This window comes from Rhinatrema bivittatum, chromosome 19, assembly GCF_901001135.1.
Source record: "Rhinatrema bivittatum chromosome 19, aRhiBiv1.1, whole genome shotgun sequence".
NCBI classification, from domain to species: Eukaryota; Metazoa; Chordata; class Amphibia; order Gymnophiona; family Rhinatrematidae; genus Rhinatrema; species Rhinatrema bivittatum.
Window position 1 is genome coordinate 10105312 of NC_042633.1, and position 72089 is coordinate 10177400.

Consider the following 72089-nt stretch of genomic DNA (forward strand, 5'->3'; position numbering starts at 1 on the left):
AAGGAACACTGCATGCCCAACAAGTAAAATCATCACTGAGCAAAAGAGCGCTATCCTTAGCAGGCCCCCACCAGTGGAACATGCTCCCCCCAAATCTAAGACTTGAACCCAATCATCAAGAGTTCAAAAAAAGACTAAAGACTGTTCTTTTCCAACAAGCCTTCCCAGACTCACAATACTACCAAGACGGAAAGACTTCCCAAATAAGAAGTATCCCCTAATTATGGTCACCATACCAAGTCCTACCTTCAGGTCTCTGCAACTGGACAACAATCTTTGAGTTCTAAAAATTAATCTTATTATTTATATTTTCCTCTGCAACTGGACTACAATTTCTAAGTTCAAAAATTCATTTTATATTATTATTTATATTTGGCATGGTTAATATGTCACTATATCCAAGTTAAATAGTTAAATTATACAGATTATATTATATAATTTTATTAATTACAATGTTAAACTATACCATATTATTTATTATCATTATGTTAAATTGTCATCCAGTTATATTGTTCCATATGTGCCACTGTTCTATGTAAAGCCCCTTATCTCTGTTGGGCAGTTTATCGTTATATGTAAACCGGAGTGATTTGTAGTCTCTATAAGAACCTCGGTATATAAAAATTAAAAATAAATAAAATAAATAAATAATAAAAATGGCCTGCACAAAACTGGAAAAATGTCCATCTGCCCAGAGTTAACTATCAAGTCAATCAAGACACCAAGAGAGGAGAATATGTTTTTGAAAATGATGTCAATACTCAACATAATGGGCTGAGGAAGCAAAGGAGAACATTCATGTTGAAAAATCAAAATTGCTTCTGATTTAGAAGGATTGACCTTTAATTTATGGATGAGGAGCCAGTTTACAACCAGATGGCAACAATTATTAAAAGATAAGAACATAAGAACATAAGAAAATGCCATACTGGGTCAGACCAAGGGTCCATCAAGCCCAGCATCCTGTTTCCAACAGTGGCCAATCCAGGCCATAAGAACCTGGCATGTGAAGGGGGAGACAGCCCCTGCATTCAGCAGCTCTGATTTTCTGAAGAGATATGTCCTTCAGAGACCAGGGAGTGGGACTGCTTGGCCCTTCACCTCCCCCTTTCCCTTTCCCTTCCCCTTCTCTCTCCCATATACCAGCAGTGGTATTTCACGTGCCAGTGCCTGGTAACAAAAATAATAAACAAACAAGTTCTAGTCACATTACTGATGATCATCACATTACCTTTTTTGACAAGCTACCAATTGTTTCCATTTCCCATCCACCATATATTAAACCATCAACTCAGTGGGAACCTTGGTAACATCAATAAATAAGAGGGCAGCCAATAGGAATACATATTTATTCCTAACTGACCTGAAAAGTGTCAAATTGTTTCATTTTCTGTTAGTGCGCACTAACAATGGGTAGTGCGCACTAACTCCCGTTAGTGCGCACTAAGACGATTAACGATTTTTTTTATGATAAATCGGGGGAATTTCTATCGTTTCGCACTCTTTAACGATTAATGACGATTTTAAAAATATCAGACGATAATTTAAATCGTTAAAAAACGATTCACATCCCTACTTAATATTAGAGTGGGTGTTGGCTCACCGATGAGGAAGTCTCAGATGACGAGCTCCTAATCTATTTAAACCCCTGCCACCATCTTAGTTTGGATACTTGTCAGTTACTTATGTCTTGGATTGGCCACTGTTGGAAACAGGATGCTGGGCTTGTTGGACCCTTGGTCTGACCCAGTATGGCGTATCTTGTGTTCTTATGTTCTTAATCTTTAGTTGACCCTCCCAGCAGCTGCAAGTTCCTCTTGCTGTTCCCTTTTTGTTTTATTTTCTAGGGAAGGACCCTGGGGTCTCTGGAATTGAGACCAGGGTAAAGAAAGAAAACAGCATACCTTCTCCTGTTTTTACCATTGTTGTGGAAACATTTTGCTCTGAGGAGAAACATTTCCCCTTTTGTCTTGAAGAATGCTCTTTTGTGTTCTTTGCCTGAGTACCCTAGGGCCTACGACTCAATTCTTTGACATAGAAGGACGAGGTATCTCTCAGAGAGAGAGAATCATAGAACCATCAGTGTTTTTATGAAGGAATTAATCAACATTCATTCCAAGGAAGAAGGAGTAAGGAACAAGAGGAGAAGATCAGTGGCATCATTTAGGTGAGATTAATAGGAAGAAAGGAGCAGAAATGCATCAACCAGGTATGAAGTGAAGGACAAAGAAGAACGTAGAGTAACTCAGTAAAGGTATGCAAAATGGGAAGGAAGCTTAAAAACTGCTTAAATGCTTGGTGTGGAGATGAAAGAAAATGATTGATTGGAATTGTCTTCAATAATTGGCTTTAACATTAGGATACATTTATTGGAAGTGGAAGGTCTCAAATTTCTTAAAGATCAAAGTCTGCAAATGGAGTTGCAAATACCAAGATTCTAAAGAGTAAATTAAAATTAAGAGAGGTCTATAACTTCTAAAATTAAACGAGGACACAAAAGCCCATACATGTCCATATAGGTGCGCAAGTGGAGATGCGCCACAATTTTAAGTCATGCATGCACTTACGTGTGTATGCTTTAAAATACATCTCTCGTGTGTAAGTATGCACCTAATTTTAAGAGATAGCGCAAGCAAACGTACTTCGCGAATCTTCCATGTGACTTTGTTGGTTTTTATGCGCATGTAAACAGATTTTAAAAATTGCTCACATGAAGATCAGCCCAGTTTTTCCAGTTACTCCAACAGTTTGCCCAGTTAATATCTCAGTCTTCAAGACCTCTCTGGTTCTTCATCCTGCACACTACCCAGTTGACCTAGACCCTCACCCTGTCCTGTTTATCCTTAAAATCAAGATTTACAGACTTGCTCTTCATCATCATCAGCAATAAATTTATATGGCTAATAAGCCAACATGTGCACGGTCTCCTCTTTTAAAATATGGAGTTATGTGTATAAGTGTTGGCCCCTCACCATTTCACCCATGCGCTGCCCATTTTCTGCCATCTTATTTTTGGTTCTGTTATGCATAGCGGTCGACGAGCTAACACCATGGACCACCGCTCTTACATCTACTCCAGTCCACTGCAGCTATTCGGCACATGTGACAGGAAAGCCGCCACTCGACATGGCCGTATTCTGCCAGTATTCCCAGCAGAGATGCCACTGATGTTCTTGATGTGGCATATCCTCATTAGGTGCACACATGCCCCTTGCCTAAATTTAAAGGGACCATGGTGGTAAAAGCCTCGTGGCCCCCCAGCGATGAGATTTCAAGTCCTGGCCATGGGACAGGTGGCGATGTCCTTTCGTGGATTACAAACTGGCTAAAAGACAGGAAACAGAGAGTAGGATTAAATGGGCAATTTTCTCAGTGGAAGGGAGTGGGCAGTGGAGTGCCTCAGGGATCTCTATTGGGACCCTTACTTTTCAATGTATTTATAAATGATCTGGAAAGAAATACGACGAGTGAGATAATCAAATTTGCAGATGATACAAAATTGTTCAGAGTAGTTAAATCACAAGCAGATTGTGATAAATTGCAGGAAGACCTTGTGAGACTGGAAAATTGGGCATCCAAATGGCAGATTAAATTTAATGTGGATAAGTGCAAGGTGATGCATATAGGGAAAAATAACCCATGCTATAATTACACAATGTTGGGTTCCATATTAGGTGCTACAACCCAAGAAAGAGATCTAGGTGTCATAGTGGATAACACATTGAAATCAACGGTTCAGTGTGCTGCAGCAATCAAAAAAGCAAACAGAATGTTGGGAATTATTAGAAAGGGAATGGTGAATAAAACGGAAAATGTCATAATGCCTCTGTATCAGTCCATGGTGAGACCACACCTTGAATACTGTGTACAATTCTGGTCGCCGCATCTCAAAAAAGATATAATTGCGATGGAGAACGTACAGAGAAGGGCTACCAAAATGATAAGGGGAATGGAACACTCCCCTATCAGGAAAGACTAGAGGTTAGGACTTTTCAGCTTGGAGAAGAGACTGCTGAGGGGGGATATGATAGAGATGTTTAAAATTATGAGAGTTCTAGAACGGGTAGATGTGAATCAGTTATTTACTCTTTTGGATAGTAGAAAGACTAGGGGGCACTCCATGAAGTTAGCATGGGGCACATTTAAAACTAATCGGAGAAAGTTCTTTTTTACTCAACGCACAATTAAACTCTGGAATTTGTTGCCAGAGGATGTGGTTAGTGCAGTTAATATAGCTGTGTTTAAAAAAGGATTGGATAAGTTCTTGGAGGAGAAGTCCATTACCTGCTATTAAGTTCACTTAGAGAATAGCCACTGCCATTAGCAATGGTAACATGGAATAGACTTAGTTTTTGGGTACTTGCCAGGTTCTTATGGCCTGGATTGGCCACTGTTGGAAACAGAATGCTGGGCTTGATGGACCCTTGGTCTGACCCAGTATGGCATTTTCTTATATTCTTATGTTCTCCCACGGGGAGGGGCCCCATGGGGAAAATATAGCGATAGGGTGACTCTTCAGTAATGACCACAGAGAGAATAGAAGCTTTATTATACGTCAGTTGCAAAGTCCCGAGGAGCGGGGTGTGTACCTCAGCCAGTGGAGTAGGTCTCTGATGATGAAGTTTAGTCCAGGCACTGAGTTGTATCAAGTGCAGAGAAGGTCTCACCAGAAGCTGGAAGTTAAGGGTCTGGTAGTGGTCCGCGGAGTGGGGTAGGCCGAGAACCCAGTCACAGATGACGTAGTCAGCGATGGTAAATCCGGTAGTGGTCCGCAGAGCAGAGTACGCCGATAATCTATTCTGTGGTGAGACAAGGCAGAGAGACTGAAGAGAGAATGTACTCACAAAGGCTGGTAGCTGTAGGAGAGGTGGCCTCCGCAGACCGGAGGTAGAGATGATGCAAGGCCCGGAATGATGGAGCCCAGATATCCTCTGTAGATGCAGGTTAACCCAGGAGGATGGCAGGCGAGTGCAAAGCCCCGGGGAGCAGGTACCTAGGATCCTGATGAGCTGGGAAACTTGGAGAGTAAATAGGAGCGAAGCAAGACCCCCAAGGAGCGAGTGCCTTGAGCGTCCTTGCTGGTAAAGCGTAACCCCGGAGGGTAGGTAGGAACAAATATGGCCCCCGAGGAGTGGGTACCTTGAACGCCCAGGTGTAGCCAGCGTAACCCCGGAGGGTTTCTAGGAGCAAGAACTCAGAGCGGTTGTCTCTGAAGGAAGTCGAAATTAACTGGAGCTGAATCCTTGCTAACTCGTAGCTGGATTGGAGATCGGAGGCTAGTGACATCAGGCGGTGGGTACACCCCCGAGGTTCCTGCCATGCCGAATTCAAAAGAGATGGCGGCGTGCGCGTGCGTGCCCTAAGTGACCTTGGTGTAAGAATGGCGAACGCAATCGCTCATGTCGGTCCGGGGACGCCAGAGAGGTTGACGGAGAGAGGTGGAGGCAGCCATCTTGCCCAGAGTAGAGGAAAGAGAAAGAAAAGAGGTGAGACAGAGACGGCGCAGCCATCTGCGACCGATGGGTGCAACAGTTGGAAACAGGATGCTGGGCTTGATGGACCCTTGGTCTGACCCAGCATGGCAATTTCTTATGTTCTTATGTTCTTAAACTCCAGCAAAGCACGAAACTTCTCTCCTCTCACTCCAACACCTGACACACATTTCCTGTCCCTCAAAGAAGGAGGGACAGGAAATGACTATTTATAGTCTGTAGAAAATATCACATCGCACGATAACTTACTGCGTGTAGTGATGATGTACTGTGCGCCACGATGATATACCATGCCATGCGATAATAACTTCTGCAATGCCAAAATCTACCGATTAGCATGGCCACGCCCCTTTTCCTTTTCACACGCGTTAGCCATGCGATATTAAAGCTTTTTGAAGAATCTAAGGGCTAGTGAGTAGTCTTTATATTAGTCCTCAATCTAGAGACAGTCCTAGAAGAAATAAGCTTGGATCATGGTGGCTGTCACAAAGATGTGATGCATGGGAAAACCACGACTAGAATATAGTTATTCCAGGCTTCAATCTAATCAGGAAGAAAGGGAAGAGAAGTGGCACTAAATAGATCTGGTAATATTGAAGCAACTGAAGAACAGGGTTTATGATGTAACAAGAAGGCACTGTGGGTAATCTGGAAAAATGGAATGGATGATTGTAATGGAATTATTTTTGATTACTTTGGCTGAGGATGTGTATGGAGGTTGGGCTGTATGTGTTGCGCTGGAGATGGACCCTTGGCCTGTTGCAGGATTGGTACGGCCCTCTGGTCGGACCCAGAGAGTGCCTGCCACCAGGAGGTGGAGCACAGGAGGAGACAGAGGCTAGCTGGAGCTTCGCCAATAACAGTCCAGGGTTTCTGTAGGTTAAGCCCTTGGGTACCCGGACCGCCTGGACTTAGGTGGGCCTCAGAGGGTCTCCCGGAGAGGTAGTGGATTAGTGTGCCCACCACGAGTAAGTGTGCATGGCTGATGCAGAGAGGATGGACCAGACCTGAACTGGAGACTCTTGAGAACTCAGGTAGGTTGTAGTTCAGGAAGGCTCTCCAGGAGGAGCAGGCAATGCCTGTGGGTCTGGTCAGATGAAGGTCACGGTCAGAGTCCAAGCAGGTCGGTCTGGTGGTCACAGAAGGCAAGAAGAGGATGTCTGAGTGAAGTGCAAGGGTCAAAGCCAGAGTATCCATCCAGAAGTGGTCAGCCAAAGCAGGGGTCAAATCCAAGGTCAGTCCGAGCGTAGTCAAGGCAAGAGAGGGTCAATTCCAGGCAGTGGTCAACGTGGTCAGGCAGGCAGAGGTCAGTTCCAGGCAGCGGTCAAAGTGGTCAGAAGGCAGGCAAAAGTCAGGTCCAGGCAGCGGTCAGTCATAGTCAGGCAAGCAGAGGTCAGTACCAAGAATCAGTCCGAAGGGTACTACCAGAGAATGTGGAGCAGGAACAGGACAGACGCTGGAAGACACGGAGGACCACGAGAACACTGGGACACAGATATGCTGGAACAAGGAGACTCTGGAACAAGAAGACGCTGGAACAAGGAGACACTGGAACACAGGATCAGGCACAGGCAAACTTGAAACACCGAGGTGTCGACCCGATTGCTAAGGCAAGGTTCTGGGGACAGAGCCTCGCCTTATATACTGGTGCTGTGTGATGTCATCGGAACGCATCCGAGCTGGGTTTCCCACGCTTGGCCCCTTAAAAGCAGCGATGTCGGCTGCGTGCATGCCTAGGGGCGGGGCCGAGGAGATGGAAGACGCAGAGCCCTTCGGGAGCGTCGCTGAGAGGCCTGTAGCGTGGAGTAGGCCGAGGCCGCCTGGGGAGAGCGTCGGGGACTTCGAGAGCTGGTGGCTGCGGTGAAGCCGGAACTGGTGGAGGACAGTGCGAGGTGAGCAGGCCCGACCGCAGCACTAATGCCTCCCCATTACGGGTCGGGATTTTTCTTGGTGTTGACAGTGAAACTCTTGGAGAAGATTCTTGTCGAGAATGTGGTGAGAGGGCTCCCAAGAATTCTCTTCAGGGCCGAAGCCCTGCTAAGAAAGGAGGTACTCCCAGTGGCCCCTACGGCGACGGCCGTCCAGGACTTCTTTAACCTGAATGGTGTATTTGGGTTCTGCAGAGTGCTGCGTCGGAGGAGGAGGCCTTCGGGAAGGCCAAGACAAGATCAAGGGTTTGAGTACCGACACGTGGAATGTGTTATGAATCCCCATAGAAGCTGGTAGTTTCAGCTGGTAAGAGACCGCTCCTACTCGTCGTAGGATAGGGAATGGACCCACAAATTTGGGAGCTAGTCGTTGGGAAGGCAAGCATAACCAGATGTGCTTAGTACTAAGCCAGATTCTTTGTCCAGGTAGGAACGTGGGTGCAGCCCGACGATGGGCATCTGTGACGCGCTTGGCCCAGTCAGCTGCTTGGCAGAGTCGCTCCCTTACTTGATCCCAGAGTTGGCAAATGTTTTGTGCTGTGAATTGGGCTGCAGGTGATGGTACAGTGAGTGGAACCAGCAGTGGTAAGCAAGGTTGATGGCCAAAAACTACGGTGAAAGGAGAAATTTCTGTGGTGGAGGCAATATGTGTGTTATGGGATAGTTCTGCCCATGGCAGGAGGTCAGCCCAGTTATTGTTTACATATGATTGCAGGAAGGTTTTCAAAGACCTGGCTGTTTGCTTGTGGGTGATATGCTGACGTTAAGTTTAATGTGATATTGAAATTCTTACAGAGGTACCTCCAATATCTAGCGGCAAATTGAGAGCCACGATCGGAGACGATTTATTTTGGTAGTCCATGAAAATGAATAAGTGGGTTAAGAAGAGTTGAGCTAGTTCTGGAGCCATGGGAGTCCAGGCATGGGGACAAAATGGGCCATGTTTGAGAAACGGTCTATTATGACCCAGATTACGGTATTCCCTTTTGAAGGAGGCAGATCCACGATGAAGTCTATGGAAAGACTAGTCCAAGGCTCAGTGGGTGCAGGAAGTAGTTGAAGCAGCCCCCATGGATGGCCAGCTGGGGGCTTTTGCTGTACGCAAACCAGACAGGACTCTACATAGTCTCGGGAGTTATTAGTCATACCAGGCCACCAATAGTTCCTTTGAAGCATCTCAAGAGTTCGGGCTCGGCCGGGATGACCCAGCCAGCTTGGAGTCGTGAGCCCAACGAAGTACACGTTCACGGAGATGGCGGGGAACCACCGTCTTCCCGGCAGGTACTGTGGTGGTAACTGCAATTGATATGCAGGCTAGATCAATGATATGCGTGTGGGTCTCGGATGTGTCTTCTGGCTCGACGGAGCGAGAGAGCGCATCTGCATGAAGATTCTTCGCCGCTGGGTGGTAACGGAGCTCGAAGTTGAAGTGAGCAAGGAATAGGGCCCAGCGGGCTTGTCTTGGGTTGAGTAACTGGGCCTCTTTTAGGTGCTCCAGGTTTTTATGGTTGGTATATATCGTGAACTTGTGTTGCGCCCCTTCAAGCCAGGGGCACCATTCCTGCAGAGCAAATTTTACTTCTAGGAGTTTGCGGTCCCCTATGGTATAATTTTGTTCTGTGGGAAAGAATTTGTGTGAATAAAAGGAACATGGAACCAGGTTCCCTTGTTGGAATATTGACTCAAGACCGCTCCTGCTCCAATGGCGGATGCATTGACTTCGACTATGAAGGGGCGGTTTGGATCCGGGTGAAGTAAACACAGGCCAGTGCAGAAGGCCTGTTTCAAGGCATGGAATGCTGATTGGGCCTTGGGAGTCCACACTCGAGGCTCACATCCCTTCCTTGTCATGGCGGTGAGTGGAGCGGCCAGCGTAGAGTAATTGGCGATGAAGTTTCTATAGCAATTTGTAAAGCCAAGGAATCTTTGTAGAGCTTGGAGACCCACTGGTTGAGACCAATCTCGAATACCCTGGAGTTTATCAGGGTCCATGGTGAACCCACAGCTAGAGATGATTAGCTCAGGAATGGGAGGCTGGGTTGCTCAAAAAGGTACTTCTCCAAGTTAGCATAGAGATGGTGATCTCTGACATGCTGAGGACTGTTTGAACGTGGGAACGGTGACATTTCAGATCTTTGGAGAAGATGAGTATATCGTCCAGATATACTACGACAAACGAGTTCAACAGATCCCGGAAAATCTCGTTCATTAGCCGCTGGAAGTCTGCAGGGGCATTGCATAGCCAGAAGGGCATTACTACATACTTGTAGTGTCCGTCTCTTGTGTTGAAGACGGTCTTCCAAATGTCTTCCGGTTGAATCCATACTAGGTTATATGCCCCCCCCCCCCCCCCCCGTAGGTCTAGTTTAGTAAAGACTTGCACGCCCAACAGGCGGTCGAAGAGTTTACTGATAAGTGGCAGTGGGTACCGGTTCTTATGGGTTACTGTGTTCAAACCTCTATAGTCTATGCATGGACTTAGACTGCCATCCTTTTTCTTTACAAAGAAGAACCCATCTCCTGCCGGGGAGGTAGAAGGTCTTATGAACCCTTTGGCTAAATTTTCTTTGATGTAATACGACATCGCTTGAGTCTCTGGGAATGAAAGAGGGTAGGTTCTGCCCTTGGGAGGCGTGGCACCAGGTAGGAGTTCTATGGGGCAGTTGAACTTCCGAAGCGGAGGCAGGATATCGGCATTCTGCTTGGAGAAAATGTCTTTAAATTCCAAGTATGGAGCAGGTAGCCCAGGAAGGGTTATAGAACTTAAGACTGAGATGGATGGAGACACTTTCCGTAAACACTGGGTTTGGCATCGAGGGCCCCACTGGATGAGTTGCAGGGATTGCCAGTCGAAGTGGGGTGCATGTAACTGGAGCCAAGGAAGTCCAAGGACTATGGGGTGTGTGGATCGTTTCATGATCAGGAGGGAGATCTCCTCATCATGGAAGGTCCCAACAGTGAGGCGGATAGTCACGGTACGGTGAGTGATCCGTTCAGGGAGAGGTTCCCCATGAATTGAGGCAATACAAAGTGGTACTTCCAGTGGCTGGACTGGTATCTGAAGGAGTGTGACAATCTCCTCTAAAATGAAATTTCCACTCACCCCAGTGTCCACAAGGGCAGTGGTGGCAAACGAACGTGACTCCTTAAGGAGGGAGACCGGCAGCAACAGTTGGGGGTGAGAAACTGTAGCTCCCAAGCTCGGGACCCCCCCCCCCCCCCCCCCGGGTTCAGGCTTTGGAGTTTCCCGGACGCAGAGGACAAGTCTGGAGAAGATGGTCGGAGCCACCGTAGTACAGGCAGAGGACGGATTTTCTTCGTCGGAGACGTTCTTCTGGGGTCAGGCGGCCACGGTTGATCTGCATTGGTTCCTCGGGAGGTTGAGGGGGCCCTGGTAAGTCCTTCAACTGGGGGCACGCAGAACGGGGTGGACGTAGGGCAGGAGATCGTAGAGCCCTAACCTCCTGATGCCGTTGTCGAAGACGGTAGTCGATCCTTCCAACCAGAGAAATCAGGTCTTCCAGAGATGCAGGGATCTCCCGGGTGGCCAGCTCATCTTTAAGGGCAGGAGACAGTCCCTCGAGGTAGAGTGCCCGCAGGCAGTCCTCCTGCCAGCCTAACTCTGTTGCCAGAGTTCAGAACTCCACCGTATATTCGGCTAGCAGGTGTGAACCTTGACGGAGGTGGAGTAGGTGGTGGCCAGCGACCACCTGTCGGCCTGGCTCCTCGAAGGTGCATCAGAAGACAGAGATAAACTGAGGGAGCTGGCGTAAAATTGTGTTGGAATGCTCCCAGAGCAGGGATGCCCATGCCAGGGCCTTCCCCTCAAGATGCAAGAGGATGAACGTGATCTTGGTCAATTCATCTGGGAAGAACGAAGGTTGCAGTGAGAACTGCTTGTAGCATTGTATAATAAAACCTCAACAGAAACGAGGATCCCCATTGAAATGGGGTGGAGCTGGGAGGGCCAGCGGTGCCAGTGAGGACAAGGTATGGACAAGAGCCCCTGGGTTGTCCATGGCTGATTCCTCCAATTGAGAATGCATCTTTTCCATGGAGGAGGCCAACGCTTCCATGATCTGTTGTTGTTCTCGGACACGAATGACCAGACCAGGGATGGCCTGCAAGGCCAGAGAGTCCGTCGAGTCCATGTCCTTGGCAACCTGTTGCACTGGAGGTGGACCCTTGGCCTGGTGCAGGATTGGTACGGTCCTCTGGTCGGACCCAGAGAGCTCCTTCCTCCATTAGGCGGAGCACATGAGGAGACAGAGGCTAGCTGGAACTTCGACAATAACAGTCCGGGGTTTCCGCAGGTTGAACCCTTGGGTACCCGGACGGCCTGGACTTAGGTGGGCCTCAGAGGGTCTCCCAGAGAGGTAGCAGATTGGTGTGCCCACGACGAGTAAGGGTGCATGGCTGATGCAGAGAGGATGGACCAGGCCTGAACTGGAGACTCCGGAGACCTCAGGGAGGTTGTAGTTCAGGAAGGCTCTCTGGGTGGAGCAGGCAGCACCTGTGGGTCTGGTCAGATGAAGGCCGCGGTCAGAGTCCAAGCAGGTCGGTCTGGTAGTCACAGAAGGCAAGGAGAGGGTGTCCGAGTGAAGCACGAGGGTCAAAGCCAAAGTATCTGTCCAGAAGTGGTCAGCCAAAGCAGGGGTCAAATCCAAGGTCAGTCCGAGTGTAGTCAAGGCAAGTGAGGGTCAGTTCCAGGTGGCGGTCAATGTGGTCAGGCAGGCAGAGGTTAGTTCCAAGCAGTGGTCAATGTGGTCAGAAGGCAGGTAAAGGTCAGGTCCAGGCAGCGGTGTCAGAAAGCTCTGTTGTATAGCTGGTAGTTTAGCAATCTGTTGTTACTTAGAATAGTTGTGGGTGGATCCTTGGGCCAGTGGCAGGTGACCACGCCCTTGGGGGAAATCCCGAGAGGGACCACTGGTCAGCCTTAGTGTAGGAGACAGACACACACTAGTTCTTTTATTAGACAATATAGTAAACCACCAGATGTGGCAGTAGTGAGCTGGAAGCGCCCAGCTGGGCTGTAGTCCCTCAGGTACTGGAACAGCGATCCCAAGGTGGCTGAACTGTAGAGAAACTAAGAAAGTGAGTAGACAAAGTATGCAGCGTTCAGGAACAAGTTCTTGATGGTAACACTCACACAATAGTCTCTTAAGGCAGCCCAGGAGTTGGTATGCGTTAGGCCCTCGAGGAGCGAGTACCTGGACCCAGGGAAAGCTCTGAGAGATAGATGGAGACTCACTGATGTTAAACAACAAGATTTCTTAGAAGCAATATATTAAACCACCAAAGTTGGCAGTAGTGAGCTGAAAGCGCCCGGCTGAGCTGTAGTCGCTCAGGTATTGTAACAGCGATCCCAGGGTGGCTGAGCTGTAGAGAAACTAAGAAAGTGAGAAGGCAGTATATGCAGAGTTCTGGAACAAGTCCTTGGTGGTAACACTCACACAATAGTCACTTGAGGCAGCCCAGAAGAAGGTATGCATTAGGCCCTTGAGGAACGAGTACCTAGACCCAGGGAAAGCTCTGAGAGATAGATGGAAACTCACTAATGTTGTAAGCAGCAATGACTTCTTAGCAGAAGTGGTATTCAGGAGCAAGTCCGGGACATGGGCCCTCGAGGAGCGAGTACTGGTTCCGGACTGCGACCTGAAAAGAAAAAGAGACAGCGAAGCCCCCGAAAAGCGGGTACCTCTAGTGAAGTCCATGGAGGCAGAGTAGCTGGGTTTGCGGAGAGCAAATCCCATCCACAGCGACTAGGAGGAAGCGAACCCTTGCTAACTCATCTTGTTAGCAAAAACTGAGACCTTAAATATCTGGAGCTGGTGACGTCATCTCAGGAGGACGCCCCTGAGGTTTGCACCAACGCTGGTACATCAGTCGGGCCGCGCGTGCGCGCCCTTAGGCATCTGGTCAACATGGCGGCTTGCAGCCTCGAGCCGGTCCGGGAACGCTGGAGGAGGACGGCCTGGAGACACTGCAGCAGCTAGCTTTCCATCAACCCCGAAGGGAGTCGCCAATGAGGTAAGGTGGGCGGAGCAGAGATGTCGGGCAGCGACGGACACAACAGCGGTCAGTCGTAGTCAGGTAAGCAGAGGTCAGTACCAAGAATCAGTCTGAAGGGTACTACCAGGGATCGTGGAGCAGGAACAGGACAGACGCTGGAAGACTCGGAGGGACACGGAGACGCTGGAACAAGGAGACTCTGGAACAAGAAGACGCTGGAACACAGGATCAGGCACAGGATCATGGAACAGGCAAACTTGAAACACTGAGGTTTCGACCCGATTGTGAAGGCGAGGTTCTGGGGACAGAGCCTCTCCTTATATACTAGGGATGTGAATCGTTTTAGGACGATTAAAATTATCGTCCGATAATTTTAATATCGTCTTAAACCGTTATGGAACACAATACAATAGAGATTCTAACGATTTATCGTTATAAATCGTTAGAATCGTGAGCCGGCACACTAAAACCCCCTAAAACCCACCCCCGACCCTTTAAATTAAATCCCCCACCCTCCCGAACCCCCCCCAAATGAGTTAAATAACCTGCGGGTCCAGCGGCGGTCTGGAACGGCAGCGGTCCGGAACGGGCTCCTGCTCCTGAATCTTGTTGTCTTCAGCCGGCGCCATTTTCCAAAATGGCGCCGAAAAATGGCGGCGGCCATAGACGAACACGATTGGACGGCAGGAGGTCCTTCCGGACCCCCGCTGGACTTTTGGCAAGTCTCGTGGGGGTCAGGAGGCCCCCCACAAGCTGGCCAAAAGTTCCTGGAGGTCCAGCGGGGGTCAGGGAGCGATTTCCCGCCGCGAATCGTTTTCGTAGGGAAAATGGCGCCGGCAGGAGATCGACTGCAGGAGGTCGTTCAGCGAGGCGCCGGAACCCTCGCTGAATGACCTCCTGCAGTCGATCTCCTGCCGGCGCCATTTTCCGTACGAAAACGATTCGCGGCGGGAAATCGCTCCCTGACCCCTGCTGGACCTCCAGGAACTTTTGGACAGCTTGTGGGGGGCCTCCTGACCCCCACGAGACTTGCCAAAAGTCCAGCGGGGGTCCGGAAGGACCTCCTGCCGTCCAATCGTGTTCGTCTATGGCCGCCGCCATTTTTCGGCGCCATTTTGGAAAATGGCGCCGGCTGAAGACAACAAGATTCAGGAGCAGGAGCCCGTTCCGGACCGCTGCCGTTCCGGACCGCCGCTGGACCCGCAGGTTATTTAACTCATTTGGGGGGGGGTTCGGGAGGGTGGGGGATTTAATTTAAAGGGTCGGGGGTGGGTTTTAGGGGGTTTTAATGTGCCGGTTTTGCGATTTTTAGATTTTTAGATTTTTCACGATTTTTCACGATATTTTACCCCCCCAAACGGCAACAATACGATTCCCTCCCCCTCCCAGCCGAAATCGATCGTTAAGACGATCGAGGACACGATTCACATCCCTATTATATACTGGTGCTGTGTGATGTCATTGGAGCACGTCCGAGCTGGGTTTCCCACACTTGGCCCCTTAAAAGCAGCGACATCGGCCGCACACGCTCCTAGGGGCTGGGCCGAGGAAATGGAAAACTCGGAGCCCCTACAGGAGCTCCGCTGAGAAGTCTGTGGCGTGGAGTAGGCCAAGGACGCCTGGGGAGAGCGTCCGAGACATCGGGAGCTGGTGGCTGTGACAAGGCCAGAACTGGTGGGGGGCAGCGCGAGGTGAGCAGGCCCGACCGTGGCACCAACACAGCCGGGACACGCAACAGTATGGTTTCAGAGTTCTTACCCAGACATAGACTGGTTGGAAGGCCACAGGCTAACCTCTGACTGAACTCATATTTACTGTTTTGCACTATAAAATGCTTACAAAAAGGCAAAAATCTATTATAGTTATTCCAGTAGTACTATGGTGAGAAAGTAAGCAATTAACTGATACTAAAGCCTGAGAAAGTAAAGGTAACACAGCTGTGCCTGAAACTGATAAGAATTCAGAGGGAGGGAACATTGCTGCTTTTCCCAATATCCAGCGCAGCTCACTGCTTCAATGGCAGGGGGGGGATGAAGAAAAGATGATTTATATTCAGACAACAACCAACAAGGACTGAATTGCACAGGCTGGGTAAACAAATAAGAGTGGAAGTAGCTTGCTTATTGCGGCGGTTACTACCCCTAACCAATTAAGTTAGATACTTTACTTTGATGCGGCTCCAGCATTGCTCTCTGCATCAATGGCAGAGGGGAAAGAAAATTGGAACCAAAAAGTTACCAATAAGGGCCAAGAGTAAGAGATAAGTATGAGAAAAATAAGTGTGAAAGCTTGCTGGGCAGACTGGATGGGCCATTTGGTCTTCTTCTGCAATAATTTCTATGTTTCTATTGTTGCGGCCCCGACCACCTCTCCCACGATCGGGGCCGGGGCCACTTACCTCCGCTCTGGACCGCGAAGGAAAACGCCAGGTTCCTGGCCTGGTAGGCCGCATGGCTGCGGCCTACCAGGCCGGGAACCTGGCTCGTCGCTAACTCTGCCCCCCGCATGCGAGAACGGGGCATTTAAAGGTCCAGCACCCGGAACTGCTGGACAGCCCCCTGGATGATGTCAGACGCCGGCAGAGTATATAGGCCGGCGTCTGATTCAGGAACTTCGCCTTGCAACGAGGTCCCTCTGCTGAGAGAGTCTAGTTGCCGTCCTGTTCCTGTTCCCTGCTGGTCTTGTCGTTCTGGTTCCTGGTTCCTCGTGTTCCTGTGCCTGTTCCAGTTCCTGCTCTTGCTCCAGCTGTTCCTTCGTCTGCTGATCTCCTGGTTCCTGACTCCGGTTCGCTTCTGACGCTCCCAGTTCGCCGCCTGCCTTGACCTTTGGACCTGCTTCACTTCTCGTCTGCTCCAGCCTCATAAGTCCCAGTCGTCCGGATCCCTACGGGCCCCTCCTGGGGGGATCCAGGACTCTGGGTGAAGCCCACTCCGATTCCTCTGCCTGAGACCACCTAAGTCCCAGTGGTCCAGATCCCTACGGGCTCCTCCTGGGGGGGATCTAGGATCTCCAGGGTGAAGCCGCCGCTTGTCCTCCAGCTTGATTGCTCCTCCCGGCCTGTCCCAAGGAACTCTCCTTTCACCAGGCCAGCCCAAGGGTCCACCGCACCTCGCAGCCGCAACATCTATAATAATAATAGCTAGAGAGAGTGAGAGAGAGAACACTTCTGGATGTGATAGCACAGATAGATGATTTAGAAACATGTACATTTTATATATATGTAGCAATTATCTGCAACTAATTCTTCTGTATGATCTGATTTTATTTGTTCTATCCTCTTATTGCTCAAATAAACTTACTCTCCTAAATACCTGGAACCGTGATGAACTAAATCAAAGTTGGTATGTGTGGCTATCTGTATGGGGAATAAGCTCCTGGGTTCAGGTCCCCAGGTATAATCCCACTAATTGTGTGTGTGTACATTGGGTAAGCCCCTGAGGCAGTCTGTGTACATGCAGGTAATAAGCCCCTCAGATAACACCCAGTGTAGACCCCAGTGAGGTTACGCCCCAGGTTAGAGCCCATGGGAAGAATGCCAGTGTGCACGGTCTGAATCCAGAAGAAAGTTGCGCATACAGGACCAAATTTGTCCATATGATTTCACACCTGCCTATTCTAATCTAATCTAATCTAATCTTGAGTTTATATCCCATGACAGGATCACCCAAAGCAGTTTACAGCAATTCAAAAAGGTGCATAGTGAAATACATCCTAAAAATACAATAATTGTAAGCAAATAAATAATCAAACACAGAAATACAACCATACACACATGATCAAATACATTAATTGCAGTGGCAGTAAAACTGCACTTGAGTTTTGTCTGCGGTTTCTTGGGTACGAGGTCTGGGTTAAGTGGTGTGTGGCATCAAAGTGAAGCACTGGAGGGTCTGGGTGAAATGGTGGGGGTGGGAGTCAATTGATGATTCCAAGTGCATGAAGAAATAAGCATTTTCAGAAGCGCAATAGACACATTCTCTATAATATACCTGCCTCTGCATATAACGGGTTTATTACACAACTTTTGTCACTGTAAAATATATGCAAGTAATGTTATAAAATGGGTTAGAAAAAGGATGCATTTTCCTGCATTATAAATGTAAGTGAAGTGTGTACTGAAACACAAGCTCTGGCCACTCAGTTTTAAAATACTAGGATAAATCTACGCCAGCCCACTTATGTGACCTACACCGGCAATGGAAAACTGGGCTCTCAATGGGTCTCCAATCTATGCAGATTTATGTCAGGCATATTCATTGTGGATTTCCTGAAAAGCAGACAGGTTGGGGTGGGGGGAGGGTCCCCAGGACAGGCTTCAGAAGCCCTGCCCTATGGGTAATTACAGTTCTCCTTCAGCCTTTGTCCTATAATACAGTAATAAAAAAAAAAAAAACAATTTCCTTTAACTCTGCTCATTTCAAATTTCATTCCCTTGTTTATCAATTACATTCTTCTCCATGGCTTCTGAAAATCACAAAGCAATTAGCAATTATTCCATTATGGAAATTGGTCCTTGTGAAAGGGGAATAGGTGAAAAGTTAAAAGCCAATAGTCGGCAGCGCCAGCGTCAGAACCCGTGTGAGAGCTCCGGCTTTAGTTTGGAAGGACGTCAGTCGGAAGTATGCATCCTTTTAAAATGTCATTTATGTAAGAGATGTTTAGGACTTCTGAGCTAGATCTTAAGGAGACCGCAGAGCAGAAAAGATTTAGGGAAAGAGTTTGTTTTCATGACAAAACAGGGTGATTGGCAAACAGCCCACACAAGCAAAGGTTTGTGAGTGCTTTTCACCCTTTGACTTTAGACTGGATTTTCCACGTGGATTGATGCGCATAAATCTGCTTTGAAAATGCGCGGAGCCAGTGCTGGCATAGGCTTGCAAAGTTACCGTACCCCCGCTCAGAAGCAGTCGTCAGCTTGGTGCGGCAAAATCAAAAACTAGGCACGACCTGTAAATCCTGTCCTCTCCCCCCCCCTCCCCAGAATACCTCTATCTAGCGTACGTAAAATTAGCCGCTAAATCCCATTGGAGCATTATTTTTTACACAGAACCCCTGGGGTAATTTTTAAAAGACCACTTATGTGCATAAAACCAGGGGGGTTTGATAATCACCCCCAATAAGGCTAATATAAGAATCGAACAAAAGTACCACAGGATTTTTTTAAATCAAAGTTTTTTCTGCTACTGTTTGCATTGTGGAATTTCTCTCTTTCCAGAAGATACAGAAAATTGAATCCAGGGGAAAAGCAGCAGCAATACTGCAAACTTTTCAAAGCCTAGCGAGTTGCAGACCTGTTTTGTCCTAGGTTATTGCACAAGGCAACGAGGTTGGTTGATATATAACTAGGTTTCTTTGAAGCATAAATCTCGTCCTAATTCTTTCAGGTGTTTATTGCCTCTGGATTTTTCCCTTACTTTCTCACCTCCCCAGCAATCCCTATATTTGTTTATTGCCCCTGTTCTTCCCTTCTATCTGCTCCTGTTCCCTCTCTCTCTCAGTGGTTTTTGTACCTCTATTTAATTCTCCAAATTCTCCTAATAAAACAGCATCCTTCCCAGACCATGATCTCAGTTAGTGGGTGAACATGAGCATCATTCAGAGATCATTGTATGTCAGCTACTGAAACCAAGCTACTGTCTTCTTCATATGACCTTCTGGACATCTTCAGATAGACATTGAAGAAGGGACTCTCATGATATCAGGAACTCACATACAATTGCCCCTTTGTGTAAGTCTTCCATTGATTGAGGGAAAATCTATCACCATTAGCAAAGAATCCAGCTTCCTCTAGAACCACCACTAAGACCAGTGAAGTACTCTTGAAAACAGTGTAAGGCCCTCAACAGAAAATGCAAGAAGTTGGAAACTGGTGTCACTGTTGCTAAAAAAAATATTTCTCTCTCTCTCTCTCTCTCTCTATATATATATATATGAGAAAAATATCTAAAATGTAGTAGTATCTTTAAAAACTAGTTCTAAGATTGCTCTCAGACTTTATTCCTCAAAATTGACAGTGCCTAGTTTTGATGGATGCTTTTCAAAAGCAGTAGTAGGAAGACAGTTCATTTGCTGGCTTTTTTTTTTTTTTCATGTGATTTTCAGAAAGCTTCACGCCTCCCTTCTTCACCTTTGGGAGAAATATTTCCTAGGGTCAGGCTTTTAGAGGTGCAAGCCTTCATGAAAATTATGCCAAATTTAAAAATAATCCTAATCCTAACAATAACCCTTAACTCTATCTTCCTTAGTCCTACCTCTAAGCCTATCCCTAACAATTATAATAACCTTAACCCTAACCCAGTCCTTTAACCTTGACACTAAACTATAAGAAAGAAAACCACCTGAAGGAAAGACAAGTTGAAACCAGCGAAGCATGGTGCAGAAAATGGTGCTGATGGCACTGACGTATTGCATGATCTTTCTCATCCCTGTTTATAATGCCATTGAAGGCAGCTGTCGACTGAGCGGTGCAAACGTCACAGGATACGTGAAGCAGGGGGACATCATTATAGGGGGGATCTTCCCTGTTCACAGTGCTAAAACCAACCCCCCCGATTCCCTTCACCGATGTCCCCAGAGCCCAGCCTTGTGACACGTAAGTGGCAGAATATATTCTCCTTGCTGGTACTTCTCTTTTCCCTCTCGTTATTATTATATAAATATGAATATTAGTTCCGTAAAAGGGATCATTCTCAATTTGCTTGCAGAGTACTTTTCACCTGCAGGCCTGCATGCTCAGTTGTCAAAGTGAAGACTCCCCATGGAGTTTCTCTTCTAATATCTCTTGTCCATTGCAGACCATAGGTGCAAAGGTATAGCCTGCAGGCGTAAACTCCCCCACCAGGGTACATGCCGGGAGATAAAAAGACACCATCCCATGTATGCTGCTGGACAGTGCATGCAAGAGGTGAGGGTGGGGGTAGTGGGGCAATTCTCAGAACGTGTTTTTGTGCAGTTGAACACTCATTCAGCCATGGAAAAGCCATCTGAATATTGTGCCCTGCCCCTTCTCCCGGTCTCATCATGCAGGCGTTAAGGTTACCTCTTTATATCTCTGCCATTGTTCTTATTTTGAAATAAGAGGCGGTAGAATCACCATACTCCTAGCTGAAGATTCAGCATCTATTTCTCTATCAGGTGCCTATTTAAATTATTTATCTGTCAGATATATGGAAAGTGGATATTTGACTGATTTTCATGTATACTGCAATATTTTATTGTATTTTAGCCTACAATTATACTTTTACCAGCATGTTCAAGCAATGATATTTGTCACAGAAGAAATTAACAGAAATGATTCCCTACTGCCCAATATCACCTTGGGCTTCTGGATATACGACTCCTGTGATACCCTGTCCAGGTCCCTGCAAGGCACAATGTGGCAACTCAGTGCGCATGAAGTCCCCATCCCAAATTACACCTGCAGGGGACGGTCTCCTCTGGCTGCGGTGATTGGAGATGACAAGTCTCGCATGTCCATAGCTATGGCTCAGCTGCTGGGGGTCTATACACAGGCACAGGTATGGACCGGTGGTAATGGAAGTCAAGAGTATCTTTTGGAACATCATAGTTCTATCTATGAGTGGTATGAAAATATAACTAATATTGTTTGTGACAATTTTCCAGATCAGCTATGCCTCTTCTGTAGATGAACTTAGTGATAAGAGTCAATTTCCCTCTTTTCTCCGCACTACTCCAAGTGATGAGTTCCAGTCTCTGGGCATCGCCCGGTTGATCACCTTCTTTGGCTGGACCTGGATTGGAATCCTCGCTGAAGACAATGACTATGGTCTCATAGGGAGTCAGATGGTGAAAGAGTTGCTGGTCAAGGCTGGGGTCTGCATCGCCTTCTATGAAACAATTCCCCTGGTTTACACTGACAAGAAGGTCGGCCGCATCAGGGAGGTGGTGAAGAAGACGACTGCTAAGGTCATTGTGGTCTTTTCCACTGCCAACAACCTTTACCCAGTGATGCTGGCGATTGCAAGGAGTGAAGTGTCTGGGAAAGTCTGGATTGCTACGGATGGCTGGGCTGACTATCCAATGTTTAGCGAAAAGGAGCTCTTAAAAACTCTTAAGGGGACCATTGCACTCTCTGTTCCTACAGGCAATATTCCAAGGTTCAAGGAATACCTCTATGACCTTCATCCTTTCAGAACTACTGACGACATCTTTGTTGGGCAGTTTTGGGAAGAAGCCTTTGGCTGCAAGTGGACTGACCCCAACATGGACCAGGCCAGCAGAGAAGGGAAAATATGCACAGGGAAGGAAGACCTGAGGATGCTGGATATCATGTTCTTTGACATGACAACCCTTCGTTTTGTGTATAATGTCTACAATGCAGTGTATGTGGTGGCCCATGCTCTGCATGCCATGTATTCCTGTGAGCCTGGAAAAGGACCATTCTTGAATGGCTCATGTGGGGACATAAGACATTTTAAGCCATGGCAGGTAAGTCCTAACATTTTCATCAGATACTAGGGGTGTGCATTCGGATTGACCGCATTAGTAAAACGCAACTCATATTTTTTTTTTACTTAAAAAATTGATTCGACATAAACGATCGGATTTCCCACATATCGAACATAGATATGTTCGATATGTGGGAAATCGCGATTGTTGAGCCAAAATAAAAATATAAACCCCCTCACCCTCCTTAATCCCCCCCCCGACTTACCACAACTCCCTGGTGATGGAGCGAGGAGTGAGGACGCCATTTCTGCAATCCTTGGCGAGAAGCATGTGACGTCGGCGGCACGTCGAGTGACGCCGGCGTCACGTGATTCCCGGCTCGTTCGCGCCGGACGGCTCGTTCGGCCCAAAAAGAACTTTTGGCCAGCTTGGGGGGGTCAGGAGGCCCCCCCAAGCTGGCCAAAAGTTCTTTTTGGGCCGAACGAGCCGTCCGGCGCAAACGAGCCGGGAATCACGTGACGCCGCGTCACTCGACGTGCCACCGACGTCACATGCTTCTCGCCAAGGATTGCAGAAATGACGTCCTCACTCCTCGCTCGATCACCAGGGAGTTGTGGTAAGTCTGGGGGGGGGGATTAAGGAGGGTGAGGGGGTTTAAATTTTTTTTTTGCACATATGTACATATACCCAACTCATTGGATTTTTTTTATGTCCATATTGGCCGCAAGTGGGACCCCCTTTCGGACATAAAAAATATGAACATAAAATTTTGCTCTGCACATCCCTATCAGATACTTCTCATTAAGTATGTGTGACTTGTACATTATGGGCATGATTTTCAAAAGCATTTCATGTTCATGAAAGCAATTCTGCATGTACTATTAGATGCACTGGAAAGAAACATTTTGGAGTGGAGTTAGGGCAGGGGTATAGCATTTAGGCTCATATTTATGATTTTCCAAAGTATGGGCCTAAATCTAAATGCACAAATTTACACCTGGTAACTAATACAGAGCTGGGCGCCACATATACCCGCTAATTTTCACAACAGACTGCTGAAGAGTACCCTCGTTACTAGTACAGTTAGACTTCAATAATCAGTAATCTGATGAACAAAAATATAGCCAGTTATAGCTGGTTGAGTCTTCTCCTGAACATCCTCACATCATTTTATTTATTTATTTATTTATTTAAACACTTTTTTAGTCCGGTATTTACCTATAACCATCATATCGGTTTACAGTACTTTAACACTTATCTAACTAATAAAAGACATCATATAAGAAGTATAGTAGACATTAACTTCATTCCCACCTTATTAAAATTAATTACAATTTACAAAATTTTACTTGGGGAAGTTACCCTGCTATATTTAAAACAGCAAATTTTTTGACCAGACTTACCCTGCTAAAGTAATCCAACTGGAGCAGAATATTGGTGCTAGCCAGATAAATGTTATGCATGCCTCCAGAAGGCCTCCTGCCTTGCTTCTTTTTTGCAAACTAAATTTTAGCCTGGTAATGACTTTTCTGGGTAAAATTTTGCTGGTGTCAGGGTTGGGAAATTCAAATTTCTGGGTTTGTCCAGCTAACTTAAAAGTTAACTGGACAAACCCTTTTGAATATCAAGTTCTTATTGTTTTCCAAAGCTTTTCTTTCTTTATGGTGTAGAGATGTACAGAGCACTAAGAAAATTCCAGGCTTGAGTATAATTTTTAGGTAGTGATAACTAATGTTAGTCTAAGATATGGATTACCCCAAAATGTGGTTCTATAACAGGTCCAATAAAGATATTGGCAAAGAACCCAATAGGTCCAATAGGATGACTAAGATTTTGTACTACCAGTCATCTGCAAACAAGCCACAGGAGAATCCACTGCTCTTTAGAGCTGTCCAATGAGTTCTACAGAGTAAATCAGTAGTGCTGAATTGCCATTTAAACCATTTACCAAGACGTCAGTGATTATCAGGGAATCGTATAATCAAGTAATGCATCAATTTCCCTCTGAAAGTGCAGTGCAAATTCTGGATAAAATTGTCAAAGATGCGGTGTGCAAGGACCCCTATGGAAATCAGTTGGTGCTGTAATACCAATACAAGGATGTCTTCTTTTCTCAGCACAGCTCCTACATTACATATGGAAGGTGCATTTCCAGAATACCATGGGCCGGGAGATTTTCTTTGACCAAAGGGGCAATCCGCCAGCTGCTTATGACATTCTGAACTGGCAACTGGCTTCAAGTGGCTCCTTCTCCTATGTAAACATTGGCCACTATGATGCCGGAGCAGCCAGTGCCCTGGACATTGAGATCAACACCAGCACCATCGTGTGGAGTGAGGGGTATACACAGGTTAGATGACATCCTATCCCCCCAATCCTAGATTGCATAGAAAACTCAGATAATGCTCTATATGCCGGATGAAATATAATGTGGACAAGTGCAAGGTGATGCATATAGGGATAAATAACCCTTGCTGTAGCTACACGATGTTAGGTTCTACTTAGTTTTTGGGTACTTGCCAGGTTCTTATGGCCTGGATTGGAAACAGGATGCTGGGCTTGATGGACCCTTGGTTTGATCCAGTATGTCAATTTCTTATGTTCTTAGGAGTTACCATCCAGGAAAATGATCTGGGCATCATAGTTGATATTACATTATTATCATCAGCTCAGTGTGCTGCGGTGGTCAAAAAAGCAAACAGGAATTATTAGGAAGGGAATGGCAAATAAAATGGAGGATGTCATAATGCCTCTGCTAGGGGTGTGCATTCGTATTGAACATAAATGTAAAACGCTACTTTTTTTTTTTTTTAACTTAAAAAAGTGATGAGACATAAACCATCGGATTTCCAACTTATTCAACATAGCTATGTTGAATAAGTTGGAAATCGCGATTGTTGATCCAAAATAAAAATTTAAACCCCTCACCTTCCTTAATCCCCCCCAAAGACTTACCACAACTCCCTGGTGATCCAGCGAGGAGTGAGGACGCCATTTCTGAAATTCTTTGCGAGGAGCACGTGACGTCGGCGCCACGTCGGAGTGACGCGGCGTCACGTGATTCCCCGCAGGTTCGCGCCGGAACGCTCGTTCGGCCCAAAAGGAACTTTTGGCCAGCTTAGGGGGGTCAGGAGGCCCCCCCAAGCTGGCCAAAAGTTCCTTTTGGGCCGAACGAGGGTGCCGGAGGGAACTCGCAGGGAATCACGTGATGCCGCGTCACTCTGACGTGGCACTGACGTCACGTGATTCCCCGCGGGGTCGCTTCCGGGATCCTCGTTCGGCCCAAAAGGAACTTTTGGCCAGCTTGGGGGTGTCAGGAGGCCCCCCCAAGCTGGCCAAAAGTTCCTTTTGGGCCGAACGAGGATCCCGGAAGCGACCCCGCGGGGAATCACGTGACACCTCGTCACTCCGACGTGGCGCCAACGTCACGTGATTCCCCGCGGGGTCGCTTCCGGGATCCTCGTTCGGCCCAAAAGGAACTTTTGGCCAGCTTGGGGGTGTCAGGAGGCCCCCCCAAGCTGGCCAAAAGTTCCTTTTGGGCCGAACGAGGATCCCGGAAGCGACCCCGCGGGGAATCATGTGACGCCGCGTCACTCCGACGTGACGCCGACGTGACGTGCTCCTTGCAAAGTTGGTCAGAAATGGCGTCCTGACCCCGCTGGACCACCAGGGAGTTGTGGTAAGTCTTGGGGGGGGGGGATTAAGGAGGGTGAGGGGTTTAAATTTTTATTTGCACATATGGACATATACTCAACTCATTGAATTCTGTTTATGTCCATATTGACCGCAAATGGGACCCCCTTTGGACATATGGACATATGAACTTAAACTTTTGCTCTGCACATCCCTAGCCTCTGCATTGTTCAATGGTTAGACTTCAGCTTAAATACTGTGTGCAATTTTGGTCACTGCATCTCAAAAAAGATATAGTTGCACTGGAGAAAGTAAAGAGAAAGGCAACTAAAAAGGAAAGGCTAAAGAGATTAGGGCTGTTCAGCTTGGAGAAGAGATGACTGAGGAGGGATATGATAGAGGTCTAAAAAATCATGAAAGGACTTGAACAGGTAAATGTGAAATGGTTATTTACTTTTTTGGATAATACAAAGAATAGGGGGCACATTTAATCATTTAATTGGAATCAGAGAAAATTATTTTTTTACTCAACGTACAATTAAGTTCTGGAATTCATTGCCAGAGGATGTGGTTAAGGCAGTTAGTATAGCTGGATTTAAAAAAGGTTTGGAGAAGTTCCTGGAAGAGAAGTCCATAAACTGCTATTAATCAATTGGAAATAGCCACTGCTTGCTGCCAGCTTTAGTAGCATGGGATCTATTTAATGTTTGGGTACTTGCCAGGTACTTGTGACTTGGATTAGCCATTATTTGTTGCGCCGGAGGTGGACCCTTGGGCCAAGGTGGGGTTGACGCTACTTGTAGGAGGAATGCTACGGGTCCCCACCATTGGCAGGCAGAGAGGGATGATGGATGGAGGCTGGTTGGCGCTTCACCAATACCAGCCCTCGTTCCCTGTGGGTTGAGCCTTTGGGTGCCCGGGCTGGCTGGACTTAGGTGGCCTCCATCAGTGGTCGTCAATGGATGGATCGAGGTCAGCCCAGAGGCAGCAACTAGTGTAGTTATCAGTCTGTACTGGACAAGGCAGAGTCCCGGAGACCCGGGCGCCAATAGGAACACAGTCTGACAGAGGGCGCCCGAGCAAGAGCAGGATGAAGCCTTAGTGAACCATGTCCAGGACAAAGGCTGAAGGGATGTCTTGAAGCAAGCTGGGTTCAGGGCTGGCAGCAGTCTGGAAGCAGTGGCAAGCAAGGCTGAGGTCTAAACGAGAAGAGAGTCAAAGGATGGTCAGACGAAGCAGAAGTCCAGGGCTGGAGAGAAGCAACAGCGTAGTCAAGCGATGCAGAGGTCTAGGCTGGAGAGAGGCAATGGAGTGGTCAGGCAATGCAGAGGTCTGGGGCTGGAGAGAGGCAACAGAGTAGTCAGGTGATGCAGAGTTCCGGGGCTGGAGAGAAGCAACGGAGTAGCCAGGCAATGCAGAGGTCAAACCAGATTAGCAATCCGAAGGAGTGACGAAGGAACAAGAACTCAGGAACAAGGAAACAGGAATGAAGGCAATCAGGATCAGGAACCAGAAACAGGAGAAGCAACGAAAACTCGACTAGCGAGGGGACCTGTTGCAAAGGCAATTTGAAAGAGCGGAGCCTAGGCTTATATACCGGCACTCAGCCAACGTCATCATCCGAGGCTGCGGCCAAGTTCCTGCCGCGGGCCCTACTAAAGGATCAGCTGTGCACACACTCGTGCCTAGGGAAGGGTGCGGCGCTGGTCGGGACGGCTTCTCTCCGCGGAGCATCAGGAGCTGTAGCAGAGCCGGAGGCCCCAGGGGCAGCCCGAGGATGGAGCCGGCGGCCCACAGCCGCCAGAGACAAGGGACCAGATGCTGGATCACTTTGAAAGAGGTGAAGGGGCCGAGCCGTGGGTCTGCTGCGGCTGGCGCACATAACAGTACCCCCTCCTCTACGTCCCCACTTTGGAAGTCTGTGTTTGCCCGGATGGGCATGATGAAACTGGAGGAGGCATTTCTTATCCAGGATGTTACAGGCTGGCTCCCACAAATTTTCTTCAAGGCCTTAACCCTCCCAGGAATGCAGGTATTCCCACTGGCGGCCCCTATGGCGGACATCAAGGATTTCGTGGACCTTATAAGTGGTGTTGAATCCGCGACCAGCGGAGGAGATGCAGGAGTCTTTTGTGAAGGCCAGGATAGGACCACAGGTTTTAGGAGTGATACGTGGAACGTATTGTGGATTCTCAATGTAGGCGGTAGCCGGAGTTGGTAAGTTACTGGTCTGACACGACAAATGATTGGAAAAGGTCCAATATGCCTTGGTGCAAACCTCTGAGAAGGTATCTTGAGCCGAATATAACGGTTGCTTAACCAGACTTTCTGGTCAGGAAGGAACTCAGGAGCCAAGCGTCGATGGCTGTCAGCAGATCTCTTGGCCTGGGAAGCGGCTTGGCGTAAGCGAAGATTTGTCTGGTTCCAAAGTGCCTTGAGGGCGTCGGCAGTGGCTTGCACAGCAGGAGAAGGCACTGACAATGGAATGGGTAGCGGTGGTCGTGTTTGTTTCCCATAACGATGGAAAAGGGTGAGGTACCTGTGGCAGCGGCAATGTGGGAGTTGTGGGAGAACTCTGCCCAAGGAAGAAGTTCCAACCAATTGTCCTGACGATCGTTTATATATGCGCAGAGGAAGGACTTCAAGGAGCGGTTTGTACACTCTGCTTGTCCATTGGCTTGAGGATGGTATGCTGTTGTTAAACTGATGTTAATGCCAAACATTTTACAAAGGGCGTGCCAGTATCTGGTGATGAATTGAGGGCCTCTGTCAGAAACAATGTCCTTGGGTAGGCCGTGTAGTCGGAAGATGTGATGAAAGAACAGGCGTGCCAATTCGGGTGCAGATGGTAGGCCCGGAGGAGGAACAAAATGGACCATTTTGGAGAATCTGTCAATTGTAACCCATATGACCGTGTGGCCTTTAGATGGTGGCAAATCCATGATGAAATCCATAGAAAGATGTGTCCACGGTTCTTCAAAAGCTGGAAGTGGCTGGAGTAAACCCCAAGGTCGCCCAACTGGGGGTTTATGTTGATCGCAAGTGCTACGGAATTGACATACGCTTTAGCATTAGAGACCATAGTGGGCCACCAGAAGAACCGCTGGAGCAGTGCTAGGGTTCGCGCTTACCCTGGGTGGCCAGCAAACAGAGCCATTTGCCCACCAGAGGTCTCTTTCATGGAGTCGATGGGGCACCACAGTTTTCCTAGTAAGAACAGGATGAGTAGCCAAAAGACAAATGCAGGCTGGGTCAATAATATGACCAGGATCATCTGGTTTGTCTTCAGGTTCAAATGAACGTGATAGGGCATCTGCCTGGAGATTTTTCTCTGCCAGGCGATAGCGAAGCTCGAAGTTAAATCTGGAAAAGAACAGAGCCCATCGGGCTTGACGGGCATTGAGACGTTGGGCTTGGCTCAAGTGTTCCAGATTTTAATGATCTGTGAACACGGTAAATTTGTGTTGGGTGCCCTCTAGCCATGGGCGCCATTCCTCCAAAGCCAGCTTGATGGCGAGTAACTCGCAGTTTCCAATACCGTCATTTTGTTCTACAGCAGAGAATTTGCACCAGTAGAAGGAACACGGGACCACAGATCCGGACGCAGAGCGTTGGTTCAGGACCACCCCCGCTCCAATCGCGGAGGCATCTACCTCAACCAGGAATGGACGATTAGGGTCCAGATGATGGAGACAGGATCCAGTTAAAAAAGCCTCCTTGAGGTGATGAAAGGCAGAGATAGCCTCCGGGGTCCAGTTTCGGGTGTCCTGGCCCTTACGGGTTAAAGCTGTAAGAGGAGCCGCCAACCTAGAGTAGTGTGGTATAAAGTGGCGGACGTAATTCGTGAATCCTAGAAAATGTTGAAGTGCTTTCAGGCCCACAGGTTGTGGCCACTCTTGAATTCCTTTTAATTTCACAGGATCCTTCGAGAACCCTTGTTGGGAGATTTTGTACCCCAGAAAGGGCAAGCTGGATTTTTCAAACAGGCACTTGTCCAATTTTGCGAACAGGTGGTTCTCCTGAAGCCGTTGAAGTACCGTACGAATGTCAGTACGGTGAGTGGCCAGGTCCTTGGAGAAGATAAGAATGTCATCCAGGTTCGCCACAACTTTGATGTACAAGAGATCCCTGAAGATTTCATTAATCATTCGCTGGAAAACTGCAGGTGCATTACAAAGGCCGAAGGGCATCACTAAATATTCGTAATGTCCATCTCTGGTGTTGAAAGCAGTCTTCCAGATGTCATCAGGGCAAATACGCACCAAGTTGTAGGCTCCGCGTAAGTCTAACTTGGTGAAGATAGAAGCTTCGTGTAGCCGATCAAACAATTCAGATATCAAGGGCAGAGTGTACTAGTCCTTGAGAGTGATCGCATTCAGACCATAGTAATCGATACATGGTCTTAAAGATCCATCCTTTTTTGTGATGAAAAAGAACCCTGCACCAGCAGAGGAGGTAGAGGGGCGAATGAACCCCTTCTCAAGATTCTCCCGGATGTATTCCGTTATGGCCTTGTTCTCGGGAAGAGACAGCGGATAAGTATGCCCTCGGGGGGGGCGTAGTTCCAGGCAGAAGATCGATGGAACAATCAAATCTCCGAAGCGGAGGTAGGAGGTCCGCCTTCTGCTTTGAGAACACGTCTTCGAAGTCTGCATAGGGAGCAGGTATGCCTGAGGAAGTGGTCGCCAGAGGAACCACTGGTGGGGGCGCCACTTTATGAAGACAAGTTTGGTGACAGGTGACTGTACCACATTTAATGGGCCAGTGGTGGGAACATGCCCGCAGCACCTCTCGATGACATTAGGGCTTCAGCTCACCTCTGCAATGGGTCAGCTACATCTGTATGTTGAGTTATATGCTGCTTTATTCTGCATTCCTGAACCTGCCTTGTCTCTCCTGCCCAGTCTGTGTTGTTTTTGTCCAGTCTTTCCTCCATCATGCCTGCCAATGTCAGGTCTTCTCCTCCTATTCTTGGAATGACTTCTAGATCTGACCTTAGCCTAGACTCGAGCACTCTTTCCTTCAGCCTACCTCTGAATCTTGCTTGGCTATTGGCCATTATTGCCTGCCATCCGCCACTGACCCTTTCCTAGACACTGACTTTCTTAGTTTGCCACTTGCCTCTGACCCCTGACCTACATTTATGCCTGCTCCATAGAGATTATTGCCTGCCAGCCCCCAGAACCCAAGGGCTAAACCTGAGGGGAAAGGGATTGGTGTAGGTAAAATTCCTAATCTATCTCTTCTCAGCATAGATCCTCCAGCTGTTGGTGAGGACCTATAGGGCCTTCCATGTAGCTTGAGCCAACCTCACCACAGCATAAGGATCCACGAATCTTACAGATTGCTGACGCCATGGATCTGATGGTCTTGTCCTCATTCCATTCAATACTGAGCCTGGCTCAATGGGTCCAAGAGCAGCAAGAGGTACTGAACCAGGACACTGTGATTTAGAGAAACTCATGCACTGCATGAATACCTTGACCCCAGCTCCAGCTCCATATCCAATGGTTTTGCCTCCAGTGGCTTCACCTTCTGGGAGTTCCATCTCCCCCTCCAGACCAGTGTTTTAATTTCAAGCACCTCCTCAGTACATGCAGATTCATTAATTTATGCTGGATGCACTTTGAGCTGCACTCCAGTCTTTTCCCTACAGACCAGTCCAAAGTGACCTACATTCTTTCCTTGCTCCATGGCATGGTCTTAGCCTAGGCCTCTCCCCTATGGCAATGTGAGGATCATCTGCTCTATAGTCTTCCTTACTTCCTCGGCAATTTTGGCTAGTCTAGAGGAACCCAGTCGTACATGCTTCCTGGCCACTGGTCTGCTTTGGATATGCCAATTTGCCCAATTTCTTGGAGAGTATGCCACCAAATTCCATACTCTTGGCTCTGAGTTGAATTAGGAAGAAGACAGTTTTATGGCCATATTTTGGCAGGGACTTTCGGGCAGAAGTGAGGATGAATTGGTGGGTTGAGACATCCCAACATCACTGAATTCTTTGATCTTCTTGGCTGGTCGTATTGATTATCGATTTTAGGAAAAGGCATGGTCAAATAAAGCTTCTCTGGCTTGCTGTTTTTAACACTTGCTGACAACGGCTCCTGCTCCAGATTCCAGGACCTCAGAGAAACCTATGCAACTGGGCAGAATTAAGTTCTACCAGAGAAAAAGCTTTGCAGAAGGCAGTTGGGCCTCTGTTTATACAGAGCAGGCCATCGGCACATGGTTTCCCAGTGCCCAGATAAGTAGGAAAACTTGCATGCCTAAGGTTGACGGAGAAGTAACCTAGGTCGGACTTCTTCCTCCCCCCTATTATTGGTTCCCATCTCAATTTCCATGGTACAGGGCCAGTTTCATACAGAAGCCTTCCTAGATTCCGGGATAGGAGGGAATTTTATAGACCAAACTTTGGTCTGTCAATATCAGATACCAACCATTTTTTTTAAATAACTGGTAACCATATCCTCTGTTTATGGGGATCCTCTCCCAGGCCAGCTCATTGAGGTCACAATTCCTTTGTCTTTTCACAATAGCCTCCTTCACTTAGAGACCATATAGTTTCATGTAATTCCTCAAGCTGTGAGCCCAATTATCTTGGGTTGGTTTCAGCAACACCAGCCAATAATCAACTGGGCCTCCTTGGAATTAGCCCAATGGAGCTTCTCCTTCTTCAGCTTCTGTCTAACATCTGTTCAGCCTCCAGTCCCCTTGACTCTTGCTGCCATTTTGCTGGCATTCTTCCACAGTATGCCAATTTCTCTGATGTCTTTTCAAAACAGCAGGTGGAAACACTACCACCACATCGTATCTATGGCATAGACCTCCCCCCTGACAAGATTCCCCCACGAGGTAGGGTCTATCCATTATCACCACCAGAAACCAAGGCCATGAGGAGAACCTGGCGAGGGGCTTCATCCGGCTTTCTTCCTCAACCGCTGAAGCAGGCTTCTTGTTTGCGGCCAAGAAAGATGGAAATCTCAGACCATGTATTGATTACAGTGATTTCAATGCCATCACTAAAAAGAATTGTTATCCTCTGCCCCTCATCTCAGAGCTTAACCACCTGCAAGGTGCCAAGATCTTCACTAAGCTGGACCTAAGAGGAGCCTATAACCTCATTCTCATTAAACAAGGGGATGAGTGGAAAACAGCATTCAGTACCCAAGATGGGCACTATAAATATCTTGTTATACCATTTGGACTCTACAACGCCCCTGCTGTATTTCAAAGTATAGTAAATGAAATCTTTAGAGACCTTCTCTATTCCTACATAGTGGTCTACCAGGATGATATTTTTATCTACTTGAAATCCCTGGCATCGCACCGTGAACATGTCAGACAAGTACTCCAATGACTATGAGACCATCATCTCTATGCAAAACTTGAGAAATGTCTCTTTGAACAAGAGCAACTCCTCTTCCTGGGCTTCATCATTTCTCGCACCAGTCTTCTCTTGGACCCCGCAAAGCATAAAGTGATCCTAGACTGGCCCCAGCCTTTGGTCTTCATACTCTACAAGTTCTTAGCATTCACTAACTATATTTATTATTTATTTTATTTATTTAAAATCGTTCATATACTGTCGTTAAGTTATTTACCATCACAACGATTTACAGGAAGGCACAAATCATAATATACATTAATCGACATTTAATAAAAGTGTCAAAAATGGTTCAGTAACAAAGTGTGTTAAAATATACAGCTATATGCGGAGTTAGTTTGGAATGTCCCAGTGAAACCTGAGTCATTTATTTATTTATTTATTTATTAACTTTTATTTACCGACATTCGTGAAGCACATCATGCCGGTTTACAAAGAACTCAGGCGGGAAATACAATGAAACAGAGTAACAATATAACAATATAACAATATAACATTAATAACAGAACCAAAAATCAGAATACAAAAAGAACCAAAAGGGGCAAGGATGGCGGGGGGAGGAAGGGGGGAGGGAGCGGTGGGGGAGGGGGTATGGGAAAGAGGGGATGGGGAGCGGGTGGAAAGGCGTATCTAGATGAAGTATACGACAACAGAAACAAAAATGAAATAAAAAATAGAAGAGGGAGACTATGTACAGTTGAAGTATGTACAGGTACATACCAGCTATATTAATTAGGCGACAGTATTCACTAGGATATAGTTTATTTAAAGGGAATCTGGAGGTGCAAAGGCGAGAGAGGTGTGCTCGGGGAGGTGGTAGCGGCCTGGAGGCCCAAGGATCAAGGGATGGCTAAGAGGAGGGAGAGGGGGTGGGGATGGGTCGGGCTAAGGCTAAGTCATCTTCTAACTTTACAAAGTTACTGTGTGACAGATCTGAGCGCTTAGTATTACTATCAATTCATTCCTGGGTACTCCACTATCGCAGCTTTTCTCACCGCCCTGACCAGAAAAGGTGCTGACACCTACAATTAGTCCATGGAAACAATCAATAGCTTACAGGCTCTTAAACACACCTTCTCTCAAGGACCTTGCCTGCAACATCTGGATCCTGATCATCCCTTCATCCTGGAGATAGATGCCTCTACCCTTGGGGGTCAGAGCTGTCCTCAATCAACACAATGCTGAACAAACCCTTTTTCCATGCTCCTCCAGGACGTTTTCCCTGGCTGAGAGAAACTACACAATTGGCAATCAAGAACTCCTGGAAGTCAAATTGGCATTGGAGGAATGGCATAGAAACATATAGAAACATAGAAATGACGGCAGAAAAAGACCAAACGGCCCATACAGTCTGCCCAGCAAGCTCCCACACTTATATTCCCATACTTATCTATTTCACCGACCACCAAGTTCAGGGCCCTTGTTGGTATCTGTTTGATTCAAATCTCCTGCCACCCCCTGCCATTGATGCAGAGAGTAATGTTGGAATTGCATCAAAGGTAAATCATAAGGCTTAATGGTTAAGGGTAGTAACCGCCGCATCAAGCAAGTTACCCCGATGTTTGTTTACCCAGACTGCCAGACCAATACCTTGTTGGATGTTGTTTGAATGTAAATCCTCTTTTCCACATTTCACCCTGCCATTGAAGCAGAGAGCAATGCTGTATATGCATTTCAAGTGAAGTATCAGGCTTAATTGGTTTAGGGTAGTAACCGCTGCAATAAGCAAGCTACCACCATGCTAATTTGTTTACCCAGACTGAGTAGTTCAGTCCGTGTTGGTTGTTGTCTGAATGCAAATCCTCTTATCCACATTTCCCCTTGCTGTTGATATAGAGAGCAATGTTGGAGTTGCATTAACCGTGTGAAGGCTTAGGGGCGGATTTTAAAAGCCCTGCTCACGTAAATCTGCCCGGATTTATGCGAGCAGGGCCTTGCGCGCTGGTGCGCCTATTTTCCATAGGCCTGCCGGCGCGCGCAGAGCCCCGGGACTCGCGTAAGTCCCGGGGTTTTTTGTCAGGGGCGGGGCCAATCAACGCGGCGTTTTGGGGGCGGGACACGGCATTTCGGGGGCGGCCCCAGGGGCATGGCCGCACCCTCCGGAACCGCCCCTGGGTTGCGTCTCGGCGTGCCAGCGGCCCGCTGGCACGCATGGATTTACTTCTCCCTCCGGGAGGCGTAAATCCGTGGACAAAGGTGCGGGGGGGTTTAGATAGGGCCGGGGGGGTGGGTTAGGTAAAGGAAGGGAGGGGAAGGTGAGGGGAGGGCAAAAGAGAGTTCCCTCTGAGACCGCTCCGATTTCGGAGCGGCCTCGGAGGGAATGGAGGCAGGCTGCGCAGCTCGGCGCGCACCGGCTGCCCAAAATCTGCAGCCTTGCGCGCGCCGATCCTGGATTTTAGAAGATACGCGCGTATCTACTAAAATCCAGCGTACTTTTGTTTGCGACTGGTGCGCCAACAAAAGTACGCGAATGCACATTTTTTAAAAATCTACCCCTTATTGAGTAAGGGTAGTAATCACCAGGCAGTAGCCATCACCATTTCAGCAAGCCACCCCCAGAACCTCCTACAGGGGGGTCAAGCATCGAATCACAACCTACACTTATCATAAAAATCTGGAGTACCTTCAACAAGCTCAACAACTCAATCCTAGACAGATCCACTGCTTCATCTTCTTCTCCTGGTTCATTTTTGAGCTCTACTATCGACCAAACGCCAAGAGTCTGCGGGCGGTTGTACTTTCCTGCTCCTTTCAAATGGAAGTAATCATGGAAACCCCTCAACACATCATTGATCCTGCAAGAATCATTCTCTTTGCTGCTACACCTGTGCCTTCTAGGGAATAGTAATACCCAAAAGGCTTCATGAAAAGTAAGGTTCTGTATCTTTGGGATAAGGTCAACAATATTAAGACAGCATTGGACATGATAATGAGTTTGGACAGTGTGACATAAATCACCTTCCTTTGCTAAAAGGAGGTCCAAAGCTAATCTGTAATCTGTGATAGCATGGTGTAAGACTTTAAGCTGATGATATATTGTGTCTAGGGTATCAACAGGCATTTTCTTATATAATTCAACTATGGCTCAGCTCATAATCTCATAATAGCAGCTGATAATTTAGCAGTAGCTATCATATTTGAAGATCCAAGAGTTAATGGAGACAAGGCAGAGGCTGCCATTATATCATCTACATCTGTCTGAGATAGAGAAACGTAGGATTGGGCAGCTTCTATAAGATTCATGGAAAAAGTGGAGAGTTCACATTGCTGGGATTTAGTACAAAGGCATAGGGTGGAATATGGAAAAATAGAGATCCAATATGAGTTCTTGTCCATACAACCAAGTATCACCTTGAATGGTATGAGAGCCATTATACCAATATAAGGGAAAAGACATATTTTGGGCAAAGGTGAGTTGTTTGAACAAGCAAAAAGGGGAAGGATAGCAGGAATATGCCACCTACCTTTGTCACATGGACTGGCAAAATGATTTTGCCATAAACATAAAAGGAATGAAGAAACATTAAGGTTATAAGGACCTGTGTGATTGGCAGAAGCACCACATTTTGAAGCAGTAAAGTTAGAGGATTTTAGTAAAGATTTCAAGCCAGCAGTGAAGAAACATCCCTGGTAAATGTGTTTAAGATGTGGTATCCAAGTTGAAGTATTAGTAAGATCCGAAGAGTTACATATGAATGAGGAGAGACGTGACACAAAAGAGCTAAACTGAGGAAATATGTATAGGGACATATCAATATGAGTAATTTGAATAGTGAGGCTGTAATAGAAAGGTATATTAGTCATGTTACCTTAAGTGAGGCAAGGACAAAGAGAGCATCTCTGAGGGAATTATTTGCAGTACCAATGTGAATTACAAGAAAACAAGTGTTACTAGGTTTATCAAGGCACAGTAAAGCAGTCTGTAAAAGAATAAGATGATTAGTTAGATGAATGAGGGGATCATTACCATGTAGAGGTAATTGGGAGCATAACACCCAATTGGAAACATTAGCAAGCTTGACACAAAAAGCAGAAATTAAAAAAAAAATTATTTGAAAGTAAACCAAAAGGTAAAGCATGCTTGTAACGATGTTGAACATGTATAGAACTATCAGGATTAGTGGTGTTAGTCTGGAAAATACCGAAACCCAAACATGAAAAGTGAAACATCAGAAATCAAATAAAAATACACAAAGTCCAAGTGATAATATCAAAAGGATCTGTCATCCAGGAGACATGTTAAATGATCAGCAGTCTTCAATTTGGAGATGGGAATGCATACTGGACACTTAGTATTGTCAATAAACAGCAAAGCAGTACATCTCGGTTCCAATGCTAACACTTCTCCTGGAACCCAATATGATGATGGAGTAGGATAAGTAGCCCACACCGTTTCTCTTTCAAAAACATGGGTGGGTCCTTCTCACATGACAATGGAGGGTACTATAATGGCACATAAACAGAGAGTACATCAAAGCAGGAATTTAAACTTCTTTCAACATCAAGTAGGTTTGCAACTCAATTTGCATAAGTTATTCCCTCTTAAGTGCAATTGTTTCTTCACTAAGCCATTTATGCACTCCACCAAGCCCGCAGTTGCAGGATGCTATGGTATATGGAAAAGCCAAAAGACCCCCTAGTGTTATGGTTGTGGACCCTTGGTGAGTGGTGATGTAACCACTGAGGGATTGCCCCCAATGGATCTCGTCTCCGGTAGGTGGAGCTGGTGTGGACAACCCGGCTGGACCTTCACCTATTCCAGCCCTCATTCCCCGCAGGTTGAGTCCGTGGGTGCCGGAACCAGCAGGACTTAGGTGCAGGTGCCTCTTGGAAGATGATGGAGCTGAGGATGAAGACAGGGTCAGAGGTCCGGGTATGGGCTGGCAGCGAAGGTGCGGAAAGGAGTCCAAACCGAAGATCCGGGATTGGCAGCAGACTGCAAAAGCAAAGTACTAGGCCACAGCAGACAAGCAGAGACAAGCCGAGGTCAAACCAGGAGATCAAGCCGAGGACGAGGTCACAGGAACTGAGGAACAAGGAGAAGACCAGAGACTGGAACGAAGGCACAGGCAGGAAAGCAGGAACTGGAACACCAGGACAGGACTCAGGAACACAAGGACTGGAGCAGAAGCAGGAACAAAACCAGGAACAGGATCAAGGCAGGAACAGGAACGAAGATGTCAAGAACAGCAACTAGCACTCCGAGGAGACGACCTGTTGCAAAGGGAAAGAGCTGCAGACTGCTGTGGGGTTTAAATACCCCTCCCTTGTGATATCATCTCCCGGGGCCGGGCTGAGGTTTGGTTTCCCCACCACGGCCCCTTTAAAGGGCAGAGCCTCCCGTGCGCATGCGCCTAGGGAGAGCCCCGCCGGCGGAATAGGACGGCGTTCGTGGCCATATGGTGGGCCGCAGTTGGCCTGCCGCGGAGCGGATCGTATTGCGCCGGGCTGCGGCGGAGGCTGGCGGTGGAGCAGGTAGGGGAGACCAGCCGAGGCCTGCCACGGCCGGGAGCCGTAACACCTAGACCTTTGGCAATATCTTGTACTTCATGAGCAGTAAAATGAGAACCATTATCGGTTTGTATTTCCGAAGGAATTCCATTAAATCGGAAGACAGTTTTCAGAGTACTGGTAATATTCAGAGCAGTAACTTATTTGAAAGGAAAAAGATGACATGTTCCTGCACATGTATCAAGACTTATACATTTATGACCATATTTTCTGGTAGGTAATGGACCCATGTAGTCCAACTGTAACACCTCCCAAGGTTTCAGTCCCCTTTTGTGCTACCTGGGGATACACCTCCCATAGTTCTGGGCAGCCGCCCTCTCTCTCTCTTTCTGACAATTAGTATGCTGGTGCACCGCTTGTTGTACTTTGTTGACCAACAAAGGTAACCCTGTAACCTGAGCCCATTTTAAGCATAGCTTGTGCTGCCATATTCCCTGTGGTTTCATGGACGTATTGAGCCAGTGTGAAAGTTGAAATACTGGCTAGATTATCTGCTTCTGCATTAATGTCTGAGCACTGTCTGACCAGTGTGGGCATCAACATGCTTAACAAAAACCTGCATTTCATGACAATGTTTCCAAATGTCAGGCCATATATCAGACCCCCCAAACATTTTTCTCTATTATTGTCCACCTGTTGGCATGCCACAAAGGCATCCAAGTAGTCATACCTTTATATACTGTCCAAGAATCTGTGTAAATGTAACATTAGGGGGCTCCATCGTTCTGTGCAAGCTGCAGAACCAACAAAGCTGCATTTAACTCTGTATACCAACTAGGGATGTGAATCGTTTTTTGACGATTTAAAATATCGTCCGATATATTTTAAATCGTCAAAAATCGTTAGGGCCACGATACAATACCAATTCCCCCGATTTATCGTTAAAAAATCGTAAATCGGGGGAAGGGGAGGGCAGGAAAACCGGCACACTAAAACCCCCTAAAACCCACCCCCGACCCTTTAAATTAAATCCCCCACCCTCCCGAACCCCCCCCCCCCAAATGCTTTAAATTACCTGGGGATCCAGCGGTGGTCCAGAACGGCGGCGGTCCGGAACGGCCCCCTCAATTGAATCCTTTTGTCTTCAGCCGGCGCCATTTTGCAAAATGGCCGCCGCAAAATGGCGGCGGCCATAGACAAAAACGATTCGACGCAGGAGGTCGTTCCGGACCCCCGCTGGACTTTTGGCAAGTCTTGTGGGGGTCAGTTGTAAATACCCACGGGGCAATCGGCACTAGAAAGCTGCCGCATATTCCCCTAAATTGCAGGCTCATCACTGCCAGGAGAGTTCAGGACAGAGTAGTTGGTATTAGAGATGTGAATCGTGTCCTCGATCGTCTTAACGATCGATTTCGGCTGGGAGGGGGAGGGAATCGTATTGTTGCCGTTTGGGTTTTAAAAATATCGTGAAAAATCGTTAAAATAGTGAGCCAACCCCCTAAAACCCACCCCCGACCCTTTAAATTAAATCCCCCACCCTCCCGAACCCCCCCCCCCCAATGCTTTAAATTACCTGGGAATCCAGCGGTGGTCCAGAACGGCGGCGGTCCGGAACGGCCCCCTCAATTGAATCCTTTTGTCTTCAGCCGGCGCCATTTTGCAAAATGGCCGCCGCAAAATGGCGGTGGCCATAGACAAAAACGATTCGACGCAGGAGGTTGTTCCGGACCCCCGCTGGACTTTTGGCAAGTCTTGTGGGGGTCAGGAGGCCCCCCCAAGCTGGCCAAAAGTTTCTGGGAGTCCAGCGGGGTTCAGGAAGCGATTTCTTGCCGCGAATCGTTTACCGTACGGAAAATGGCGCCGGCAGGAGATCGACTGCAGGAGGTCGTTCAGCGGCGGTCCGGAACCCCCGCTGAACGACCTCCTGCAGTCGATCTCCTGCCGGCGCCATTTTCCGTACGGAAAACGATTCGCGGCAAGAAATCGCTTCCTGAACCCCGCTGGACTCCCAGAAACTTTTGGCCAGCTTGGGGGGGCCTCCTGACCCCCACAAGACTTGCCAAAAGTCCAGCGGGGGTCCGGAACGACCTCCTGCGTCGAATCGTTTTTGTCTATGGCCGCCGCCATTTTGCAGCGGCCATTTTGCAAAATGGCGCCGGCTGAAGACAAAAGGATTCAATTGAGGGGGCCGTTCCGGACCGCCGCCGTTCTGGACCACCGCTGGATCCCCAGGTAATTTAAAGCATTGGGGGGGGGGTTCGGGAGGGTGGGGGATTTAATTTAAAGGGGCGGGGGTGGGTTTTAGGGGGTTGGCTCACGATTTTAACGATTTTTCACGATATTTTTAAAACCCAAACGGCAACAATACGATTCCCTCCCCCTCCCAGCCGAAATCGATCGTTAAGACGATCGAGGACACGATTCACATCTCTAATACCAACTACTCTGTCCTGAACTCTCCTGGCAGTGATGAGCCTGCAATTTAGGGGAATATGCGGCAGCTTTCTAGTGCCGATTGCCCCGTGGGTATTTACAACTGCCATCCGTGAACCATGCTAAATATTGTTGATCAGCAGTAAGTGTATCATCAGTAGGGATGTGAATCGTGTCCTCGATCGTCTTAACGATCGATTTCGGCTGGGAGGGGGAGGGAATCGTATTGTTGCCGTTTGGGGGGGTAAAATATCGTGAAAAATCGTGAAAAATCGAAAAATCGCAAAACCGGCACATTAAAACCCCCTAAAACCCACCCCCGACCCTTTAAATTAAATCCCCCACCCTCCCGAACCCCCCCCCAAATGACTTAAATAACCTGCGGGTCCAGCGGCGGTCCGGAACGGCAGCGGTCCGGAACGGGCTCCTGCTCCTGAATCTTGTTGTCTTCAGCCGGCGCCATTTTCCAAAATGGCGCCGAAAAATGGCGGCGGCCATAGACGAACACGATTGGACGACAGGAGGTCCTTCCGGACCCCCGCTGGACTTTTGGCAAGTCTCGTGGGGGTCAGGAGGCCCCCCACAAGCTGGCCAAAAGTTCCTGGAGGTCCAGCGGGGGTCAGGGAGCGATTTCCCGCCGCGAATCGTTTTCGTACGGAAAATGGCGCCGGCAGGAGATCGACTGCAGGAGGTCGTTCAGCGAGGGTTCCGGCGCCTCGCTGAACAACCTCCTGCAGTCGATCTCCTGCCGGCGCCATTTTCCGTACGAAAACGATTCGCGGCGGGAAATCGCTCCCTGACCCCCGCTGGACCTCCAGGAACTTTTGGCCAGCTTGTGGGGGGCCTCCTGACCCCCACGAGACTTGCCAAAAGTCCAGCGGGGGTCCGGAAGGACCTCCTGCCGTCCAATCGTGTTCGTCTATGGCTGCCGCCATTTTTCGGCGCCATTTTGGAAAATGGCGCCGGCTGAAGACAACAAGATTCAGTAGCAGCAGCCCGTTCCGGACCGCTGGCGTTCCGGACCGCCGCTGGACCCGCAGGTTATTTAAGTCATTGGGGGGGGGGTTCGGGAGGGTGGGGGATTTAATTTAAAGGGTCGGGGGTCGGTTTTAGGGGGTTTTAGTGTGCCGGCTCACGATTCTAACGATTTATAACGATAAATCGTTAGAATCTCTATTGTATTGTGTTCCATAACGGTTTAAGACGATATTAAAATTATCGGACGATAATTTTAATCGTTCTAAAACGATTCACATCCCTAATCATCAGTGGCTAGGGCATCCATCACCTCTTCATGCATATGGGAAACCCGAGGAATAGAGCTGTGTACCCTGCTACCTATGTACCATTTCCATTTTAGAATACGGCTAGTCACAGCAGTACCAGCAGGGGCAGCAGGATCTTCAGATCAAATCCAGACAATAATTGGGATTTGTGGACACAAAGTGAGATCCTTGTCCCCTGTAATCTGGTTTGTTTCAGTCAGAGCCCAATAAGTAGAGAGTAGCTGTTTTTAAGCATAGTGTAATGAGATGCTGCGGGAGTCCATTTCCTTCCTCAAAATCCCAAAGCAACTTTGCTTCCCATCTTATCTAATTATCATAATGACCAATCAGCACCCAGGGAAGAGATGGACTCATAGGGGAGTGTGGGTCAATAGGGGCAACTGTTGTACTGTCAGTACAGCTAATTTTGCTGTTTAAAAAGTATCTTGATGCATCTGTTCACAGACAAAAATGGATTTCTTTTTGCATAGATTATAAAGCGGGTGCAACAACTATGGAATATGTTGTCTCCAAAAATTAAAATACCGGTCTCGTTAAACCTTTTTCTGTGATGTGGGGGTGGCCAGACCCTGTATCCTATTCATAGCAGAATCAGGGATATAACACCTTCCTACCACATAATGCCAAGAAATGAACCATCTTGGCCAGGGCCTTGTACCTTAGTCTGATTTATTTCCCAGCCATCCTTTTCCAGCCCTTCAAATAGTATAACCAAAGCCTCAGCAATGTCTATTCATCAGAGCCCCGCAGCATAATATCTTCTACATAGTGGTGGAAAACCTCAACGTTTGACAAGTTAGGGGGTCACTTTTTCAAGGGTTGTGGCAACTTTGGCATGACAAATAGTTGGGCTGTGGATGTACCCCTGAGAGAGGCGAACAAAAGTATACTGTTATCTCTGCTACGAGAAAGCAGGCATGCCCTAGCTGTCCATTGTAATTGGAATGCTAAAAAAGCATTACTACTGATGTCTATCACTGCATACCAAGAACCAGATTTTTCTTGGATACCCTGTATCAGAGTAGCCATGGAAGGAACAGCAGCATGGAAAGGTGGATATACTGCATTAAGTTTACGATAATGTACAGTAAGGTGCCAACTCCCAGCGGGTTTCAGGACTGGACATACAGGACTATTAAACGCAGAAGAACAAGGTTCAACAATACCAGCAGCTCTGAGGTCATCAATAGTCTGTTGTAAAAAAGGATGGGGGCATTTCGTTTTAAATTGGTCTACATTAATATCCTCTGTGTGCTGGGGCAATGGTATTTCTTTGCAAATGCCCAATCGGAACAGCTGAAGTGTGGGCAGTTTTGGATTTAATGAGCATGTTGCCCTGCTGGATTTCCTAATCAAATTTGCAAATAAAATCAATTCCCAATATACAATCTTTTTTGAGGCAATGACGACATACTATCCATCCATTGCTAGGACCTTCACATCCTTTGTCATGGGACCTCCGTAACCTTCCAGCCTCTATATTGGTTGGGGTTGCCTCGAACTATTGTGGCCTCTGCTCCGGTATCTATGAGGGCATTTAGGTGTTGCATGTTACTGCCCTGCCATTTGATAGTAACATTCATGTGGGGTCGAAGGTCAGAAGTCTGTTGTGAGCAGTAGATAGATAACACCGAGGCTCAGCCTTTTTCCTAGTGGAGGTTGCTGGTTCCCGGGGGAAGTGGAGAAGAGAGCTGCACACCTCCCATGGATTCCTGCTGCTCCCATCAATATCATCCTTTGAGACACCCAGTCTAGTCAGAGCTCGCCGTACCTTCCCATGAAGGGGTTGGAAGGCTAGCTTTCGTGAACGGTCCTGCAAGGCATAAGGAGGCGGGGGTGCACACTTGCGAAAATCTGACACTGTGTTAACAGGATGGACATTTCATTACTGTGTGACCCACTGGTGAAAGTACCCATGCCATTAAGACCATTGTTTGTAATTCTTCCAATCTTTCCAGCAGATTTTTTTTTTACAGTATCTAGATTACCTCCAGCAGCAACAATCTCACTTGCCAAACCTAAAATAGTAGGGCACCACGAGGGGCTGTCAGGTTGTATAATGGGCTGCATGCCCATCAGGGTAACATGCAATCTCTCCATTGTGGCAAGATAAGACCATCCCGGAGAGCCAATTGTACCTCCAGTCCCTTCAAATTAGACATATCACTCTGTAGAGTGGACCATGTGCGATCTTTAATAGGGGGCCTGGGCCAATCACCCAGATCACTATATTTAGCCTTTAATCCTACCCCCAATAGTTGTCAAAAGTAAAACAGCATCAAGGGTCAAGGGTCTTAACATGTTAAATTCATAGTGAGTGAGGTGTATACTTCCTGCCCCAGTATCCATAAAATGTAATACCCATGTCAGTACACCCTCCCCAAAGTGCTGCTTATACCAGTCTGATAACTGCAGCAGATCTTTAGAGCTGTAAATAGTAGAAATCATTTCACGCCATGTCCTTTCTCAGACCATTTTTTAGCCTTTGCATCATCACTTTCTTGCTGGTTTGATTGTTTAATAGTAACTAGGGGATGCATGTGGCATGTTGTAGCCCATAAGTCCACATCAGCCTTCTCCTCATAATCATTGTCAAATATCTGAGCCTGTAGCAGGCAAATCACCTTGCACAATGGCAGCAACCTGTAAGTTGTTCTGCATGCGTTGCATTAAAACATGAGCCTGACACGCAGTGGCATCTTGAACAATAAGAGATGACAATTTACAGGTAGTGTCCCACTGTTCCTGTGCTGTCTCAAGAGTAGTATGTAGAGGCAATGTGTCCCTTCTGTTCAGCATTTTTCTTTTCCAAAAAAGCAATTTATTGTTGTAAATGAGTTATTTCCAAAGACTGGTTAACATTGGCTTGCAACAAAACCCATGCCATGCGAACTCCATGAATATTAATTTTATCAGGTTGCAGGTGGTCTATAATGCTGGAAACGTTAATAGGTAAAGGACTAATTTCCCAGTGATCACATGTAACCACTGCGCGAGAAAGACATTCAGCAAGACAATATCACGGATCCACTGGAAACCAGCCGGGAATCACTTGCATAACAACATTTTTCCTTTCTCTAAACATATTTGACACACAAGATAAATGGTATAAGAACATAAGAACATAAGAAAATGCCATACTGGGTCAGACCAAGGGTCCATCAAGCCCAGCATCCTGTTTCCAACAGTGGCCAATCCAGGCCATAAGAGCCTGGCAAGTACCCAAAAACTAAGTCTATTCCATGTAACCATTGCTAATGGCAGTGGCTATTCTCTAAGTGAACTTAATAGCAGGTAATGGACTTCTCCTCCAAGAACTTACCCAATCCTTTTTTAAACACAGCTATACTAACTGCACTAACCACATTCTCTGGCAACAAATTCCAGAGTTTAATTGTGCGTTGAGTAAAAAAGAACTTTCTCCGATTAGTTTTAAATGTGCCCCATGCTAACTTCATGGAGTGCCCCCTAGTCTTTCTACTATCCGAAAGAGTAAATAACCGATTCACATCTACCCGTTCTAGACCTCTCATGATTTTAAACACCTCTATCTTATCCCCCCTCAGTCGTCTCTTCTCCAAGCTGAAAAGTCCTAACCTCTTTAGTCTTTCCTCATAGGGGAGTTGTTCCATTCCCCTTATCATTTTGGTAGCCCTTCTCTGTACCTTCTCCATCGCAATTATATCTTTTTTGAGATGCGGCAACCAGAATTGTACACAGTATTCAAGGTGTGGTCTCACCATGGAGCGATACAGAGGCATTATGACATTTTCCGTTTTATTCACCATTCCCTTTCTAATAATTCCCAACATTCTGTTTGCTTTTTTGACTGCCGCAGCACACTGCACCGACGATTTCAATGTGTTATCCACTATGACACCTAGATCTCTTTCTTGGGTTGTAGCACCTAATATGGAACCCAACATTGTGTAATTATAGCATGGGTTATTTTTCCCTATATGCATCACCTTGCACTTATCCACATTAAATTTCATCTGCCATTTGGATGCCCAATTTTCCAGTCTCACAAGGTCTTCCTGCAATTTATCACAATCTGCTTGTGATTTAACTACTCTGAACAATTTTGTGTCATCTGCAAATTTGATTATCTCACTCGTCGTATTTCTTTCCATATCATTTATAAATATATTGAACAGTAAGTGTCCCAATACAGATCCCTGAGGCACTCCACTGTCCACTCCCTTCCACTGAGAAAATTGCCCATTTAATCCTACTCTCTGTTTCCTGTCTTTTAGCCAGTTTGCAATCCACGAAAGGACATCGCCACCTATCCCATGACTTTTTACTTGTATAAACAAGTATAAACACACCCCCAACTCAGATTCTATGAAGTAATCCTATTCGCATGACGCCAAACGTAATGGTGGCTATTACATCATAGAATGAATCACACAAAGGCAGAAATCAGAGTATAAATTCTTATATTAAGTTAGATACCAAAGGTTATATATATTTAAAAAAGCAGTAGCAAAAAATTTTTACAGTGACATTTCCCTCACACATTCCAAGGTGCAAGACACTATCAGGAAATCAGAAACTCAGTACTGTACATTCAGTCTCAGGTCTTCAGATGGCTGATGGCGCTCTCCTTACAGAATGTGAATCTTCATCCTGATTCTCTTAGCTTTTATGCTTCATTTGGCTTCCTTTGATGCATAATCTTTCTTATGTGGGAGAGGTCTGCTTCTATCCTAATTTGAGTTATACAGGAAACGGCCTTATTTATTTATGCAACACTGTCAATTCAACCTCAAATTAAATCAATTATCAAAGCCGGTTTTTATAAACTACATTTATTGGCCGGTTTACATCACTTGTTACATATTCCTGATTTCCATGTGCAATTATCTTCCCCCATGTCGACTACTGCAACAGTTTACTGTTAGGTCTTCCTAACAGTTCCCTTCACCCTTTACAATTCCTTCTCAATTCTGCTGTAAGACTTGTTTCTGGTTCTAGTCGATTTGATCACATCGAGAGTGTATCTGGTACAAAATCGCAATGACTACCTTTAAATTATTAGGCACAGACTCTTGCTCTTGGTCGAATGCCCTTTTAAGGATTTATAAGCCCTCTCATGAATTAAGATCTTCACAACGTGGTTTATTAGATGTTCCCTCCGTACGTCATGCCCATCTTGCCACAACTAGAGAGACAGCATTCTCCGTAGCAACGCCTACCTTGTGAAACTCGTTGCCTTTAGACCTTTGCCTCCAAGATAATGTAAAAAAATTCAGACTCCTGTTGAAGGGCTTTTTATTACAGCAGGCCTTCTGTCAACTTTTTGTTGATTTTATGTTCTGATCGTCTAATTTATGTTTTATTGTTATTGCTGAGTTATTAAATTTTAATTATGTAAATTTTTTATTATAAATCGCTTAGGCCTTCATATGTCAGGTGATTAATACAGTTTAAATAAATACAAATACAAATATTTATTTATGTGAAATTATTTATATCCCATGCCCTCCAGAACATTTGGGGTGGGTTATAAAGCCACATACACAATCCTGATCTTGTAGCTTGTCTGTAAGTTGTAAGTTCTGCTTGTTTCAACTACCTCCCAATTTCACGTACATTTGTCTTCTCATCCACTAATTAGCTGCCTGGGCTGAGTTTTCACACAATAACCATGTGAGTAGTACCACCAACTCCTCCCCATTTAAAGTTGTCGATGACAAGCATCCACAAGTTCCTCTACCCCTTCCTTTCTCAGTGTCTTGCCCAACAGCCTGATTTATGGCACAGGAGCTCCAGGACCTATGGGACCGAACTAACCAGTTAATCACCATTGGTGCAGACCAAGCCAAGAAACACATGGATGTCATACGCAGACTGGCTCCACAATTCCATGTGGGAGATAAAGTATGGCTAAGCACCCAGCTGGCTCCTTACTTTATAGGTCCCTTTCCAGTATTGTGTCAAATAGGACTAGTAACGTATCAATTCAAACTTGCGACCACCCTAAGCATAAACAACATAGTGCACGCATCTCTATTGGCCATCTCAACAGCCTCCAAAACCCACAGACATTTCTTCAGAAGAAGATACACATTTTGAGGTACAGGAGATTTTGGATTCTCACAGATGACACTATAGATTGGAATATCTCATCACATGGAAAAGCTATGGACCAGAAGAGAATTCCTGGGAGCCAGCAGCCAATCTCAAAGCACCTTTTCTGGTGAAGGAATTCCACCATCAATTTCCCTCAATGCCGAAGCCCCAGACCTTGAGAAGGAAGCCTAAGAGGGGGGAAACTGTTATGCTTTGCAGCTCATGGCTAGGCACTGTGAGCCACGGCACTAACCTGATGCTGCTGACCTGCCAGTCCCTTTCTCTGGTGGTAGGACACTGCCGGACACTGCCGGGCACTCACTCCTCAACAGTCCTCTCCAGAGCTCCTCTTGGTGTGCGAGCACCAGACTGTGCCACATTTAAAGGCTCATGGCGTGAACATGCCTGTGGTCCCTATGATGTCAGGGCTCCACCCCTGTATAGGACTTTTTCAGGACTCCTTCCTTCACCTCAGCAACGGGTCGGCTACACCTGTGTGTAGTGTGAGTTGCTGCGTCATCCTGTTTTCCTGAACCTGCCTCATCTCTCCAATCCAGCCTGCCTCATTTCTCTAACCATGCCTGCCTCATCAATCCAGCCCAGCCTGTCTTGTCTGTCTATCCTTACCACCTTCCTGCCCACCCACATCAGTCCTCGTTATCTCCTGCACCTACTCTCAGACTGATTTCTGGATCTGATCTTAGCCTGGACTAAACCACTCTTGCCTGCAGCCTGTCTTTGACTCTTGCCCAGATAGTGACCTTTCTTGCCTGCCGCCTACAATCAATCCTTATCTGGACACTGAATTTCCTAGTTTGCCACTTGCATCTAATCCTAGTCTGCTACTAGACCTATGTTTACACCTGCTGCATAGAGAATCTCGCCTAAGACCTTCTGGCTCCTGGAACCCAAGGACTCAGTCTGAGGGGAAAGGGGTTGAGCCCTTGGGTTCCGGGGGCCAGCAGGGTTCCCATCATAGATCCACCAGCTGTCGGTGTTGACCTATGGGGCCTTCCCTGTATGTTGTGCCAACCTCACCAGAGCACAAGGGTCCATGAATCTTACAGCTCCAGTGTCTCTTCTCTACAATTGTAAAAAGTAAATACCAGATTAGCAATAAACCTATCAGATCCCCATATCATTTGTGCATCTTTACAGTTCTTCTGGCTCTGGGAAGTGAAATATGCTTCCTCGCAGGGATGACCATGCTTACAGATGGTTTAGGCGTCTTTAGGAACAATTCTCTTCTCTGAACATTTCTTTTAAGAAGTTTACCTTATTCAAGAAAATTATAGAGAGCAACAGAACCGGCAGAACAGTGTGAAAATTGGCATCAGCCTATTCCCTCCTATTAATCATCATCCCAGATTAGGAAACTGAAACCTTTTGTTTGAGAGCCACAACTTGGCTACACTAATCTGTGCTCATATGACATCGCAAACTAGATTACTGTACTGCCCTCTATAGGGGCTTGCCCCATAAACCGTGAGTTTAGACTGAGGGAACTCATCAGCTGTCAGGGAGTGAAATGACAGACCATAGAGCGCCTGCACTGGTTGCACTGGTTACCAGTCACTTTTAGGGCATGCTTTAACATGCTTTGCTTGATAGTTAAAGCACTAAATTGGTTAGGCCCAAAATATTTAAGATAGATAGTCCCATCTTGTCACTTGAGGTCTAGCAAGAAAGCACTCCTCGTTATACCTACAATAAATGAGGTAAACTAAACAAGGCTAAGAAGTAGGGTCTTCCCATATGTGATTCCGCAGTTATGGAATTCTTTCCCAAAGGAGCTGACATTGAGAAGTTGACTGTATGACATTTGGCAAGAAAGTTGTGTTTTTATTTTGAATCAGCTCTTGAGTTTTAATCTAAGGATGATGACTATTTACAATATATCAGTGATATTAAACTACTTACAAGGTAATTTTCAAAAGGATTTATGTCCATAAATGGATTTTTGAATAACTGCTACAATATATGCTACATGTATGTACGTAACTCATTTGCAAGTTACCTCCATTGCCATTCATTGATAGGCATTTATGATTTTTATGTCTATATTGCTTGTAAATATGACCATACTGTTCCCATGTGTGATGCATGGAAGATGTCAATGATGTACAGTATTAATAGGCATAATACTTTATTTCATATTATACTTTATTATAAATCTAATGTTGTTATTTTGTGATGTTTCCTATTTGAAGTACTTTGGCAGTCAGGCGGGTTAAAAATTTGCGAACAAATAAATAAATAATAAATTATTGCTGGATAAATGTGCTGTTTCTCCTCCACACTTCTCTCCGTTAAGGCTCCTGTCTCTATCTGCAGTGAGAGCTGTGGTCCTGGGTACCGGAAGGCCATTCTGGATGGGCAACCTGCCTGCTGCTTTGACTGTGTCCCCTGCTCTGAAGATGAGTTTAGTAACCAAACCGGTGAGTGCTAAACATTTTAATGTGTAATAGTATGTGTATATATGTGTGTGTGTGTGTGTGTGTGTGTATGTGTATGTGTTGGGGGAAGTTGCTTGAGCAAGTGTAGAATTTAGATCTCAGTTAATTCAAAGGGCAAAGTTACAGGATAATTAAATATTAGGGATGTGAATCGTTTTAGGACGATTAAAATTATCGTCCGATAATTTTAATATCGTCTTAAACCGTTATGGAACACAATACAATACAGATTCTAACGATTTATCGTTATAAATCGTTAGAATCGTGAGCCGGCACACTAAAACCCCCTAAAACCCACCCCCGACCCTTTAAATTAAATCCCCCACCCTCCCGAACCCCCCCCCCCCAATAACTTAAATAACCTGCGGGTCCAGCGGCGGTCCGGAACGGCAGCGGTCCGGAACGGGCTCCTGCTCCTGAATCTTGTCATCTTCAGCCGGCGCCATTTTCCAAAATGGCGCCGAAAAATGGCGGCGGCCATAGACGAAAAAGATTGGACGGCAGGAGGTCCTTCCGGACCCCCGCTGGACTTTTGGCAAGTCTCGTGGGGGTCAGGAGGCCCCCCACAAGCTGGCCAAAAGTTCCTGGAGGTCCAGCGGGGGTCAGGGAGCGATTTCCCGCCGCGAATCGTTTTCGTACGGAAAATGGCGCCGGCAGGAGATCGACTGCAGGAGGTCGTTCAGCGAGGGTTCCGGCGCCTCGCTGAACGACCTCCTGCAGTCGATCTCCTGCTGGCGCCATTTTCCGTACGAAAACGATTCGCGGCGGGAAATCGCTCCCTGACCCCCGCTGGACCTCCAGGAACTTTTGGCCAGCTTGTGGGGGGCCTCCTGACCCCCACGAGACTTGCCAAAAGTCCAGCGGGGGTCCGGAAGGACCTCCTGCCGTCCAATCTTTTTCGTCTATGGCCGCCGCCATTTTTCGGCGCCATTTTGGAAAATGGCGCCGGCTGAAGACGACAAGATTCAGGAGCAGGAGCCTGTTCCGGACCGCTGCCGTTCCGGACCGCCGCTGGACCCGCAGGTTATTTAAGTTATTTGGGGGGGGTTCGGGAGGGTGGGGGATTTAATTTAAAGGGTCGGGGGTGGGTTTTAGGGGGTTTTAATGTGCCGGTTTTTCGATTTTTCGATTTTTAACGACCCGCAGGTTATTTAAGTTATTTGGGGGGGGGTTCGGGAGGGTGGGGGATTTAATTTAAAGGGTCGGGGGTGGGTTTTAGGGGGTTTTAATGTGCCGGTTTTTCGATTTTTCGATTTTTCGATTTTTAACGATTTTTAACGATTTTTCACGATATTTTACCCCCCCAAACGGCAACAATACGATTCCCTCCCCCTCCCAGCTGAAATCGATCGTTAAGACGATTCACATCCCTATTAAATATAGCTATTTATAGAGAAATATGTAATCAGCATGGAGGAGGAATGTCCCAATTGATATGAGAATTCATTTGAAAGTGGTCAGTCAGTTGATGTAGTAGACAGTGAGTAAAAAACAATCGGAAGGTAATTTTCAAAGAGTTACACAGGAGTTGGGCATTTAAAAATAGCATGTATGCATGTAATAGGGGTGTGCATTCGTTTTGAACGCATATGTAAAATGCAACGTAATTTTTTTTTTAACTTAAAAAAGTGATGAGGCGAAAACGATCGGATTTCCAACTTATTCAACATAGCTATATTGAATACGTTGGAAATCGCGATTGTTGATCCTAAATAAAAATTTAAACCCCTCACCCTCCTTAATCCCCCCCCAAGACTTACCAAAACTCCCTGGTGGTCTAGCGGAGAGTCAGGACGCCATTCCTGTATTCCTTTGCGAGGAGCACGTGACGTCGGCGTCACGTCGGAGTGACGCGGACGTCACGTGATTCCCCGCGCGTTCGCTCCGGGACCCTCGTTGGACACAACCGGAACTTTTGGCCAGCTTGGGGGGGCCTCCTGACCCCCCCCAAGCTTATTAAGGAGGGTGAGGGGTTTAAATTTGTATTTAGGGAATCGGTGCACGTATGGACATAGACTCAACTTATGGAATTCTCCATATGTCCATATTGACCGAAATTGACCCCCCCTTTCGACTTATGGACTTATGAACATAAACTTTTTGTCTGCACATCCCTAGCATGTAAGGGGTATATACACGCGAATATGCTGTTTCATAAATTTCAAGACTGCCTATGTATAGGCATTTTCACATGTAAATATTAACAGGGAAAAAAGGGGAGGGGAAGTGGTAGGATTCAGAAGAGCACACACAAGTTGATATTTTGTAAGCAGTGTGCGCACATACATTACCAAACTTGTCCATATGCTTTTATACTGGCTAAATTAATTTGCACAGTTGAAATCACAGGCTTTCCCTTTTTTCTGTAGTATTTGGATGGAAGGTCTGGGTGAATTGATGAAAATGTCAGCAAACTGGTGCTTCCAAGTATGCTTGCAAATCAGTATTTTCAGAAGAGGAATACATGCATACTTTTTAAAATACCTGCCTCTAAGTTTAATTCTTGCTTGTTTCATGTGCATTGTTAAGTATTAAGACGGTAACTTTCAGAGCAGTGCACAGACGCACATTTGTGCACATGCTGTTACGCTAGGGCTGTGTTCAGGTGTAGTGAACACCACCCAAAAGGGTGTCTCCAGGTGGAGAGAGACAGGGATGGCTGGAAACAGTGTCTGGGTCCCGGCTGGGTCAGGGCAGGCGGCAAGAAGCAGTGTAAAAGTCCAGGCTGGGTCAGGGCAGGTGGCAGGTAGCAGTGTCTGAGTCCAGGCTGGGTCAGGGCAGGCGGCAGGTAGCAGTGTCTGAGTCCAGGATGGGTCAGGGCAGGCGGCAGGTTGCAGTGTCTGAGTCCAGGCTGGGTCAGGGCAGGCGGCAGGTAGCAGTGTCTGGGTCCAGGCTGGGTCAGGGCAGCTAGTAGAAAGACAAAGAGCCCGAAGGCCACACACACACGCACGGCAGGGCAGAGGACCCGTAGGCCACACACGGGCACACAGCAGAGCAGAGGGCCCGTAGGCCACACACGGACACAGGGCAGAGAGCCTGAAGGCCACACACGGACACACAGTAGAGCAGAGGGCCCGTAGGCCACACACGGGCACAGGGCAGAGAGCCCGAAGGCCTCACACACACACATGGCAGGGCAGAGGACCCCTAGGCCACACACGGGCACACAGCAGAGCAGAGGGCCCGTAGGCCACACACGGACACAGGGCAGAGAGCCCGAAGGCCTCACACACACACATGGCAGGGCAGAGGGCCCGTAGGCCACACACACACACAGCAGAGCAGAGGGCCCGAAGGACCACACGCACAGTAAGCAAGGCAGGGCAGGGCAGAAGGTCCGAAGACCATACACAGCACAAGGTAAGGCAAAGCAGGGTAGAAGGCCCGAAGGCACACACAGCGCAAGGCAAGGCAAAGCAAGGTAGAAGGCCCGAAGGCACACACAGCGCAAGGCAAGGCAAAGCAAGGTAGAAGGCCCGAAGGCACACACAGCGCAAGGCAAGGCAAAGCAAGGTAAGACAAGGAAGAAGGCCCGAAGGCCTCGCAAGACAAGGCTAGGCAAAGCAAGGTCCAAGGACCACACGTACAGCAAGCAAGGAAGGCTAGAGCAGGGAGCCCAGGCGAGCTCGATGCCGAAGCACCAAGGGAACTGTCAGGCATGGTTATAAGGGAAAGCCCAGAACATAGAGTGGACAAGGGAGATGGACTGGGCCTGTCAGGAGAGCCAGCTCTAGAGGGACCCCTGGTGGTGAGGCGGTTGCACAGCAGCCATAGCCGTAACACATGCGTCTGCTCATGCCCAGGGTTGCAGCTATTTTATAGTTTGCAACGTCTATGTACACATATTAAAAGACAGTCTGACCATGTACACATGTACGCCACATTTTAAGTGGGCGTACAAATCCTGCTTCTACCGCATATGTCAGGGTTTTTAAAAGGGGCGTGTACCCAAGCCATTCCCAGTGTACCAGTTAATCCACCAGTTCACCCAGTTAACAGCTAGGTCCTCTATCCCCCTGGTTTGATAGCCTACACTGCCCCCCAGTTACCCCAGACCCTTTAAACCCCTCAGAAATGTCTAGATCCTTTTATTTTGTAAGTTAAACATCATCCATAGCAGAAGTATACGGCAGGGGACCTTGGTGCTTGATGTGGCGCATAAGTATTTACATGTACATCTCTTGGCCACACCCTGAAATGCCAATGCCCTGCCCAGATTCCGCCCAGGCATTGCCCCTTTTTGAAGACTAGTGAGATGTGCTTGCTGTGGGACATAAACATGCATTTTGACAGCTTTTAAAATTTGCTTGGCATGTGCCGGCCTGACATATATGTGCATCTCCCAAATTTGGCTTGCCCGGGCTTCTAAATTCACCATCATGTGCATAAAATATATGAGTGTGATTTCCTAAAATGGGTAAAGAAGGCTTGCATGCATACTGAAACATATGAACAGAATTTCAGGGCAGAAACTTGCATTACTTTATAAACCGAGGAAAAGGTGAGCAACTTTTAGAAATCAAATTTACCTGGGTTAATGGCTTTTGAAATTGCCCTATTAAAGCAGCCGGTGTATCAAAGAGCAAACATTGTCACCAAGATGAGCTGGCACCATGGGAAATTGTTTTGTGGGTGTTTAAGAAAATGTCCACCCAAAATCATTAGTGATGTAATATAAATTTTGGGACTGCCTTTGCAAATGGAAAATTACACCTGTTAAAATGGCAAATAGTGTGTCTCGAATTTTGCAAACGCAATTATATAAGCTATTTGCCCTTTTAACATGCATAAACCAATTTGCTTGATACATTGGCCTCAATATATGACTTTCACTTAAATTAATAAGCCGCATTTTTTTTTACCATAAAAGTCTTGTAACCAAAAGTTGAACAAGACAAAGACGTTAGAAGAGAATAAAGCTTCTTTAAAGATCTGTGATAATTTTCTAATTATATTTAATGTATTTACATTACATTACATTTAACCATTGATGCTACTCAGTAACATGTACGATTCATGGCTTTTAAGTCTTTGCTTCATCGCTGGAGCTTGGAAATCCAACACAATAGAGCCGTGTAGAAGCATGTTTGATATTGCATGAAAGGATTTTCAAATCATAACTTATGCAGTTATGCAGCTCTGCTTTGTGCTTTCAAGTATGGCTATGATTTAATATTTCCCCTGAGGAAGCTCTTTATCTGAAGGGTGAAATGAAGAATTCTTTGTCGGGATCCTTCATAACATCTAATAGGGAGCCTTTATAAAATCTAACATCTCTTGACTCTAATTGGAATATAGGAAAAGAAGGAGATGAGAATTTGGGAATTTTTATAAAACCTTACATCCCTTGATTCTAATGAGAACATAGGAGAAGAAGGAGATGAGGATTGATGAAGTTATTGAAAAGAAGATTGATAGCTGATTTACTGTGAGCATTTTTTGATGCTATATATCTATGTGAATTGAGTTAGCAATTCATTACATTTTTCTTCTTTTTATTGAAGGTTGTATGGAATGGAATGAGTGGGGTTAGTTGGAGTGAGTTTTTTTGATTGTTTTTATTGAGGTTTTATGGGCTGATATTTGGTCCCAGCGATGATTTATCACATGCTTGAATGTTAATTATATTGCAAAAATGTATTGTAAAAATGTATTTTTGTAATTTTGTATAACATACACTTGATTAAAAATTATTTTGTTAATTACAATTGTTCCTTCTATTGAAACTCACCTTTCATTGATCAAAGCCACACCTGGATTGCTTATTTTTACAGATGCCATAGAGTGCATGAAGTGCCCTGATGACCAATGGCCCACCAAAAGACGGGATGGATGCCAACAGAAGTCCATTGAGTTCCTGTCATATCAAGAACCTTTGGGCATGACTCTGGTTGTTATCTCCATGCTAGGTACCCTGATACCAGCCACTATCCTTATCATCTTCATCGGGAATAGACACACCCCAGTTGTGAAAGCAAATAACCGTGAACTCAGCTACCTCCTCTTACTAGCCCTTGTCCTGTGCTTCGGTTGTTCATTAGTGTTCATAGGTCACCCCACAACACTTACCTGTATGGTGCGTCAGATAGCATTTGGTGTTTTATTTGCCATCTGCATCTCATGCTTACTGGCTAAGACCATCATGGTGGTCATAGCATTCAAGGCCACCAAGCCAAAGAGTAACCTGAGGTCATGGGTGGGGCCACGACTGCCTAACACCTTGGTGTCAGCCTGCAGCCTGGTCCAGGTCCTCATCTGCATCATTTGGCTGATTGTGGCTCCCCCATTTTCCCAAATGAACATGAAATCCCAGATGGGGAAGATAATCATTGAATGCAATGAAGGGTCATTGACTACATTCTGGTGCATGCTAGGATACATGGGATTTTTGGTTACTATCAGTTTCATTGTAGCCTTTTTAGCTAGAAAGTTGCCTGACAGCTTTAATGAGGCAAAGTTCATCACCTTTAGCATGCTTATATTCATTGCTGTCTGGCTCTCTTTCATTCCTGCTTATCTTAGCACAACAGGAAAATACACAGTGGCTGTGGAAATATTTGCAATTTTGTCTTCCAGTGCTGGGTTGTTAGGTTGTATATTCTTCCCCAAATGTTATATCATCCTAATCAGACCAGACATGAACACCAAGGAATTCCTGATGAGGAAACCTACAGGGAGCACCAGAAAGCAAAGTAACTGCATTTTAACATATTGATCAAAAAATATCTGAACTTGTATGATTATGCCTTGTTTTCTGCCAGTACATTTTCTAAAAGTAGTAGTTCTAGCAACTGAACTAAAATATCATTAGAGGAGAAAGCCCTCTGAAGAGGTGAACATTAGAAATTTGAGCAAACATGGCTGACTCATGACATGAGTGTTCTCTTCCAGTGCAGTGCTATTAAAGTTTGTGATAAAATTGTAACCCTTTTTTAGTGGATTTACTTCTCCTTAGGGTCCATTAAAACATTTATCTCTTGGGGCTGTATCTATTTGTCTATTTTTCCCTCTTTGCTTTTCCCAAAGTGTGTGTCCTTTCTATGGAGGGAAGGATGACCTTCTAGACCCAGGCGATGTGGTGAAATCCTTCATGCTCTGTGCTCTCAGTGAGAATGCCTTGAGAGACCCCTGCCTAAGTCCTGCCGGCCCCGGTACCCAAGGGCTCAACCTGCGAGGAATGAGAGCTAGTATAGGTGAAGCTCCAGTGGGGTCTTCTCTGCCTGTTCAGCCTCCCGATAATGAGGATCAACAGGGGCCTTCTCCTGGTGGTAGCACCAACCTCGTCTAGGCTCAAAGGTCCACCTTCCTTACAGTTTGCTGAGGCCATTGACCCGACGGACCTGATTGGCATGCAGGCTATCCCCAGACTGGCCCAGAGACTCCAGCAGCAACAGCAATGCCTGGACATGCTGGTAAGATGGCTAGATGCTGCCTGAGTGTCCAGTGCTTACCCCCTGCTCCTAAGATGCTGCCTACACCCTTCTCTACCTACCTGCTCCCCCGCGGTACGCAGGGGATCCACGGCAGTATCCTGAGTTTCTAAACCACTGCTTCATGCATTTTTCCCTGCAGCCATCCCAGTTTGCCAGTGACGGTATCAAGATTACTTTCATCTTATCACTCCTGGATGGGAAGGCCCTGGCCTGGGCCTCCCCCTTGTAGGAATGCGGAGATCCGATGCTCCAAGACCTTCCACGGTTTGTACAGACTTTCAAACAGGTCTTCGATGAGCCTGATTGACAGACTGCCATTGCCAGGGGCCATGCCCGTTGGCAGAGTACGTGGTGGAATTCCACACCTTGGCTTCAGAACTAGGGTGGCGAAGGGATAGCCTAAGGAGCGTCTTCTTGGAAGGGTTGCCTCCTAAGATAAAGGACAAACTGGCCACCCGGGAGCTCCCCGAGGACTTGGAGGACCTTATTGATCTCTCCGGGCATATTGACCGCCGTATCCAGCAACGTCTCCATGCAATGTTCTCTCAACCTAACTTGATGGACTCTCTACCTGGGTAACATCAAGCTAGGTTGAGAGAACATTGCACAAATCTCATCTTTGGGTGAGTTTACTCACTCCAAAGGTCATCAAATCTTCATAAGAGTGCACTGTTCTGTTCGTACGTCGCACTCTGAATGTCAAAGTGGCCCCTAATCCCTACACTACTACCTAAACCTCACCTCGAGTAGGTAGGGGGGCCTCCTATAGAGGTATAAATACCTACCTAGTATGCAGGCCTTATAGCTAGTCTGTCTCTCTCTCTCTCTTTCTCTTTCTTCTTCTTCCCCCCCCCTCCCTGTGGTGCTAGGTTCTCTCTCCCCTAACAGCTTAAAATGCTATTTGCGAAAACATCGCAAAATTCAATAAAGCCATATTACATGGCTTAACACAAATTTATTTTATTTATTTAAAAACATTTCTATACCGTCTTTCACAACAGGAGTTGACCAAAGCGGTTTACAACTTACAAAATAAAAAATAGGAGATAACAACTACAAAATAATTAAGATAAAAACTTAAAATAAAATATAGAAAATCATATAAAATAAACAGAAGAATAAAAATTAAAAAAAAAATACAATTTATATTTAAGCCCTAATTCTAGGTATAGTTAAAATCCATGTAGAGAAGAATCAGTGAAAAAGACTTTATTGGATCGTGCTCGACTCTGGCTGAGTTTCGCTCTTCTAGGAGCTGCCTCAGGGGCTATTGTAAAAATTATAAAACACACATACATACATAAATATGTGTAAAATCAAATTAGACATAAATTACATGAATAAAAGAATTGAACATAAGAACATATATACATATACATAAATTTCTCAAATGCAACATAAAATTATGTTTGTGTACAAATATCTATAAAATTAAAAAATTATAAAAAAAATAATAATAAATAAAAACATCACATGTATGTACACAAGGTATTGAATCAAACATGAAATAGTGTGATTGTGGAAGAGCCAATAGACGTGGCTGACAAGTTATCTTATTTATATTTTTTGTACACATCATGATCTTTGTTGGAGTTTTATTGGTTAAATAACACTCACTTTTTCATTGCTTTTCTTTTTTCTTCTTTTTTCTTTTTGCTCTTTTCACAAGTACAACTCAACATTGTTTCCCATCATTATAATTATCCATTGCCTTTAAAATATAACACCTATGTTTCATGAAGCAAAATCTACCTACTTCAAAAGCACGTGTTCTCTCTTTTTCTCCTCTTATGTTTGCCATTGTGATGTATTCACACACATACATGTGATTTGCTTATCTTAGTATCATCTGCAAAAAGGCAAACTATTCCTTCAAATCTCTTTTCAATATTGTTTATAAAGATATGTTAAGCTTCTATATACCTAAATGATGATAAGAGATAAAGTTATCCTTTAATAGCTTGTTAAACTACTCTCCACCGTTATGTTCTCCAAGTTCCACACCCTGTTACAATGTAACCCACTTATCTCGTTCCATGTAAACCGATGTGATAACACATGTTGAATGTCGGTATATAAAAGCAAATAAATAAATAAATGGGATATTATTGAACAAAACTGGGCCCAGGATCAATCCCTCAGGCACTCTGCTAATCGCCTTTGTCATCTCAGAGTGAATTCCATTACCTACTACTCTGTATATCAGTCAACCAGTTTCTTCTAATCTAGTTCACCACCTTAGGACCCACCTCCCGACTGCTCAGCTTTTGTGAGCCTCTTGTGTGGGATGGTATTAAAGGCTGTGCAGATATCCAAGTAAAACATGTTCGGTGTGTATACCCTTGATCTAATTATTTGATATACCTCTTATATAAGCCTGACATACTACCTTATAGAGTTCCAAAAGAGTATTTTTAGTTTGGTTAATATGGTATTAAAAGTTTGTTTGGTCTTTAATTATCCTGCAGTCTAGGATACAAACCAGCCATACAGTGTTCCAAGTGTAACAATTCCTGGAATGTCATTGTAGATTTCTACTTCAAGTGGCTTTTTCAGCCATTTACTACAAAAATGCTAATTCAGCTATTCCTAAGATACATAATGGAAAAGATGGTAAAAAGATGGGGGGGGTTTTTTCCCCTTATGAATGCAGTGTGTTACTAATTTCAGAAGTTAATCATACGTTTTATGAATATTTCTAGCAGCACTGCTAAATCAGATCTATTGTATTATCTGAAAAAATGTTAACGTTGACATCAATGACTTGTTTGGTAGTTATGTATTATACAGTAACATAGTAAATGCCAGCAGATAAAGACAAAAATGGTCCATCCAGTCGGCCCAGCAAGATGTTTAGGGTTGTAACTGCAGCTCCATACAGGTTACCTTTAGGGTTAGGAGGCCGTATCCAAGCCAAAAAAACAAGTGATGGCTAAATCTCTCTCTCCCAATGGGATTGATTGCTTCTTTCAGTACAGAGGGGGGCCTGCCACAGCAGTAGAAGCACAAGAGTACACTGCCTCTGCCCTACCGCCATCATGAGTGAATTTGCTCAAACGTCATTGAAGTAATGTAAATGGCCAGATGGATAAATGTATGGCGTGAGATATACCCAGATGGATTCCTTGAATGCATTACTGGCCGGTTGTAACTGGCCCTCCATTACCCTCATTTATTTATTTTATTTAAAATGTTTATATACCACTTTTGAAACAAATAGTTCGTCAAAACGGTTTACATGATATAGTATACATACATAAAATACACCTAAAAACTCATTAAAACATATATAAAAAGGGATTAGGAAGGTGGGACTGCTTAGATTAACAGGGGGGCTTAAGGGGAGGATAAGGTTGGTAGGTAGAGTGTGCATAAGTAGCTTATTGGGTGGTTGGTAAAGAGTTGAATGCCATAAAGAATAGGTAGGTTTTTAGGCTACGTTTAAATTACCTGCTGGATGATAATTGTCTTAAGTGTTCTGGGACCGAATACCAGAGCGTGGGGCCTGCCACTGAAAAGTCACGTTTTCTGGTAATATCTAGCTGTGCCAAGTGCACTGATGGGATTTCCAATAGATTTTTATGTAGTGACCACAATTGTCTGCATGGTTGATAAATACGGAGAAAGGTGCAGAGCCAAGTTGTTGAGTCATTGTATATTAGGTTATATAGAATAGATGAGATCTTGTACTGCATTCTATAATGGACTGGGAGCCAATGCAGAGAACAGAGGATTGGGATGATGTGTTCCTTTTGAGAGATTCCAGTCAACAAACGAGCAGCGGAGTTCTGAATAAGTTGTAGAGGATGAAGTGTGTTGGTGGGAAGGCCGAGATAAAGAGCATTTACACTTTCAGATAATAGGAGGACTAGGGGGCACTCCATTAAGTTAGCAAGTAGCACAATTAAAACTAATTGGAGAAAATTTGTTGCCAGAGGATGTGGTTAGTGCAGTTAGTATAGCTGGGTTTAAAATAGGTTTGGATCAGTTCTTGGAGAAGTCCATTAACTGCTATTAATCAAGTTGAATAGAGAATGGCCTCTGCTACCACTGGCATCAGTGTTTGGGTAATTGCCAGGTTCTTGTGGCCTGGTTTTGGCCTCTGTTGGAAACAGGATGCTGGGCTTGATGGACCCTTGGTCTGACCCAGCATGGCAATTTCTTATGTTCTTATGTTCTTATACAGCACTAATGAGTGCTGACATATGTACATATTAGGAAACACACTGAAAGTTGATTTGTTCTCCAATAATACTTTTACTGAATTGATGTGTAATGATGAAATGGTCTTTACAGCTGTCCTTTCATGTCGAGATGTTACAATGTCATTTTTATAACATAAGCGCATTGCTGCGCACGGTATAAAATACAATACCCGTGCGCACATGCATGGCCGATTTTTATATCGGCGCGCGCATGTGCGGGCAGGTGGCATCTTGCGTGCACAAGGTGGGGATTTAAAAAAAAAAAAATGCCTGGCGATGCCATCCAGCCATTCCCAGTTCCCTCCCAATCCACTCTAATTAAGGAGTGAACTGGGAGGGAAGTTCTCTATCCCCATAGCTAGACTTCCTCCCTTTTCCCCTCTCATCCCCAGCCCCTAAACCCCACCTAAATATTACACATTTTTTTTGTTTTAGAACTTACTTCCTCAGCCCCCACCCCTGCCCCACCCAGACTCCGCCTCCCAGCCCACCCTTTTTACCGAGCCCAGCACTTCCACGCGTGTCGCATGGCCCGGCCATGCGCGTATCCCCCGTTTTTTGTTGCGCATTGGGCTTTTAAAATGTGGCCTTATGGGTCCAAGAGGGTGGAAATGACTCTTAGCTCAGCAAAATCTCTAACTCCCTATTCGTGACAGCTTTTCCTTCTTAGCACCCCAGAGTAATTGCCCCTTCAACACATTCAAAACAGGAGACTCTATCAGCATGCTGCCCCTGTTAGGGAAACTAAAAATTTCCAAAAGGTAAAATGATGATCAGAGGGTGATATATTAGAGGAACTCACCAACTACCTTCTTCCACATGGGGGGAACTAACTACCCACACATTGTTTCCTCCCCAACAAGAATTGGTTTATTCCTGAACTGGTAGAGAACCAGAAGGGCTCTGCACTTAGGGGCAGATTTTAAAAGCCCTGTGCGCCTAAATCCAGGTGGATTTACGCACGTAGGGAGGTTCCGCGTGCCGGGCCTATTTTCAAAAGGCCCGGCGGCACGCATAAAGCCCCGGGACGCGTGTAAGTCCCGTGGCTTTTCTGAATGGGTGGACAGGGGGCGGGGCGGACAGTCTGGGGGCGGGGCGGGAGGCGTGGCCAAGGACTCAGGCACAGCGGCTGTGCTGGGGGATCTCGCGCCGGCACTCGTGCCGGGTAGCGCGCACAAATGTACGCCGCGCGCGTAAGTTTTAAAATCCGGCCCTTAGAATATCAAATAGCATGGAATAATATATTAAAATGTAATGTATATACATGTATAGATAGATAGATAGATAGATAGATAGATCAAACTTTGCTCTTTAGTTCCCTTTTCAGTTAATACAGGTAAACTATCACCAAGGGAGGGCGTGTACTGCAACAAAAGAAAGAATCCCACCTGCACCTATATGGTAAATGCAGACAGAGTTTGGGTTTGAAGATTGACTAAAGAGTCTGAAGATAGATCTTAAGGTTCACCTCTGTTTTAAGGTCCTTTGGCAATAGAAGAGTGCCTGGAGTGTTTATCTTGTGGTTATTACATCTATAACTTGGAAACTGATCAGGGCAATTTAATTAACATCAAGAACGATTTTGATTGTAACACCATTTATTGTCAAGCACTTTTGGAAGAATTTATTCCGATGATTATACCAAGGGACCTTTTTGGGATGATATCTTACAATATTTGAGATGGCCATTATTTTGATATTTGCCTCTGTTTGAAAAGAGGTTTTGGATAGAGGTTTTAATAAGCGGTTAACTGATACTAGTTGTGTTATTGAATGATGAAATAAATAAAAATAAAGATTTTTCTGTTACTATAATATTTTCTGCTCCTCATTAATAGGACTACTTCCCTTTTACTTCCCTGCATCTCGATGGTAAATGCAGTTAGAGTTCGGGTTGTGGGTTACCTTACAGCTACTGGGATAGAAGAGCCGTGCCTCCACATGTACCACCTCTCGCTCTTCCTTACATGGACCAATTGTTTCCACCTTATGCCTTGTAGCAGACTACCATGTTCATCCACAATGCACCGGGAGAACTTTATTCTTTTTTTTACTGGTAACATAAAACTGAATTTAGGTATAAACAAAGCTGGGTGTGTGTGTGTGGGTTTGTGTCTTGGGTGGGGGAGGGCTGGGGTAATACAGGAAAATAAACATGATTTTTTTTTTTTTTTTTTTTTGCCGTAAATGGTGTTTTCCATAGATAGCTGGATGAATTAGATATGATGATGCCAGGGAAATGAAGAGGATACTTTGAGTGCAGTAGTCCACGGAATCTGCACTGCTAGGATGGTGGTGTGAAATCCGGAGGGTAGGTCAAAGGCCATAGATGTGTGCAAGCACATCATATCCATTGGAAGCTTGCATTTGATTGCCTTTGGATGTGAATTTGGATATGGGTATGTAACCGAGGGAACCCCATTCCTTAAACAGGGATGGGAATGAGATACAATGTAAGAGTAATGCTAAGTTTGGCGGCTCATGGGACCTCTTTGGGAGCTGCCACATTCACCTCTGCCACTGCCTGAAGCTGCCAGAGGCCTCCCGTCATGGCAGTGTCCCCTCCATTGCCGAATGCCGACAACCACAGCTGACAGCATCATCCTGGCCAAGCGGTCGCCGCCTTCCCATAGTCATGCATATGCATGTGCACACATAATATGGCCCCCTGGCTGGAAAACTTGAATGGCTCCTCCAGAGGATGTCAGCATCCTGGCCTATGTGAACAAAGGCCCGCAGCAGTCCCTGGCCTCAGCAATGGCTCTCCTGCCTTGCAATGTGTGTTGCTTTGAGTTCCTGGTTCCTGTGCCCTGCGTTCCTAATTCCTGCCTTGCTTCATCCAGCATTGCCTTAAACAACACTGAGACTCAGGTATGATGAAAGTGGGATCAGAGAGTTAGGACTCACCTTTAAGGTTGGTCCATGGGAAAGGAACGTACTATTATGTTCCAGAAGTCAGTTATGTTATATGTGATTACGACTATTGGACGCCCATGAATTTCTAATGTATTCAGTGATACAGTTTAATATAACCTGCTTGTAAATAGTTGCTGACTGGTTCATCCAGAAAATAAAGATAATTGTTTGGAAGTTTGGTGTTTACTACACTTATTTAGCCAGCACTGGGGTGAGGCATGGGCTCAGAGTTCATGGAGGGGAGTTGATGGGTATCCGCCCTGTCCAGAAGAGAATGCAGTTATACAGTATTCCTGCTGTTGCTATTAATGTCCACTTCACTATCTGAATGACAAAACTTTACAATCTACCAAAGATATTTGGAAGGAATAACCCTTAAACAGTAGGGAAACCCCTTCCATCATTTTATGTACCCCAACAAGAAGAGAGAAACAAGGCAACTCAAGTTTTCTAATATCCCAATCCTTCTTATTATTGAAAATACCAATTGTTTAATCTGCCTTATTATATTTTTACATTTATGTAAGTAAATATGTTTGCATTATATGAGATGGCAAATATAACTGCAGCATAAAAGACAATTTAATTTGATTATTATAGATTTCTTGGTTTTCCTAACATTTCTAGGACACTTAAGTCACTGCATTTTTTGTCATGTACTTCCTGTTGTTCCTATCAGGCTTCAGCAAAATGATGTAGCATTTGGGGATAAAGATGCAGACCAGCAGTCCAGCGCTGGAGGCCTGGATAGCGAATATCTCCACCGCTACCATGTACTTGCCCCTGGTGCTCAGGTACGTTGGGATGAAGGACACCCAAACACTGCAGAACACCAGCATGCTGAAGGTGATGTACTTGGCCTCATTGAAGCTGTCAGGCAGATTTCTTGCTAGGAAAGCTATGAAGAAGCTGACACCAGCCAGAAGTCCCAGATAACCCAGAACACAGTAAAAAGCTATTATTGACCCTTCATTACATTCAATTAATATTGCTCCAGTTTCTGATTGCATGTTATGATATGGGAATGGGGGAGCAGCGCACAACCAGGTAAGGCACAGAACAGCCTGAATAAGGGAACAGGAAAGGACAATAGAGTTTGAGACCCTGGAACCCATCCATTTCTGGAGCTTGCTTCCTGGCTTGGTGGCTTGGAAGGCTATGACCACAGTGATGGTTTTTGCCAGAATGGAGGAGAGAGAGATGGAGAAAGTGATCCCAAAGACAGTCTGTCGGAGAATGCAGATTATGTCCTCAGGACGACCGATGAATATCAAGGAACAGAGGAAGCAGAGCATGAGGGAAACAAGGAGAATGTAGCTGAGTTCCCGGTTGTTGGCTTTCACTATGGGAGTGTCTTGGTAATTAAGGAAGATTCCCAGAATGACAGCAGTGATGAGAAAAAAGCAAATGCTGATTAGACTCAAAGCCATCCCCAAAGGCTCCTCATAGGACAGGAAGGTTATCACTTTTGGGATGCAGGCATCTCTCTTCTCATTAGACCACTGATCCTCTGGGCACTTCCAACAGGTGTCCATGTCTGGGAAGGAAGAATATTGCTTCAGTATCTCACAAATGGCTTTAGTTTATGGATAATTTTTCTCTGTAGTAGAGTCTCCACCTATTGAATGTGCAGTGTTGTAGTATCTTAATAAGGAACCTTTAGATATAATCTTTGCATGTTGATCAGTCATGCCTGAATGATATCTTTTTATCCATTTCATCATTACATTAAAACAAATGCTGGAAAAGTTGGCAGAGTTGCTTGCTTAGCTCAGCCATTCACCTTCATATATTTTTATCTGTCTGCTTTTTAAACGTGAGCACCACACACCACATCTGGTGCTGGGCAGGGGCAAGGAAGAGCTTAATTGTATAACTGTGTGCTGAGAGCTCATTTCTATGAGTAGAAAGTACTCACAGATGTTAGCCTGAATTTTCAAAGCATGTCTCCTTTGAAAATTAGGGCCAGGAAAATACCTCTTGATCACTTCTTTCAGGACTAAGGTGCCAGGGAGGTCTTCACTGCCAGGCACAGCAAAGGTGCAAACCAATGGATCCCCCTCATTGCCCCCATCTTTCACTGCTTTTTTCAAATATTTACCACTCTCTCTCATTTAAGTGTCAGGAGCAACAGTCCTGTTTTTATGCTCTAGCTGCCAGCTCTCTGTTACTTTCCTTATTGCTCTTAACATATTCTCTGGAGTACAGGTCTTGTCCAGCACCTGGCTGTGCAGGACAGCCCTCTCGCACCCTGCTGCAGCATCCATGCTACCGCTGCTGCTTATCCCTGCCTTGGACAGCTGCCACGAGTGTGTAGTCGGAGAAAGAAAGGCATGCATGGCCTTCTGTAAAGTTGATTTTGCAAGTGGAAATGGATGCATCTCCTCACCCTCTTGGCCAGATGTGCCTGCATGCTAGCATGGCACTGAGTGTGCAGGCTGGAGATTACTTACCTGTTGAATTTTGTCTGGGAAGATTCCTTTATAATTAGGGGCTAACATCTGCAGCAGCGGTGTGAATCCCATTTTCTCTACCATCTCTAAGGGCTGGTCATCCAGGGCAATGCAGCATATGGCTATCTTGGATGCTGCCTGTCTCCTACTGTCAAACAGTGAGTTGGCAACAGATCCCATCTGCTCTGTGGTGGCTGCCACTAACATGGGTTGGAGGCTGCTTGCCTGTCACCTCGCTGAAGGAATAGACCGTGGGATCAGCTAGGGGGACTGACGTCTCCCGTGCTAGTATTTTCCTCTACTGCTGATGCCACGGCTAGTCGGCTACTGCTTTGACGGGCAGCTGTGTTTCCCAGCCTGCTACATGTTCCCTCCCATGACAGCCATGCCAATGAGTGTTCTCTTTTGATGCCATGCAGCATGCTACTGTTTGTAAGAAGCTCCGGTAGTTTTCCTCTATTGCTGGACTTGTAAATGCAGCCTGTAAATCATGGGTCCGCCTTCATTCTGAAGTGTCCCCACCCCTCAGATTTATTTCAGGAATTCCTCTCCCTCCATGCAGGCTTGGGTGCTGCTCTTGGGCCTAAGGTGAAGGGTGGACCAAGAGGCAAAAAGCCAGGGTTATTTTTCAAGTCCTTTACTACCTCCGCTTTTTGAGGTGTTCTCTCTGCCCTGGCAGTATAGCTGTCTGCCTCCTCTATAGAGGATGGCATGATAGTAACTAGATGCCCCCCCCCCCCCCCCCGCGCCATGTTCTCCAGATCTACAGGCTGCTCTATCTCCTCTGCTTCTGAGAATCCCTCAGAAGGTTTCTCAGCATCTGTTACAGACATTTCTTAGGAGGAGAGCCGTTTATTATTTTGGCTGCTTCACTGCTTTCCTTTGTCCCATCATTGCCAATGTCAATGGCGCCCGCAGCTATGTGCACCCAACATGCCACATGATATCACCCAGCAGTTTTGTTAGAGATCTCGCCTTCTGGACAGGGAATGCAGTCATAGCAGCAGGCAGGCTTTTCCTTCTTGGCTGCTTTCCTAAAGCCCGGAAGACAGGTCAAGCTGCATTTGGACTGTGGAGGTATCTGAGGATTGACAAAACAGAAGTATTATAACGTCATTGAACACAGGTCAGTTATTAAAATACAATGTTCCTCTTCTGACCTTTAATTTGCATATCGCAATTTGGACAACTATGGGGTCATTTGAAGACGGACCGCATAAGAGCAAATCTACGATCATTTTACAGCTAGACTTTGGACGTGCACTTTGAAATTATTCCAGAAAAGGAGCCCGCACGCGTTTCTACCTGCTAATATGTGGGGGAATGTTTTCCAATAAAACATACCATGCATATACTTTTGAAAATGCAAACATGCTAATATAGCGCCTTCCCCTGCTCCCAGGAATGCCTTCCCCTATTAAGTATAAATGAATGTTTGCATACTTTCACCTGCATAAATGTCTTTTTAAATGGCCCTCTTTGGGGTCATTTACAAAAGTATCTAACTAACTAGTCAGATTAAAATGGCTGAAAGGTCTCCAGAATGCAGCAGCAGCTAATGAGAGCAGCCTACACTTAGTGTCAAAGTAGGTTTGCCGGGGCGCATGTTTATGCGTTGGGCAAAATAAGCCATCTTCTTCAGATTTTCAGTTCAAACCTGGTTAATTGGCTGTCTAAAAATTCCCCAGGTAAAAGGATGCCCGGAGAGCAGCAGCACACATACGTTCCCCACAAGTCTTAGCAACTGCACTGAGAGGGTTAGAGGTGAATGGTAAAACCAGTAGGCAGGCGCGCCTGTGCTCGTGTGTCAGGGACGCAACCCTTTTCTTACATGCTCGTGCATATAAAACACGCGTTTTATAAAATAGGCTGGCCCTGCACCCATGTGAGCCCAATTTCTAGTGCATGCATGCAAGAGCGCGCAAATCCCATTTCCCCCACGTAAATGGGGGTGGGGGATGTAAAAGGACCAAGTGGCGACGCCATTGCCACTAAAACCAGTTTGTTCCCAAGTTGCCTAGTTAAGTGATGTCTTCCAAACCCCCTCATTTATTAGCCTTCCTTCCCCCCACCAGTTAGCCCTGACCCTTAAAAACCCACGGACCAGCCTCGTTTTCTTTATTTTATCACTCACATGCCAGCCATAGCAGAAGTAATGTTACACGACAGGGCGCATAAGTATTTACACGCACATCTCGGGGACATGCCCCAAAACCCCCATGCCCTGTCCAGACCACACCCATGCCCTGCCCCCTTTTGAAATCTAATGAGATGGGCGCGCTCTTGATGATGCGTGCAATACTTTCCCACGTCATGCGGACGTTAACACATCGCACATTTTGCGCGTCACGGGATTTCTTTTGGATATATATGCTGGCTTCCTGCAGCTGCATCGTTGAGGGTGTGTCAGACACTGATGGTGAGAGGAGAGGAGTTTGGTGGCAGTAGGAGCTAGACGTTTAGAGGTGTTTGGAGATAGATTACCTGCTTGAGTTGGCTTTGTCTCTTCCATGTTTCTTAACTGTTCACCAGTGAGGTTCTTGTGCATTTGTCTTGTTTGTCTGTTTGTCCCTTTCTGCTTAGAAAGCACAGGGAAGAGTGGGTGGATGTGAGGATGGAGCATGAAAGGCGTGTGCATGGAGATAGTGAGGAGAGGTATGAGGAAAGGGGAGAGCTGAGAAAGGAGGCAGGTGGGGAGTCGTGAGGAGAAAGACGTGGTGAGAAGTGGAAAGCAGACGTGGTAGGGAGAAGAGGAGTAGGAGTAGAGACATGGAGGGGGGAAGAGATAGGAAGAGGAGGGAGGGGAAAGTTCTAGGTAGGAGAGTGTGGAGGGAGGAGGATGACAGTGTAGGTCCCGAGAGAGAGAGAGAGAGAACAGAGGGTTGGGCAGTTGTCAGAGTGGGGTGCGGGGAGCAGGAGTGAGAGGAAAGAGGGAGAGACATGCGCCCTCCAGCAGCAGAAACGGTAACCCAATCCTGGGGCAGCCAGGCAGCAGCTTCAAGCATTTACGTTTAGCTTGGAGGAGAAGGACCTGCTTATCGAAGGCATCCAGGAGAGCTTCAGCATGCTGTTCGGGAATCAGGCCATGAAGACCTTGAGGGCCTCTAAAAACCAGATATGGATGAACATAGCACAAGCCATATCACAATGCAGTGGCATAAAAAGGACTGGAGCACAAATGGCCCACCATGTCCATGACATCAAGGCACAGCTAAAGAATAAGGTAATCAGCACGAGAAAATGCATCTTTTAGACTGGAGGAGGAGCACCCTGTCCCATCGTCCTTACAGCCATGGAGAAGAAACTGATCCAAAGGCAAGGACCTGATGTATTTGAAAGCATAGAAGAGGCACTGGACCCAACTTGAGCCAGTCTGGTTGTGGTGTCATTTACCTAAGCCGGAAAGTGACGCCACAAGCAAACCTGAAGTTTGGAACAGATGTGAACACTTTTTTGTATAGGATACTCACATATGATGATGCAGTCATTGTGAACATCTTGTGCAAAACTGTACTCGTGCACCTGTTAGCCTTCATACGTATGTGTTGTCTGTTTTCATAGCTGCCAGCTGTGAAGCCCCAGTTCCCAGCCATCCACAGTAAGTCTGTCTGGTGACATTCCAAATGGATGTGCAGTCACAGTGGATAGAGGAGGAAGAGGCAGAGCAGCTGCTGCTGCTGGTTGAGGAGCAGCAGGAGGAATTGGGGGGGATCCACTGCTTTTGGACACCAGCTTATGGATGATGCAGACGTGAAATGGGAATAAGTTGCAGCTGAAGAATTACCAGCTACCTCCAACAACCCAGGTGTCAGGCAGCACAAGACATCACAGACACAGGAAGCACAGCATGTGTGCCCAGCAATGCCACTGTTGCAGCTTGAACATTGGCGGAGTGGAGACTCACTCACTGGACTCATTCAGTTAGAACAAAAATGGCTGTATCAGCTACAAACAGTGGCTCTTGGGATTTAAATAGGTGTGACGTACACATGTGCATGCGTAGACACACAGAAGGATGCTTAACACAGGCTCAGCTTGATTTATTTATTTATTTATTTATTTATTTATTTATAGTTTCTTATATACCGCGGCACGTAATGCACATCACCTCGGTTTACAGCAAACAGTAATTCAGCCAAAGGCTTTACAATGAACATAAGTGGAATAAGCAAAGTGCTAATTTAACAAAAAAGCTAGGAGTATACATATCAAATATATATGAGTAATAATATTAACAAAAGTCTGACTTGAATGGAGTTATTTGTAAGGGAAAAGAGGGAAAGGGAAAAAGGGGAATCATAGAAGGGGGGGAAGGGAGTCATACCCGCACTGATAGTCTGACTCTCTTGTCTCCTCCCAACCCCCCATATCAGGGAGGAATGGGAATCGGTGGGAAAGGGAAAGGCAAGGCAGTATACAGGAATCAGGAGTAAGTTGCGAAGCGAATTATGTAATTGCATAATTTACATCTTTCAAAGGAAGGCCTTTCTAAATAGCCATGTTTTTAAGTTCTGCTTAAA

The 72089-nt window shown here is 46.1% G+C and overlaps 2 protein-coding genes across 2 annotated transcripts; one reads left to right on the plus strand and one right to left on the minus strand.

Annotated features, from left to right (window-relative positions):
- Nucleotides 1-20670: 20670 nt before the first annotated feature.
- Nucleotides 20671-57277, plus strand: LOC115081130 (extracellular calcium-sensing receptor-like). The gene is made up of 5 exons (XM_029585637.1): nt 20671-20949; nt 21056-21880; nt 23964-24191; nt 50421-50544; nt 56337-57277. Exons 1-5 carry the CDS (start codon nt 20692-20694, stop codon nt 57275-57277), a joined length of 2376 nt encoding a protein of 791 aa, XP_029441497.1. The 5' UTR covers nt 20671-20691.
- An 8471-nt stretch (nt 57278-65748) lies between these two features.
- On the minus strand, nt 65749-69884 carry LOC115081131 (vomeronasal type-2 receptor 26-like). Its single transcript, XM_029585639.1, has 3 exons — nt 69756-69884; nt 68527-68650; nt 65749-66656 (listed from the first exon to the last, which is right to left on the minus strand). The coding sequence occupies exons 1-3, from the start codon at nt 69882-69884 to the stop codon at nt 65749-65751; spliced, it is 1161 nt and encodes a 386-aa protein (XP_029441499.1).
- Between the last annotated feature and the right edge of the window lie 2205 nt (nt 69885-72089).

Coding starts and splice junctions, on each gene's coding strand:
- LOC115081130 (XM_029585637.1), top strand. CDS start 20,692: ATGATATTTGTCACAGAAGAAATTAACAGAAATGATTCCCTACTGCCC. Junction 20,950..21,055: donor GGGTCTATACACAGGCACAG/GTATGGACCGGT, acceptor ACAATTTTCCAG/ATCAGCTATGCCTCTTCTGT. Junction 21,881..23,963: donor GACATTTTAAGCCATGGCAG/GTAAGTCCTAAC, acceptor TTCTCAGCACAG/CTCCTACATTACATATGGAA.
- LOC115081131 (XM_029585639.1), bottom strand. CDS start 69,884: ATGACGTGGGAAAGTATTGCACGCATCATCAAGAGCGCGCCCATCTCA. Junction 68,651..69,755: donor CATGTCCCCGAGATGTGCGT/GTAAATACTTAT, acceptor GTCAATCCTCAG/ATACCTCCACAGTCCAAATG. Junction 66,657..68,526: donor AGGCGAGATCTCTAACAAAA/CTGCTGGGTGAT, acceptor ATTCTTCCTTCC/CAGACATGGACACCTGTTGG.